The following is a 57,510-nucleotide window of genomic DNA, read 5'->3' as shown; positions in this document are numbered from 1 at the left end:
TTGTCACTCAATTCAGGGTCTCTCTCTCTCTCTCTCCAAATTGGAGTATCATCTCTCCATGTCAAAGAACTTGGGATAGATTCTCCTCAAGAGGAAAGCCTATTAACCCTTTCACATAGTTTTGTCAATTGAAAAAGTGAGTAGAAAGTCAGCTAGTGAAGTCAGTGGATATTGTTCCCATTAACCTTGGACAGAATCCTACCCAACCCAAGTTAATTTGCTGATGGCAAAAAAAAAAAAAAAAAAACGTATCCAAATATGAAATAACCTAAGGGGGTGTTCTTTTTTTGGATTTTGAGAGGGGGGAAAGTTGGTCAATGGGATTCAAAATCCTATTAACCAAGAATACCATGTTCTTTTTACAGATTAATGTGGGGATCAAGGAAAGTTTAAGTGATACCCATCTCCTAGGTGGGTAAATAACTTTCTCACCTGGGGGAAGATTTCAACACTTAAATGGGACAAAAATGCCCCATTTAATATTGGATTTTTATGGCTAAAATGATCATTTTCTTTTTTTACTTGGGAAATAAAAGAATATGGGTAAATATACTTACTTGGGTAATCATTTCCCAAGAGAAAAACTTACCCGGGTAACTAACTGTATTTACCTGGATAAGTAACTTACCGAAAAACGAACGGGGCCTAAGAGTGACTACTAGGTAAAAATGTTCTATCAAGTGCATAGAGTATTGTCTACAACACCTATTAGAACCGAAGGGGCTAAGAGTTATAAAAAGACACAAAATGAGTTGGGCAGAACTAATAACAAATGATTTAAGTGTCCATAGTTTAATAATGGATATGACATTGAAATGGAGAAATATTATTCATGTAGCCTATCCCAAATAATTGGTACAAGGAAGTAGTTCATCCCCCAAACTCAAAATCCCTGTCCCACAAAACAACTGAGACGGTGGGATTCAAACCTAAATTCTCAACTACAACCAGGTAAAGATCTTACCAACTGAGTCAGTTAGGACCTTCCAATGCCAACTAGAAGGTCCATATCCAGTGCACCCATAACAATGCCTCAGATAGGAGGGACCAACAATGGGTAATGGCCATTTTTATAAGAATTATGAAATAATATTTAAATGCAAATAATGGTGAGTTAGGAAGCATGCGATCACAATGAGAGCATATAGAAAGTTGGGACACAATTAGTTGGTGACATTGTTCTCTCTCTCTCTAATTCACTTAGTAAAAATTGAGTTTTCTTAAATTTCAAATATGTTTTTGAGGATAGTTATATAGCTCTGACTTCCTTGGCATAAATCATATCAAAAGACCTGAATCGAGATAAAGTAAAATCCAAAACAAAACAGGACCAGAATTTGCATTTTTTTTATTTGTATTAGTACAAATAAAATTCACTGCAATCAAATGCAGCCTTAATATCATTTCCTTGAACAAATACAAAAAAAAAGGAAAAGAAAAAAGCAAAAGAAATGAAACGAAAAAAAGGAAGAGGAAAAAGAAGAAATGTTAAAGAAAATAAAACTATTTCTTTCAGAAATACTGCAAACGGTTTTATTGTCACTCTCCCTATTTTCCTCTTCTCTACCTTTATACAAGAGGAAATATAAAACAGGACTGGGATCTGCTCACAACAAAAATTGTACCAACTCAGTACCAACATGATCTGTATCTGTACATCTCACCATGAATCTGAGACCCACCATGTATGTGATGTGTGGACACAGATCAGGTTGGAACTTGTTGGAACATTTTTTGTTGTGATCAGATCCATCCCCAATAAAACAGGTCAAAAAGAATATTTAACCTCGTTGTTTGTGTTATCTTTCTACCAAAAACCATATAAGTTTTTTAAGCTCAATTTGAAAGGAGTGTAAATACAAATATGTACAATACAAATACATATAAAATAATACAAAATGTAAGGTTTTACATTCTGAGTATTTGTATTTGTACTCCTTCCAAACTGAGCCTAATACAAACTGAGCCTAAGGTTCAGTTTGGAAGGAGTACAAATACAAATATGTATGTTGCAAATACATACAAAATAATATAAAATATAAAGTTTTGCACTCTACATATTTGCACTTGTACTCCTTCCAAACTGAGCCAAAGTAAAAAAAAAGGACAAAAACAGTTGAAAGCAAGGTTTTTAAAACCGATTGGATAGAGAACCGTTAAGGGGACTAGTTCCCAGATCAAATGGACAGCCTGTTCTGACTTAAAAAAAAAAACCAAAAACTGTTATCCGGATTGATAGTTCAACTGCTTGAATCAGTAAATCGCTAACCAAATTAACGTTTTTTTTGGCCAAAAAATCGGTTTTAGGGTGATAAATAATATTGTATGACCATATTGATAGAGCTCTCTCTCTTGTGTGTGTCTAGGGCTTGAAGTACTTGTATGGCTCTCCATAATATGGGGTTGAATAGCCTCTACTGTCTACAGGGATTCTTTTTCAAAGAAAGCTTTGACTGTCCACGTTCCACAGCCTCTGCCGCCTACAGGCCTCTGATCTCCATGTGACATGTTGGTCCATAGTCCATTCAATCATGCCTTCAGCATTGGAAACATGGCTACAAAAGAGGAGGGGGGGCTCATATAATTCAGAAACCAACTAAAACTATTCCTACATGACCAAATTAAAGTTGGCAAACGAATCCGTAGCAGCATTAGCCTCCCTAAATACATGAATACCTGAATGACACCTGCTATAAATTGTATAGCATTCATTATCATTCAGAGAATCAAGGGCCCGTTTGGTTTATGGGAATAGGGATTTTGTAATCAAAATCTCATTCCCTTTCCGAGAGAATAATCATTCATTCCTCTTCCTTTGAGAATAAAATTCAATTTCGACTGATTTCAAGTCCCATTCAAATTCCTGTTAAAAGCAAACAGACTATAAAAATAGCCCACTCCAACTCTAATTCCAATTCCAACTGTAAACCAAATGGATCCTAAAATTTCATAGCACCTGATTAAATTCCTTTTAAGCTATCTATAAGACTATACCAAGTTTTTGAGTCCCCCACAAGTTAAGTCATACAGCCCTGCCTCTAAGAGGACTAGCACTGTTACTGTTGCATGAAGTTCGTATAGACACTAATGTGTCAACCAGGGAGAGGCTGTCAAACAGAGAAAGCCAATTTCTTTCAGTAACAGTCAAATAATATCAATATGAAATGCATCTTTTTGACCAAAATTTGCCCATTAATTTAAAGGCTAGTGTCCCACTAGATAGGATATTCTGCCCATAATTTTTAAGGATTTTTGGACTGCAATCCCCTTTAGAAATCTGAATTGCAGCCCTCCCTAATCTATTAGTAGCCCCTTATAAATCGCATCCTGCCCGTGGATCTAGCATCAACCCATGGTCAGAATTCAGTCCACCCCTAGAGTGAAGCAGTAGGTTTCTAGGGGTGGACTGAACAGTAAAAACCCCTAATTTTTAACAGTCTCACCAGATCTTACCCATGGCAAACCGCCACCTTGTCCATGCGGTAAAAATCTGTTCCAAGCAGAAAATGGTCACCAAAAGGACTCTGGATCTACTGCAAACAAAGCTGCGTACATGGACCATGCAACTTATCAATAGTGGACACGCCAATGTTCCCTGCACATTAAATGTGAATCCCATGTGTACCAAACACTGGTTTGTTCATTCTTGGTTGGTTATATAACCCGTTGTACACGACCACCACACGGGGTTAGGGTGTTCAGTGGTATGGAAAATTTGACATCACATCTGTGCTGCATGTATTGGGATCAGGAGATGCTCCCAATACATGGTTGGGATATGCTGTGGGGCGTAGATGTAAATTCAAGAAATTTGTGGATTGTATGGTTTGGTCCTGTTTGGCGTGTCTTTTCACACAGTTTATCGGCTATTTAAAAGCTTTGCAGACCGCGTTGTAGCCTTTTTTCATTTGGTTCATAGGAGATCTAGCTGCCAAAAAGCATTGCGCCAAAAAGATGCATGAAGCCTGTTTTGGATTATTTTCAGGAAGCTCCAAATGGTACCTTTTGGTTTTTTTTCAACTCGTCTTTGCGCAGAAAAACATGCCTTAACCAAACAGTTCTGCTAAGATCTTGATGCAAAAGTCCATTACGTCTTTTGACTATCAGAACTTCCAGAAATCTTTCAAAAAAAAAAAGAGTGATTAATCTTAATCCTCTTAACATGAAACAGATGAAAGATTAGATGCCTTGAGACCATCAAAGAGTTTTCGATCTTGATTCTTTAAGCATGAGAGAGGAGGGGGGTCATGGAGGATCTAAATCCATCAACCGGAATTCAGGTGCTACCAACCAAAACGCTCCCAATATGTCCCAACTGGCCATTGCAGCGGCACATTGGGAATATCTTCTCATGAATGACAAGGAAGATGTTCTCAACGTGCAACTGCAGTGGCTTGTTGGTACAAATGTCGAGAGCATTTTGTTTGTAGCAGATCCCTACCCCATCAACCGAGAATTCAAATGAACATCCTTCAGAGCACACCCCACACTCCCACAGTACATTCTGGCTGTGCATTGGAAACATCTCCCCATATATGAGATCACATTTGCGCCTCACAGAAGACAGCCCCACAACATATTCCAACCGTGTATTGGGAATATCTCCGGAAGAGGGAGATGTTCCCAATACACGGGAGTGATGTTCTGTGGGGCGCCCATCCCAACTCATAAACCCGGCCTTTTGGCCCCAAGGACTTGTCAGTTTGATTAACCCTAGATTTTCTTTCCCCCACCAAACTGCTGGTCTCAATCCTCAGACAATAGGCTGTACCGCTTGGGTGGCCCCGAACCAGTCGACCAGTCTTGTCAATTCTGGCCCTGAACTAAGCCCTCAGAAGAAAACAAACAAGAGACAGGTAGGTGGTGAGCCATGGTGGCCCCGGACCCCTCAACTAATGGTTTTCTCAATTCTGGACCAGACCAAGTCACCAACACTACTGTTGCAGAGGCAGTAGAGACTAGAGACTAGAAACTAGATATAGAACATAGAAGCAGAGGCAGAGAGCTCTCTCACTCTTGTCCCCAGTCCAGTACCACTCAGCATGCAAACCAACACCAAGCCCCCCTAAGACCCAGTAGAGACAAAACATACAATTTGTCAGTGCTCATGTCACGCGTTGGTTCCTTCAATATTGACTTTGTTCTGCACCTCATCGCACTGTTCAGAAGTCGGAACTCAGAAACTGGCCTCCAAACGGAGCCAATCTATGTTCTGTGTTTGTGTTTGTGTATGTTATAGATCGACCCAAAAACAAGGAAAATCTCCAGGGAAGGAAGCAACAAATTGCCTCGGCCCATTTTTATAAGGTTGAGACAGATTTTCTGGTTTTCAGTCTCTAAACAATGAAATTAGATAAAAACTTGAGTTTGGGTGGTCAGAAATCAGAAATCAGAATCCAAAAGGATTTGTGCATGTGGAGTAGAGATGTACTGCTTCTGTTTCGTCAATTCAACTTGCACATGCCAAGTCGCCTTCCATCTCACGTCAACCCCACCTCAATCTCTGCAGCAGCCTGGACTGATGTTGGCGTCATTCTGGGTTGCAGAATTTGTTTCTTGACCTTATCATCATCGCCTTCTCCTTTTGAATTGCAAAACACAATCTCTTCCTTTGATGAACTCCAACCATGGTCCATGGCCTCCGATTCCCAGGATGCAAATCTCTGGACTAGTAGTAGTGTAAAAGAGAAAAGAGATTTTCTCTTGTTTTCTGAATGAAGACATTGGAATCATCATCATATTGCTAACAAATCTGAGGTACTGTACGGCATCATACTGATCCAGATTTAATCCAAATCCCACCACCGACCAAGAACTGGAATCAAAGTTCACGAAGAATTCGCCATGGATGGACATCTGGGTGAAGCAAGGGCAGAAAGTTTAAGCTAAGGATACATTCATGTCTGCTTACACTGTTCATCTGGAAAATGGAAAGCCCACTCACCAACTCTTACTTTTCAGCAGCTCACTATACACAGAACATGTAGAACTACTGAGAACTACATACATACATCCATACATTCTTTTAATACCTCAATTTTGCATTTAAATTTTGAACCCAAAACTTTTTTCTGAGACCATCCATACCTACTTTTAATGAAATTGCAAATTCTTGGGACAATTGATTAAAAATCCTGCTTGTATGACATTATCCATCTACAGAAGATCAGGACCCAGCATTGAATACTTCCAAAGCAAGAGATGTCTTTTCTGAATATGTTCCAACCAAGAGATGTCTTTTCCATGAAACAATATGGTCCATTAGTTTTGGTTTTCCTTTTTCTTTTTTTCTTTTTATCATTACCCAATGTTGGTCCATCCAGGGTTTTGGGAGGAGTGGAATGGAAATGGACATGACCTTCGGCATTTTCTGGCTCAAAGCCTGAGAGTTTACCATTACCCTCTCTATATTTCATTATCTCAAAAAATAAATAAATAAATAAATAACTCAACAACAAAGATCAAAATATCGCAATCTCGGGGAATATCGGCCAATATGTACCGTATCAGTGATTCTCCAATATATCCCTACACTGAGTGTTTCAGGGTCCCACCTATTTCAGGGGTAGACGGGCGTATCAACCTGTATTAATATTTTGGTCTTTGCTCAGTAATTGCTTGAAATCATGGTTTTTTGTTTTCAAAATCACATGAAATTGCCCCAAGAATTTTAATAGTGTACATTCCACTTTTGATAAAGAGGGCACACTCAGTGTAAAGACAGAGATACCTTATTTACAGAGAAAAAGAATCAATACAAACATCTGAAAGTACTTTTTTCGAGGTACTCTGAACAGTTTATCAAATAATATGGGATGTGCCCTAATCATCACCAATGTAAGTTAAAGTTAGAGGAAGCTTCCCTACACAACCAAACTGGCTTATGTGGACAAATAATTGCCATCCAGAGCATCCATTAGATAGAGGGTTTACATTGAACAAAGTTTTCTGGCTGAAATTTCTTCAATAGATATATGGTGGAGAGAGGGATGCAGAGACTTCAAAATAATTTGCCACGTGGATAATACGTTGGTCCTGAAGCTCAGAGGACGATCCTGATTTGTTGAAACACCTCAGGACTGGTACCCGTACAAGGAAAAAAGGATTGTACTCGCTTTGTTCAAATAGCAATCATCCACTGCGCCGGTTTAAACTATAGGCCTATTGAGTCACGGTAGTCTAAATTTTAAGGCCCCATCATCATAATAGGCCTTTAGTGGCCTTGAGGCCAGAACCCACATTCGATAGGCCCTTTGTAAATGTCCAAATAGGTGGATCTAGAGACCAACAAATCAGCCCAAAAAAATTTTTCTCACTCTAACGAAGGATGCAAGCGTCCTTCCAAACACTGTACTGTAGACACATAACCAGCCAATGTTTTAAAATCCGGTCCCAGAACCAGAACCGCTTTGGTCACTGATTTTCGGGTCAGAAGTACAACCATCCAGCCTGAACGGATGGCCCAAAACCATTGTCCATGTCAAACAGGTTGATGGTTCAACCACCCAGATCAGCAGATCAACAGTTTTTGGCAAAGGAAAGGTTCAGGGGTGAAACGGAACTGGTTGCCTGGACAATTTCCAGGCTGAACAGTCCAACCATTTGAATCAATGAGAGTTCGCAAACCATGTAACTAGCATTCTATTAGAGCTAGAAATTATTTGGGTATCGGGTTCAAGTGATGTCTAACTTGATGTGCTAAACCCTCACTATCTCAATTTGAATTTGAGCTAATAATCCATGTATTCGCTGCAAATCATTATTTGGGTCTTGGGCTTCAGGTGATGTCTCACTTGTTGCGTGCTAAATCCTAACCATCTCAATTTGAGTTGAGCTAATCAATCCATGTGCTCTGTCTTGTACCAGTAAAAAGGATTAAGTGGCATAGGATCTCGTTTACAGGATTACCGCCCTGTATGTTGGCCAAACGTCCATCATTGCCAAATAGTTTCCTGTAATTGATAAAAGTAATTGACAGACAAATATATATTCAACCAATGCATCTCTTTATTTTTTTCATGAGTTTTATCCACAAAATGTTAAGAGATAATGGATATCTGTTCAGAATATAGACCAGTTATTTTCTTGATTTCCTCTCCATGCTAAACATCATTAATGAACAGCAGTAACTAGAAATGTATCACAATTTTAACCTAACCTTGAAGCCCCCAAAATCCACATAAACTGTTAATAATCCAGTACTTTCGAAGTTTAGTTTTGGCATCGTGGTGAGAGTCTAGGTAAGCCCATCATTCCATTCCCTGGCATATTTCCCTTTAAGACGACCCCGGGTTGAGAGCTATAAGCCCATCCCCCAACACTCTTCCCCACCTACTCCACCCATCCCAAATCTGAAACCCACAACCTCTGCATCATAGAGCAGCAGCCTGGTAAATTTGCCCACCAGCAACTTAAGTTTGCAGGATAATGATTTACATCACCTATATATAGTAAATATCTGTGTAAGATAATGACTTCAAGTAAGTTTCAAGTGCTTTTCCACACGGATACAGCTATTTCTTTACCAACTAAGCACAAAAGACAAGTAAATTGTCACTGTAGCCTAAGCTTGCATAATTTTTTTGTTGGTTAACTAACAGAAAGTGTTCCATTAACCAGGAGTAAACACCAAGCTGCTCAAACAAATGGGCAGCAAGCTGCAAGCCAAGAAGTACAACAACTTCCAACAACAGAAACCTTAGAAATAATAAAGAGTATAAGTAAAAGATCTGTTACAAATTACAGCCCGGTCCTGAGCAACCCCATCTCTCTCTACCCTGGCTCTTCCCAGAGAGTCTTGCCAACATATTAGCACTCCTAGGAAACCAGTTAAATGAGTTGTTCAAATTGACACCTAGAGAGTGAGTCGATCTCACCAATGGCCTGAATTGCCATGGAATCTAATTATAAGATCTCACCCAGCATATAATTGTTCGGTAGTCACCCTCCATTTCCACATTCCTCAAACCCTGCATCACTGTTAGTTTAGGCCTTGAATTAGGGTCATCAATTCTGCCCTTAGGGAGTTCCCATACCCAGCTGGACGGCTGGACCCAAATAACTGAGGATTATATTGCCTTGAAGGTTTCTAACAACTCCCCCACCCCAGATTACCCAAACAGCAGCCATCAAAAGTCAGTTTACACCCCCTGTCAATGGTGGGTGGGGAACATTGCATTACCCTTTGGGGCTTACTAATCTGAAAACCAGCAACAGTATGCCATCTTCTGAATAAATCATTAAGATTTACTCCATTAAATTCTTTACAAATCACTGCTCAGTGCAAGGCTCTTATCATTGTGAGTTCAGTCAATTCCTCAACTTGCTTGGTTTTTCTTCAAATATCCTAGCATTACTTTCACTCCACCGCTCCATGCACGCATTTCCACAATTTTTTTTTCACTGAGTAAAGCCATTTATCACATGTGATTTAAGCAAATCTACAACTTCAAGAGGTGCCACCGAATCTCTTCCAACCAAGGAAAATAATTTGCTACCACACCCGAGAGGCATAGGAGCAATGCAAAAGGAGATGGTTGGTATTTCCCCGTTCTTTAGGCATAGGGCAGGCACACACACAAGGAGAAAGAGACCAAATTTTCCACTTCCTTTGGAGTTTTCTTAGGTATTTATGGTTTGATTGGCCATCTCCCAACAAAAAATCGTTATTTTAGGAAGAATTGGAAGAGATTGTTTTTAAAGATGTAGCAATGACAAGGCAACAACAAAGTGGACAGATAAATTTAAGCCATAGCAATGAGTATCATGCTTAAAAAACAACATTTTTCCATTATCTAGTCATTGAGAAAGAATTTTGAGGAGGAAAAAAGAATATTGTAAACAATGAGATTGAGATATATGCTTCCATCTAGAATTAAATAAAAAAACTGCTAACATACCCTCAAATTACATGTCATTTAAATATTCATTGATTGAACCAAAAAAAGGGAAAAAAATAGATATTCATTGACAAGTCAAAATTGTTTTACCAATCTGATGTGCCAACAATAAAAGCTTAAACAACTTCAACAGATCCATTTACATCATGAGTTTCAATGAAAATCCTAACTGTTGATTCTGATTTTAGCAGTAATCCCAACATGAGACATGCAACAAATGTCACAGCTCCCTCACCCTTCAATGCAGTACTAAGCGACTTGAACCATGGTTAAGGATGAAATATCCCAAAACCTCAATGGATCAGAACTTCTTGCCAACTTATCATTCAGATCTGAACGGTCAACCTCTTGCTTCATATATAAATGTCAACATAACATTGAAAAGTTCAGCCTCCAAGAATGTGATGATGCAACACAGAAAGAATACTGAAGCTACCATTGGCTTCTTTCCTCCAAATGAATCCCAATCCACTGAATCCATGAAGAATAATTTTAGAGAACCCTAAGCCTTCAACCGTCTGAACTCAAACCAAATCTCATAGTGGTTGAAGAGAAAACTATCATGGGTGTGTTTACCCATATATTCGAGTCCTAGACTTGTCAACCGCTTTGTACACTCCTCTCCCCCCAACCGTGAGCAGAACTTTATATTATGAGAGACAAAAATCCTTCCTTCAAAAGGTTTCAACCTGGTCACCAACCTCTCTAGTCCTACCCAAACAAGCTTATCCGGCATGTGAAGAAAAACAGCACTAGCATATATCAAATCATACCGAATTCCAGAACCAAACCTATTAAAATCCATATCTTCGCCTCTCACAATCAAAGGGCGCTTGTGCAATAGACCCTGAGATGGAAGCTCATACCTAAATGCGGCCATCAAAGAAAGCTCATCCCTTTCTAAACAATGGTAATGCTCCGGAATAAGGTAACGAATAAAATGTAACCCAACACGGAGAGTGCCGCATCCAATCTCAAGGACACGGGCATCAGGCCTAAGTTTAATGGACTCTGCAAGGAACTCAAACACATCGCGACCTCCAGCCCAGGGCTCTCCATAGTTGCTGTGATGCTCCTCTACAAGCAATTCCCCGAGGCAAGGCAGAGCAGTGTGGTTGTTTGCTTCCTCTCCCTCGTAGTGCGATATGCCCTTGAACCTGAACATTGAACAAAGTTAATCCCTGATCCCAAATTCTCAACAAGTAGTGGTGGAAAATCAAGCAGAAACACAAGTATTAAAAGCGCTTGAATTTTGAATAGTTGACAAATCAAACAACAAATCTCAAGCAACTGGTGAAAGCAAAGGAGCAGTTAATAAGAGTGTCTCCCGAGATATAAAAAGAAATCTGTAGTAAAGTGAGAAATACAAATACCTAAACGAACAACAATGATAAACTTCTTTGAATTTAGAATTGAACAAAAGTCTAGATCTCGATCAAACAATTGTAAAAGGAGGAAATTGAATTTAGAAACAATTTTTTGTGAAACTTAGAAGAAAAAGAAATCTAAGATGGTATTCCGAATAGAAATGGCCGCATTTAGTTTTTCTTTTTTTTTTCACTTTTGGATCAATACACACTCCTACATCCTTAAGATTACAGGTTCAGTTTCAATTAGTTGTTGAACAAAAATATAAAATAATTATGTTGGAATTTAAGCGCTCATGGAGAGAGAGAGAGAGTACTGATTTAAATCTTGCAGCTGTTGGGCGCGAGTCCGAGGGTTAATGCCCTTGCGTAGAACATTAGGCAGCATCTCGAGTTTGTTTTGTTGGATCTGATATTTCACCCAAGCTATGTCTTCTTCTGTCGCCGAGATTTGAATGTCAGATCTATCGAAACTTCCGCTGTCGTCTGTGGTGATGGTGGCGGGGCGGGAGCAGGAGGAGAGGAAAGGGAAGAGAAAGAAGAGAAAGATAGCTGTCGCTGCAACTGATAGTACTAGTACTGGCACCGTAATAATCACCCCCTTCGACGGAGCCATTGCTGGCTTGCTGCTTACCGCTGTTGCTGCTCTGCTCTGCTCTGCTCTGCTCCTTCCCTTTTCGTGAGTTTTTCTGAACGGCGGACGAGTTTGAGAGTAAGGGCATTTTGGTCATAAAGGTAAATTTATTTTTAATTTTTGAAAAAGTTCCCGATTAATATACTATAGTAATAAATATATAATCGTTATCACTTTCTACTAACGGGTGAAAGACAAGAGTCCGGATTTCCCAATTTGCTCACGAGAACCCTGCCTATGCCTACTCATAATATACTATTCCCGTAAATTGGGAATATCTCCCCTTGCATAATACTATATAGAAGATGAGATATTTTTCATGTGCGACTGTCGTAAACGTGAAAATGTAATGAACTTGTTGTCAATTATCCATCCCCCTGACTGCAGACCATATTTAGATGCAATGAACTTTCTCTACCAACCATTTTCTTCTCAAGCCTAAACCACCTGAAAATCTTGGGCTACAGATTTGATCCCAAGCAATCACATGTATCTTTTTTTTTCCACTTCCCACCCTCCCTCTATTCCTCCATGATCTCAGTCTTCCCCTCATTCTCAACTTTTTCTCCTTAGTGGCATCTCATCTCTTTTCTGTATCATACTTCTGTGTCTTCTTCTATTTTATGCGACTATATCTCAAATTGTGTCCAATCCAAACATGGTCCATTGATCACCCCAATCTTATCTTCTATCAATAGACTAGATATTGGTTCAACCCAACCTAATCCAATATAAACCATTACACATGGACTAGGTCGAATAGAGTCCAAATTTTATAAGAGAATATTGGTTCCACCCAACCCAATCCAATTCTAAAATCACTTATTTTGTGCAAATACATAGATAGGATCAGGCTAAAGTATGAAAGATGACTTGAAACCTTTTAGAGAACTGGTGCATATTGTTTAACATATAGACATTTTATCTTTTTTCACTAAGGCATCTCAAGCATTTTATCTAGTGTTTAAAGAACCACAAACCAAATTGAACCATTTTAGTAGATTGGACATTCAATTTATGGTTTACACAGTCTGCTCTTTGAATTACCGAACTGCTTTATGAGCATTTTGGTTGTTCGCTTTGCATAGTTACTATTTAGTCTAATAAGTTAATGACTCTTATTCCCTTTACGTTTCTTTAGCAGGTCAGCAGTATGATGGCCATAAAGCATAAGTTAACATGATCAAATGAGAGCTAGTTGGAGAATTTTTCCAACTAGATTGGAGCAAATAAGACCCCCCCCGGGTCTTTGTAGCAGTATAGATTTTCTTAACTTTTCAAAATGAGAAATAACTGCTACGTCAGCAAACTCATATTGTTTTTTTTGTTAAAATGGCAGTCATTTTGGTTCAATTTTGTTTTTCATAGCCAAAGCTTATCCAAATAGTACCTAAGTTATGGGAACAAAACAGAAATTTTGTGAAATTTGTGACATATGCGGAAACTTCACATGTTATATTAACTCGTTCATTTTTTTGTTGAATCACCTCATTTAATATGTTTGGTATATATATTGAAAGTAGGTTGGATTCACTGAAATTTATTAGTGTCAACAATTTTGACTTTTCTTGTATTTTAGAGTCTAGAATTCAACATGAGCCAAGAAAAGAGAAAAAGGGTACAACAACATGACCCAAGTCCACGCTCTATGTTGTTGACAGTATGTTTTAATGATTTACTAATTTATTTCAATTTACTAAATTGCTAAATGGTTTGGAACTTAACCATGAACTATGTTTTTATAAAGTCTAAAAGTCTACAAGCTTGCTAATGTCCTGAAATATGCTGCATCAAAAGTTTCAATTGTGTGAGTTTTGTAAGATAATAGACTAAATTGTTAATGTTAGAATACACAAATCAGGGGTATTTTGGTCATTTGGGTTTATCTATTTGAGAGTGAAAGGTCAATTTTATTTAAGTTTAAGTTATGTCCCATCACTTATGAGGGACAATATGGTCTTTCTTGTAACTATGTTATTGGAGATAAATACAAGTGGGTTGGCTAGAGGTGGACTGATTTTTCCTAATCTGGTCGAACCCTTCTTCTCCTCCTTCTTCTTCTTCTCTTCTTCTTCTCTACTTTAACCTAGAATCGAATAGGGATTTTGCATAGTATTAGAGCAATAAAACCTAGTTCTCTTTTCCTTTTTTTTCTTTTCTTCTTTCCTCACTATTTGTCTTCTTCCTGGGTTCGCCGTCAACCATTTCAGCTTTCTTTGATTTTCTTCTAGCCTGAGTGGAAGCTCGACAAGAGGCCAAAAAGGAGTAGTCGTTTTGTGGTTTTGGAGGTGAGTATGCCTCCAGTTACTATGGTGGTGGTCGTTGAGGTTGTGTACTAGATGCCCTCTATTATGTGATACAAAGAGGGCTGTTTGTGGACAGGTATGAACAGTTCTGTTTTTTTGCCCAAATAGTGGACTGTAAATGCTGTGTTTTGGTTCAAAATATTTTTTTGTGGAGGTTTGAAGTGACTAGTATGCATATCAGCCTTGTTCTCCTCTGTTTTTACCTCATATGTGTGCTGAAAGTAGGGTTTTTTGACTACTGAAGTTCACGACAGCAGTGGTGTGGTGGTGGTTGTACTGTGTTGAATGGTGTGTGGATGCTTCTGAATAGTTGAAAGTGAAACCTTGTGTCGTGTGGTGGTGTTTATACTAATTTCTGTGTTTGATTTAATGACTGAGCGATTTCAGCTTTTGTATTTGATGTGCAATGTGTATTTGAAGAAGTTGGTGGTGCTGAAAGTGAGATAAGTTTTGTGGAAGTGCGTGAAGTTGTGCTGAATATTTGAAGGTGAATTAGTTAAGATGGCATCGATTGGAGATGGGAATGACAATAAAACAAGCGTTATGATTTCTCCAGATTACCTAAATGTTCAAATGACATCTATTAAGTTGAATGGCGAGAATTATGTGTCGTGGGCAAAATCTGTGGAGGTGTTTTTAAAGGCTAAGAAAAAAGTAAAACATGTAAGAGAGGAGAAACCCTCCTCTGATTCTCCAGGGTTTAGTGACTGAGAACAGGAAGATGCACAAATAATGACATGACTGTGGAATAGCATGGAACCAAAAAATAGTGTGAACTTTATGTTCCTAGATACAGTTAAAGAAATCTGGGATCATGCTAAGAAACTGTACTCCGGACAAGACAATACAACTAGGGTGTATTAGTTGTACCAAGAGTACTTTAATCTGAAACAAGGCAGTCAAAGCTTGGAGGAATACTATGAAAGTTTGAAGAATATTCGAAATGAGCTCAATGTGTATCATCCTCTGACACAAGATGTTCAGATTCAGCAACAACAGCATGAGCAACTTGATGTGACAAGGTTTCTAGTGGGTTTGAAGGCTGAACATGAGCCTGTCCGAACACAAATACTGGGGGGGGGGGGGTCTGCTCTTCCCTCACTTGAAGAAGTTTTTGCCTGTCTTAGGAGGACATCTATTGAGTCTATAAAGCATTATTCTCTCTCAGATAGATCTGGTTTTGTGGTGACTAGAGGGGGAGGCCGTGGAAATAGAGGTGGTGGTGGTGGTCGTGGACTTCTAGGTAACCGTGGTGGTCCCATGTTTAACCGTGCTGGTGGCCGAAGTGGAGGTCGGGACTCAGGGGGAGGTCGTGGTAAAGGAAGAAGTAATGCCCCTAGGAAGTGTACACACTGTGGATTAGAGGGGCACACAGTTAATTTCTGCTATGATTTACATGGTCCACCCAACACTTGGGCTAACCATGCTGTGACTAAGGGTAGTGGTACAACTACTGATAGTCAGCATACTGACTCGATCCCCTCCACATCTACTGGTGCTTCTGGGAAGGAGATGGTGAGTGTACCCCGTGCAGTATATGAGCAATTCCTTCAGACATCTCAGCAGAACACAGCTACCCTTGCCCATTCAGGTATGGCTTGCTTGGCTTCCAAGCCCTCACACTAGATCATTGACTCAAGAGCCTTGGACCATATGTCTAGGACTCCGAATGTATTTTCTTCTCTTTCTCGATCCTCCACATCTCAAACAGTTACTCTTGCTAATGGTTTTACATCTCCCATCAGTGGTGTTGGTGATGTTGATCTCTCTCCTCCTTGTCTTTATCATCTGTTTTATATGTTCCCAAGTTCCCTTTTAACCTTATGTCTGTTAGTAGATTAACCAAGTCACTTAATTGTTCCATAACCTTTTATCCCTCTTCTTGTGTGTTTCAGGATCTCAAGACGGGGATGAAGATTGGTGGAGGGCATGAGGCTGGTGGATTGTATTACCTTGATGGTGGTGGCCCTCCAGTAGCTTTTTAGTCGTCTCTTACTCCTCTTCAATGGCACTGCAGACTTGGTCATCCTTCTCTCAAGGATCTAAAGTTGTTGGTTCCTTCCTTGAGCCATCTTTCATCTTTGGATTGTAAGTCATGTTAGCTTGGGAAACATCATAGAGTCTCTTTTAGTTCAAGAGTTGATAGTCGTGTTTCGAGTCCTTTTTCTTTAGTTCATTCTGATGTCTGGGGTCTGATCAAAGTGATATCATACAATGGCTATAAGTATTTTGTAATTTTTGTTGATGACTTTTCGAGGATGACATGGATTTATTTTATGAAAACTGCAGTGAATTGTTTTCTATTTTTCAAAAATTTTATGCTGAAATACGTACCCAATTTGGTGTTCATATTAAAATTCTTCGCTCCGATAATGCCAAAGAGTACACCTCAATACCATTTCAGCAATACTTAGAGCACCATGGGATAATTCATCAAACTTCTTGTGCCTACACCTCACAACAGAACGGTGTAGTTGAACGGAAAAATCGACATCTCCTTGAAACTGCTCAGTCTTTGATGCTTAATATGAATGTCCCAAAGCATTTTTGGAGTGATGCCATCCTCACATCCTGTTTTCTCATCAATTGGATGCCCATGTCCATCCTTGGAAGTCAATCCCCCTTCTCGGTGTTGTTTCCCACCTTGTCTCCGGTCTTTGGATGTGTTTGTTTTGCTCAAAACTTGGGGTCTGGTTTAGACAAGTTAGATGCACGAGCTACTAAGTGTATCTTCCTTGGCTACTCAAGGACTCAGAAAGAGTATAAGTGCTATAACCCTAACTTCCATAAGTCATTTGTGTGCTCCGATGTCACCTTCTTTGAATCTGTTCATTTTTTCTCAAATACTGTGGTTTTTCTCCTTCCTCCGTAATTCCTCTTCCCGTCACTGTTACGGATCCCCTTCCCGTGGTTCCCATTCCAGTTGCAGATTCACCTCCCATTCCAGTTACTACTAAGAGGCCACCAATCAAACAAGTGTATACTCACAAAAGAGCACCGACCCCTCCTCCAATTCAGCCCTTGTTGACAGATCCTGTCATTGCTTCTTCTCCCTTAGACCATGATCTTCCTATTTGTACTTCTCATCCTATTTCACACTATGTTTCAATTGTTCACCTTTCTACTTCTCATCGCAACTTTATATCATTGCTATCATTTGTTTCCATTCCCAAGATTGTCCATGAAGCCCTTACCTCCCCAAGGTGGCGGCAAGCCATGGAAGATGAACTCTTTGCTCTATAACACAATCACATGTGGGAACTCACTACTCTTCCTCCTGGTAAACATGTTGTTGGGTGTAAGTGGGTCTACACAGTGAAGTATCTTCCAGATGGCAGTGTGGAGCAATTGAAGGCCAAGTTAGTGGCCAAAGGCTATTCTCAGTTGTATGGTGTGGATTATATGGAGACATTTTCTCCTGTGGCTAAAATTGGTTCAGTTCAGGTGTTGATTTCATTAGTTGCTATGTATGATTGGCCTCTTGTGCAACTTGACATCAAAAATGCTTTCCTACATGGTGATCTCATTGAGGAAGTGTATATGGAGCAACCGCCAGGGTTTGTTGCTTAGGGGGAGGATGGTAAGGTTTGTAGACTCAAAAGGCAATTTATGGACTGAAATAATCTCCACGCGCATGGTTTGGCAGGTTTAGTGAAGTAGTGAAAGACTTTAGGATGAAACAGTGTTAGGTAGACCATTCTGTGTTCAGCCATGACTCAAAAGATGGGAAAATCTTGCTAGTGGTATATGTGGATGATATTGTCATAACTGGGAGTGACAGTAATGGGATTGACAGGTTGGAGAAATTCCTACAGGACCACTTCAATACGAAAGATTTGGATAAGCTGAAGTATTTCCTGGGAATAGAAGTTGCAAGGTCAAGGCATGGAATTAACTTATGTAAAAAAAAAATGTTCTTGACCTACTTGAAGAAACAAGACTGTTAGGTGCTAAACTAGTAGAGACTCCTATGGAACTTAATGTCAAGTTGAGTGTTGATGCAGGTGAAGAGCTTGATGATCCTGGAAGATACAGGAGGTTGGTGGGAAAGTTGAATTATCTTACTATTACCCGACCAAATATATCATTTGTTGTGAGTATGGTGAGTCAGTTTATGCAACATCCTCGGATTCCTCATTGGAAAGCAGTTCTAAGGATTGTTAGGTACCTGAAGGGTGTTGTACGTCATGGTTTGCTATACCAAAGTGGAGGGACTCTTGAAATAGTAGGGTATACAGATGTTGATTGGGCTAGTTCTATATCAGACAGGAGATCAACTACAGGGTATTGTACCTTCCTTGGTGGCAATCTTGTAACTTGGAAGAGCAAGAAACAAACAGTGGTGGTAAGGAGTAGTGCAGAAGCTAAGTACAGAGCTATGGCTCATACCACATGTGTATTAGTATGGTTGAAGAACTTGCTACAAGAGATGGGGTTCTCGGTTGACAAACCCATGAGACTATACTGTGATAACCAAGCTGTTGTTCACATCTCTTCCAACCCAGTCTTTCATGAGAGAACTAAGCATATTGAGGTTGATTGTCACTTTGTGAAAGAGAAAGTGATAAGTGGAGTGATAACCACATCTCATGTGAGCTCAGGAAATCAGTGGGCAGATCTCTTTACAAAGGGATTGTCTCGGGGCATAGTAGATTATATTTGTGACAAGCTGGGACTATATAACATATACTCTCCAGCTTGAGGGGGAGTGTTAGAATACACAAATCAGGGGTATTTTGGTCATTTGGGTTTATCTATTTGAGAGTGAAAGGTCTATTTTATTTAAGCTTAAGTTATGTGTCCCATCACTTATGAGGGACAATATGGTCTTTCTTGTAACTATGTTATTGGAGATAAATACAAGTGGGTCGGCTAGAGGTGGACTGATTTTTCCTAATCTGACTGAACCCTTCTTCTCTTCCTTCTTCTTCTTCTCTTCTTCTGCTCTACTTTAACCTAGAATCGAATAGGGATTTTACAGTTAGATCATACAAGCCTTTTAGATATTTGAAGAAGAGTTAGTACTGGAAATGAACAGTTTGTGAAAAGAAAAGTGTCCCTTTTATCATTGGTCATTTAGTTATTTCGTTGAAATTCTCATTGTCACAATTATGGCCTTAATTTTACCTAGAAATCGAATTCCTTTCTTACCCCAGAAATCCAATCAAGTGACAACCACATGGTCCACATCTAGTGCAATGTCAGTGGTAAGCTATTTGAGACATGCATTTTAACAATTCAAGCAGGTTGTCCTGGTTCTATTATTGTAGCATTAGTGGCTTGACAAGGCAATAATTAAAACCTAGTTTTCATAGATTGGGATACTGAAATTTTCTCAATTCTTCTCTCTATTCTTTGGTCTAGCTACTAGCCTCTAGATAGGAACTAATAGATGAATCCTTGTACTATGGTATTGAGTCCTGCACCTGCCTCAAATTGGTGATGAGGCCACCCCCACTTATACAAGTTGATGCTTCACTTGTTGGTACACTTTGATGTTATGCTAATGGTTTTTCATCATCCTTCACTGTTGGTTTGGTTATGGGTTAGTTCGGATTGCCAATGGTGGTCAAATCTCTTATTACGATTTATGACTGGAATTTGGCACATCTAGAACCACGTAGACACCTTGAAGTAATTAACATAGTGAAAAATACAAGATAAAGATGAGTGTAGGTGGCAGTGGAATGTGGATAAAGAAAAATGAACTTTGATGGGTGTGGCTTATGTAATCTGGATGATTTGGTATTGGTGATTATAACTAGTGGGAGAGATTGGAGGGAATGACTATAACTATGCATTCTTTCAAGGAAAAATCATAGGAGAGATTCAGAGTTATGTGCCTTATATCATTCAGAAGCAAAAGTATTTGCCTATGCAGAAGTATCTGCTCAAAAGAAGAGAAGTATCTGCTTAGAAGCAGATAAACCAAGGTGGAAGCTTGTTTGGCACTTGGGCCATTTATTTTCTACTTTGATTTGGGTTCTCCTATTTTGGTCTTGGTGTTTTTGTACTGGTTTGTTTTATTTCATTTCTGGTTTATTTTGTGACTAGTCTCTCTTATTAATTAGTTTTACCAATTAAGTACTTAATTAATTTATTAATCTTTTGTATCGTTTGTCCTTTTTGTTGTTTATCTTCTGCCCACTTACCTTGTTTTCTTATATGAATTTATGAATAAGCCTGTTTGATTTGTCTCCATCAAGCATATATAGATGGACTGGTAGGTATTAAGCCAATCTATGGGATAACAGTTGCTAGAAGGAAGGGCAGACCAGGAAAGGAAGACAAGGTTAGTCAGACAAAAGGGAAGACCCCAATTACAGCTTAGAATTGGAAGTATTTGAGATGCACTAAACTCAAATCGAACTTAATTGAATTTGAACTTGGACTGTTAGATTTTTTTTAAGTTTATTTATTTAAAGCTTGAATCGATTGCATCACCGCCAAGAGCCAACCCCCAAAGGGCCCCTGAACCTTTATAAAGATAAGATTTTATCCCTAGTCTATGCTATAAACAGCTACAGACCATACCAAGTTTGATGTCATTCTGACACAGGATTCAATAGCTGATGTTGCTTATTGTTATTGTCATAGAAAAAATGTGTCTAAGTTTCAGCAATGGGATCACTTCAATTACTGCATTAGATACAACCTAGGTTGAAGGTGAGGATCATATCTGTAAGTTGTATTATGTTTATAAGAATTAGTTTTCAGGTCATAGCCATTGATCAAAATTGAGAATAAGGTTAAAATATGTTAATGTGTACTCTTTTAGGTCATAGCTATCGTTCATGTTTACTCTTTCAGAAGATCTTCAGGACCATCATTGGGCAATGAATTTTTCTTTTTCATCTTTTCTTGATCTCCCCTTATCTTCTTATTCTTAAGAGGAGTTTTGGAGTTGATGATGGAAAATCATGCTTGAGTTCAGCATCATATAATGGATCTGTGGATATTTTTTCTAGCTTCTACATCCATGGGATATTCTTCAGTACAGCAAGTGATTTAGCTGATCATGAAGCCTGTGAATTAGTGAATTTTATCTGGTATACAAAAATTAAAATTCTTAAAGTAATAATTATGGTATCCTGCTACTGACTTTTTAAAGATTAACTAGTCTAGTTAGTAGTTAGTGTACTGACTCTTGCAGTGATAAAGTAAGGAGTTCTTGGTTTAGAATAAAGTTTTAAGCTCATACCTTCATTATATAATGCTTGAGAATATCATGTGAAGTAGTACTGGTTATATACATATGATATGGAACTACTTTCAATAAAAATAAGGCAGTCTTCTTTGTTGCATCTCACTTAATAAAATATATGTGTAACCAAAGTTGTTTACTTTTTGCAGCTATAATTGAGTTAATATGGTATGGAAAGCCACAAACCAAGGGTCAATTAATCAGGATTGTCCTGAAGAACTTCCATCCCTTTTTAAGTATATTCCATGCAATGCAGTTTCTGTATTTGATAGCATTGAAGAGTGTGGTTGCCTGGACTTTCTATGTCAACCAACTGCTCAGACTCCAACTTCCTATCCTGCTTGTACATTAGCTAAAGTCATTCATTCAACTAATGCCTGTTGATAAGGGATAGGCTTGACATTTGTATGCTTTGTAGTACATTGGATGGCCATGACATGGTCTGAGTACATAAACAATATAAACAGTTTTTTTACAAGTACTGGGGCTTAACTCTGAGTACAAGGTTTCTCTGATCCATTGCCTAGAAAACCCACAGAAGACTGACTTGGATATTTCAGATATAAGTCGTTAAATTATCCTTGTGAATCTACTTGTGGTTTGTCTTGCTATTATGTAAATCAACAGAAGTTTTGCATCCTCACCTGCATCTAAGCAGGTGTAGTATACTAATGCTTCTATTGGCATATCTGCATGTTTTTTATCAGTTGACTTCATAATTTATTAATGATCCAAATTTTGGATATATGTACAATAATATAACCCTTAGGCAGGCTAATCCTTGTACCTATCCCTTCCCCTTTCACTTTAATTTCATATTTACAAGCATGACCAATACAACTGCTTCCTATTCCCTACTTGGTTTGTTGACCTTTGGAACCATTTGAAAATCATATCCAGTTATGTTGCCTGTTCTCAACCCTTGTAGCACAAGTAGATATGTGTGTACTTAATATGTTGCTTTTGCTTCTGCTTTCTCATATGCGCATATCTTGGAGCAGTTAATTTGGGATGAAGTTGGGCAAGATGAGTTTGAAAAGGAGAAGGTTCTCCTAGAACTGGAACGGGAGTGTCTGGAAATTTACAGGAGAAAAGTTGATAGTGCAAACATACACAGAGCTCAGAAATGTGTAAGTAAAGATCAAACTTTTGTGGTTGTATACAATGTTTTACTTCAAACTCTAAATTATCGACTACTAAACATTTCTATTTGGTTTGGTTAGAAACTTTCAAATTGTTGAGTTGTAAAAGATTCAACTATGCAAAGCAATAGAACCATCATATTTTTACTATGTAATTTTTTAAATTCCTCTGGAAGATGGATGTAGTTGATATAGTAAGGGCCATAAAGGGTGCAAATTGGATGCCCAGTTTGAAGAATTTCAACTATATTGGGTTAAGGTCCATTGACCATTGAAATTTAATAGATTCCCAAACCCAACACAATCCAAGATTCACGTACGCATTACCCATCTAAGGTGTTTGGGAAGAGTGGACTAGTCGTTTTCATTTTTTTCTTTAATTATTTTTGCTTGGAGGATGCAGCTGAGATCTAAGGTTTAAATGCTTTCATTTTTCACTTTTTACTTCCGGTGGTAACCACATTTTGTGACTACACAAATATGTTTGGTCAGAGGGTTTAACATGTTTGAATATTGTGATTCATTTGTAGGCAGGAACTGGAAAATCCTCTGATTCTCATTCATGACAAGAAGATTTCAGACATTAGAACAGGCAGTGGCCCCTCATTTTTAGCTTATTTTATTCTTTACTTATCAAGGAAATTGCTTGTGTTGATGGAAATCATAGCCCAATGTTTATTGTTTGTTGTGAGACCTGTGTTATCAATTATCATGTACCTGAATTGCATGCCTAATTCTTAATAACTTAATATGTTCACTATTCCCTTTAGTATTGATATTCCCCCACTTTGATTCATGGAAAAAGGGTTGCTCATCAAGAGAGAACAGTAGAGAGATTCCTGATTTCCACATTTCCCTTGTTGAGATGTTAACCAAGCTGGTTAGCATCTCTACCCCCTCCCAAAGAAACAGAACACCTCATTACATTCAACGTCGGATAATTCCACTTCTGCTTCTCAGTTCCCTCAAGACCACCCATAAAGTGGATAACTGAGGATGTGCAGTTGCAGTTCCATCTATGGTGTCCAAATTCCATAAACTGAAATACAGTTGGTGGATGTTGTCTCCATCCACTGACCTGGTACAAATCCTGCCTTTACCCTCCCCAATCTCATCTCCAAGTTTGCCTAGCACAAGGGAAAAGAATAAGTAAATATGATGTTATTCAAGCAGAATGCTAAGAGGAATATGTTTATTTAATCATGCAAACACCCATAAATAACAAATCAATAGTGCTGAGAATGACAAATACTAATACGAGTATGGTTAACAGCTTAGGACATCCATAGAGAAAATCACTGCCATGTATGACAAGGACATCAAACTTGTTTTGATATTTTTCTCTTGGCTCACCATGGGTTTTTGGAAAGTTTTAACATCACATGCAAGAAAATCTAAACATATTACCAACGGAGGGGAGGTTTTTATCTGATGACATCACCCAACAGGGGAGGTTTTAGTCCATTTTGTAAAGAGATGAGAGGTTTAAGTACTTGTGTGAAAATTCAAAGAAGGTTTAAGTCTTTTACCCAAAAGGATAACGATAAAACAGCCCAATGGTGATTAGGATGGAGAATAACCACCACCAAGTCCCTTCTATGTGATTAGAATTTAAGGAAAAAAAACAACATAGAAGTTGTGAGTATGACAGTTGAAACTTGAAACAGATGGCAGAATCCTGAAGAATGTGTCAAATATTTTAACGGCAATTGGAGAATTATATATATTTAGGAAGCGTCAGAATCAATAAGTTTGGATGGCCATGTTCTTAACGGTACATCATGTCTTTATCCATTTGCATGAACTAAATTGGGATATTTATTTGCTCGCAAACTAAATTGGAGCTCTATGCACTGAATCTTGCAGCTCATGGGTATGTTGGTTTGCAGCTCTATGCACCGAGTCTGCTCTTCACTGAATCTGCTCTAGAGAAAGTTGTGATCGACTTGGAAGATGAAAAAGTAGATGTTAAGATATTCAACTTCATGGCTGAAACAGTACATGTTGTGATCGCCAAGTGGATTTGCATTGGAGGATGTGATACATTATCCGAGATATTGATTTTTTTAAGTCCTTGTAATTTTTATATATCAATTGGATAATGTATTTGAATAATTTGTTTTGGATAGTGTATTTGAACATTTTATTTTGGATATTATAATAATTAATTTTAAATTAATAGATTTAAGTTGTTTAAGTTTTCATGTATCAATTTTCAAGAATGTATTAAGCATGTATTAAAGTGATGGATCAATAAAGTGCAGGTATAAAAAAGGTACTGAAATCAACCTTCCATATAAAAAAACACAGCTCTAAGTTGGCGGTCAATTAATTGCCAGCTTAGCCATAAATAAGGTTACATGTGGCAATCGGATATGATGTAAGCCAGTGGTTCAGACCGCCACCTAAAAGAGAAGTCATTTTTTGGCAAAACTTTAGCCGGTGGTTCAAATCGACGCCTTAAGTAACTAACTGGCCATTTTTGGCAAAAACCTAAGCCGGCGTTCAGAAACGCCTACACAAATGTTAATTTCAAATCTAGGCGGTGGTCTACTATTATTTGTACCAGTGGTTTTCAATGCCGATTATTTATTTATTTATTTTTTACTTTTTCCCGTCGGTGTATAACTGCCGGTATATGGAAGGATAAGCCAACAATATTGACAAACCGCCGGTAATGCTTACTTCAATGGCCTAAGTTGGTGCCACCTATGCCGGCAGTTTTATGTGGATATTGCGGTGGTCTTTATTTTTGCTGATGGTGGCTATACTGGGAAAGAAAAACCGCCCGCTTAAGTCAATGCCAACGCTCATGAAATTTGTGTTGATGAATCAAGACTGCCAGCTAAAGCCTGGTTTTTTTGTAGTGTCCATTCACCTCATGGCGGGGCCTGAGCGAATCCATCAAATCTGACCAAGATTCTCCTAAAATAGTGGGACTAATCAAGGATTGGTGCTGAAGATGAACATCGTCCAATGGATACCATAATCCATCCTTGTAAAGCTGAAGCCACCATCTGGCTCATGGAAGAAATTCACAGGCTTACCTCTTCTCATCATCACAGCTAAACTCTGGCTTTTGTATCCCATGCACCATGCTTTTGTTGACCCATTTTCCCACAGCTATGAATCCCATTGTACAAAACCATTGTTTCTGATGTGGAGAACTTTGTTTATACGAGTCATTTAGGGGGGGGAGGGGGGGATCCATCATTCCATCACTGGACACCGAAGGTAAGTTGATGAGTCATGAATCATCCAGCCTCCATTCATAATCCGAGACCGGAATAAAATAGTTTGCCACATGGATAACTTCAAAACTTGCATAGATGTTAGATGATATAACTACCTTCTCTTGTCATGTTAGAAATAGACAATCCAATCCCCCCATCATCCCCAACGTAAGAAGGGGGAATGAGAATGGTTGCCCACACTACATAATAAATCTCTTGAATAAGTTATTTCCTGAGTCCTGACCACAAAAAGCTTCTTAAAAGAAGGTAAAAGGCTAAAGATAGAGATATATATATATAAACACAGGAAAAATAAGAGAAAATGCAGAGACCAGGAAATTATTTTGTAAAATTCCAACCTCACAGTTAATCAAGAGTCTGATAATGTATTACAAGCAACCAAAAAAAACAAGCGACAAGGAAAACTTCAAATTCCAGCCCTTTTCTACTTCTGCCTTGACGTATATTTACATCTCTCTCTCTCTCTCTCTCTCTCTCTAAAAATAGGACTCTTAGCCGATGAATTGTTACTACTGTAGTGATGGTAAGACAGAAGACTACTTGGATAGTACTCTAGATATGGCTCTAATGGCATTTGGTGTTGTTCTGCAGCAGCCTCCTATGAGGGAAGCCCCGGCCTCACACCATTTACTTACATATGAAATAAAATCTTCATCTCGCACTCCAGTAGATTCCTGCATGAAGAAACCTTGGAGAAGTGCAGTTAATTCCAACAACAACAACAACCTTCTTACATGAATCAGCATCAGATGCACATTCAAGAAAAGAATCTCCACTAACTACATTTGACACCATCCTTAGAATTGAATGAAAACCATGCTGGAATCTGTATGTCATCTCCCTCGAGAAGTTCAACATAGGCCTGCATGACCACCAACCAAACCAAGAGATAAAGTCAATACCAAACTGAAAAGTTCAAACCAAGTAATACAATGGGAATATCATTTTTGATAAACCCTACTCACTTAACATACACTGGTAAACCTGCTTGGATGTTCTACCAAATCATCAGTTTGGCTCAATAAATAGGACCCACAAAACTGCACGAGCAAAATGCTAAGCATCCACCTACCATCAACGGTCCAATTTATTCCGACATCTCTTTCATGGCTTGAACGCTACAGCTATCCAGATTTTGGATCTAGATCAGAGAGTCTGTAGTTCTTAGGAAAGGCTCATGCCACTTATTGAGTAATTTCAATAGTTAATTCTATTAACCCTTTGTAAGTAAAAAACAGGAGAGAAACCAATCACTATCATTTGCTACAAGCACCAAAGAATATAATCAATTTTCAATTTCAGCCTATAGTTACAGACCCAGTCCTAGGCTTGGTTTTTCCCCAGATCAGTGGAGGTAGCTCCCATGATTTTTTATGTGAGAATGATTCCTTTTTGGGTCTGCCCCTAGCCCTTCTAGGGTCAGAACCAAGCTCTCTTCATCCACCCCTCGTGTTTCCAACCACTTGTAATGATCATACGTCTAACTCGCTCATGGAGCTCTTGTGGCAGCAACCTATGATGCATCCACTCCTCTGAATCAAGGACCCAAATTCCACTTCCGAACAGCTATGTACAATGTTGAATTCTTTGCCCTCCAACTCTTCCCAAGTTTCAGTGGCAGGAATCTCTACAATACACAAACTACCACTTGATAAGCACATGGCTAAATGTTTTGGGGGAAAAAGGCCATATCTTGAACAGCAGCAGAGTATTTCAGGTTGAATAAATACAAGGGAGGTGGCATTAAAAGATAAAGCAAGAGGTGATATCAGTATGTTGAAATTTTCTATCACCAAATCTGTTGAATTCTCCATCACAGCTGTTACCCAAACAAAGTTGTAGGCTGTAATCTTTCCCCCAAGTGTCAAACAAATCAAACGCAATGCCTTTGTCGGGTCCCACATGAATTTCACTCCATCCTTCTTCAAGTATCTTATTTCATGTTTCAAGTACCAATGGTTGTTACTGAAGGACCAAATCTTAACAGAACCATGCCTTTCACATCTTGCAATGGCTGCAAGAAGATCTGAGGTGCAATTCCACTTCAGGACTTCAATTGTTGTATCTATTGGCTCACCGATGCTAAATGAGCTTCTTTCTAACCCATTCCTCTCAAAGAAAACAACCAGAGGGCACTTGTTTTCAGCTTTCCTGTCATATGCTGCAGCTATTTTGGCACCACTTGGCATCCAATCCAAGGCTACTCCCATGAAAGGCTTTAATTCTGAAGCTGCATGCAGTGACCCAGAATCCCGTTCCCAAATTTTTTCTTTGCAAGGAAGAGTTGTGCTCTTTACTTGAAGTAGCAAGATATTTCCCATCACCTCACCAAGAAAGGGTACTTTCAAATGTATAATCTCCAATTGCTTCACCTGAAAATCATACTACAGTAAAAAGATTGATCAGACCATAACATAAACAATGAAGAAATACTTGTTAAAAGGATCCAATAAAAAATACTTATTAAAATAGCCAAGACAGGAAGAAGCCATCCCAAAGTTGTTTACATGTGTAACCAGACAAACATAAGTAACCAACCTGTAGACCTTTCCTGGACTGTCTTATAAGTACATGTTCCATTGTAAATATTGAATTATTATTTTTATTTAAACAAAGAACTCCCTCTGTATAACAATCATATTCCAGGTATACTGTATGTTAAATCAGTTAACAGTTTTTCTAGATTTGTCCTATCATGGCCACGGCTAACCGTGCAATTTCATCATAACTTAAAGACATTGATACAAAATGAACATTCAAGTCAGAAGGAATTTTGTTTCATGTATTTGAGTTTTTAAACACTGCACTTTTAATATAAGGGGCTTTTTCTTGTGCCTTGAGTCCCTTGAATCTATGTTAGGAAAGAGCATCAAGTTGTTGGACCAAGCTTTTTCTTGTGCCTTTCACTTTTAAACACTGCAGTATAGTGACCTCCAATGCATTTCTTTGCATCTTAAACCTAACCATGCCCAAACATTTTCATTAATTAAACCCGGATTTTAATTTATGTGTAAGTTATATGGTATCTACTCTAGGTCAGTTTCAGTCCAAGTATTCAATGAAGGAGCTAAAATATTACTTGCAATGCAACTATTGAAACTTATTAACCCCTTCGGATTTCTTTTCTTTTACCATCAATAACCTCAAGCATTGCAGCAAAATAATAGTTCTTAATTAGTCTCGCAAACAATAATTAGTCTCTGCAAGAAAATCTTTTCCAATTTATTTGGGGCAAAGTTTCAGAATTTTGGCATATAATTTTGGAAATTTTAACAAGGAAAGTGAGCTTCTCTTTTATCTTATAGATATTTTAAACAAATACATATTAGAGATATCTTTTTTCAAATTTGGTACAAACCATTACTATTGTCTTCAAATTATTTTTGCTACAGATAACAAATTTAAGTTTTTTTTATCAGTGACAGAGAATTCATTGAATTAGATATGAAAAGTGTACCAATACTCTCCAGTGACCATGGGAAAGCTGGATGGAGCAAAGTAGCCATTGGCTGAACACATTCACACAGTAAACTAATATATAAAGTATGTTTAACTAGGTTAAAATTTCCATTCAAACATTCCAAATTTATCATATTTCAGTGGAAACTATATGGGTTCATAAAAATTTAAAAAATGTGTTTTATTCTTTTACCCACTAAGATACCAAAAAGCTGGTCTTTTCATCTTGTATTGGACTTTGGTGTAATGAAATAATAGAAATTTGGTTCATTAAAACCATGGAGGCAAGTCAGTAGATTATCCTTATCCAAAATAAAAACCATTAGGTTACCAATCTGGTTAAAGGATAGACTAATTGAAACTGAAAAATTGAATTGGATCTACTGTTTGCTTAAAACACACTGTAAGCAACAGGATTCTGGAACTACCTAGGGATCACCTTTAATATGACGAAAGTTCTCCAATCAGGTCCTGCATGATCTGCCATAGTTCTGCCATGTAGAGGGATGATTTGGGTAATTTGTGGTCTGTCCACCAAATAGGAGACCTAGATTGGTTGCCTGTTCAATCCCTGGTCCACATCAGCCCTATACCCCACCTTTTATGTTTCAATTTGATATTAGCAAGGTGGATGAGTGGTGTTCAAAGTGGAATGGTAATGGGTGTTTCTCAGTGCGATCTTTGGCTGCAAGTTTCTAGTTGCACATGGAGCATACTTGACACCTGTACTTTTTGTCAAGTTTAAATTTTTAATTTAACTAGAACTCATCATTGTTAAGCCTGTCTTACACTGCTGGTCCCAAACCCAGATAAAGTTGGAGGGTTGTGTCAGGTTGGAAGCAAACATTAGTTCTTATTGCCAAACTTTAATGAACATGGATCCTGAATTGTCATTTTGAGTAGAATCGAGTATTTAATTGAACAAACACTGGGTCTTCACATAAAGATAGATCAACTCCACTATGCTCAAAGTTTTGCAAGCATTATTAGCAGTTCATATAGATTATTTTAATGTAGTTTTGATGACTGTGTAACTCTTATGAAAACCTTAATGCATTGTATTTGTTCCCAAGGCTGTGTTTGGTTGCTATATAAATAAATTTGTACTGATGCAAAACCATGGCAGTGCAAACGATTTGAGTGTAAAGTCTGAGAAAGCAGAGCAGAGGTATAACATTGCATGACTGGTTGAAAGCAGAGTAGCCTAGCAGTTAGTCAAACATTGATCACCATTGTGAAGTAATAGGAACTGGAGATGGTGGAATCTCAGTCCTACCTGAAATATCCAGGAACCTACATAAGCAACAATGTGACAGGAATATATCCCAATGAATGATAATGTTAGACCAACCAAAAGCTAGAAAGTGGAAGCACCAATCATGCCAAAATTCTAGCTGCTACTTCTTTCAACAACCTCTCAAAGAAGATTTATGGTTTCTTTTGTACCTCATTTATTCAATCTCAGTACAAGAGTTTGTACTTCAGATCTTAAAAAATGACCAAAACTTGAAATTGAAAATATTAGCTTCTCTTTCTAATATTTTAAGGGAAGGAAGGCTGAGAGTGGAAGAGACGAGATGGTAGGGAACACTTTAAATAATAAATCTTGGGGTTTGTTCTGTATTTTCCAGACAAGGGAGTTAAGTGAAGGAAGCACTAGACCAAAAGTTTGTGGTTTGAAATGTCAAGTTGGAACCTTTGAGAACTAATTACATTAAGAAACCATTCATCATTCAAGTTTGTGGTTTGAAATCCCATGTCTTGCAGGTAAACCTGTCTGTTAAGTTGCAGCTTTGGCACTGAACTTGAGTGAAAAGTTCAAGAATAGAAACACTGTATTCACCACTCACTATCTCAAGCTATTATAGATCCCCGATATAAAAGGGTTGTACCAAGTAGGCAGATGGTTCAAAAGCCTTTTGAGCCACACCTATAAGGATATGAATCTTGCATATTGGTTGCATGGCTTAGGGAAGAGCATGGGTATACAGATTTATTAAGTTAAGCTGAGATTCATCTATTAAATAATGATCATGTATTCAGTTCATTTGGTATTTTAATCAGACCAAGTAAATCAATAGATACCAAATTACTAATAAAAATTTGAGATTTTGATAATAGAAGTAATGTTAAGAAAATGTGATACTTAATTAGGAGAAATCAAAGACAAAGAGTGGCCAAATATGAATAGGTAGTAGAGAAGGATCATAATTGAATTGTAAGTTTTGGACACTAGAAAAAGGTAAGAAATTTCAGGTGAAATAATTGTCTACCCTGATACCAGAAAACAAGCATTCCCAACATATGATCAAAAGGCATTCAAACCAAGAGATAAAGTCAATACCAAACTGAAAAGTTCAAACCAAGTAATACAATGGGAATATCATTTTTGATAAACCCTACTCACTTAACATACACTGGTAAACCTGCTTGGATGTTCTACCAAATCATCAGTTTGGCTCAATAAATAGGACCCTCAAAACTGCATGAACAAAATGCCAAACATCCACCTACCATCAATGGTCCAATTTATTATGACAACTCTTTCATGGCTTGAACCATTTACTACAGCTGTCCAGATTTTGGATCTAGATCAGAGAGTCTGTAGTTCATAGGAAAGGCTCATGCCACTTATTGAGCAATTTCAATAGTTAATTCTATTAACCAGTTGTAAGTAAAAAACAGGATAGAAATCAATAACTATCATTTGCTACAAGCACCAAAGAATGTACCTGTGCTTCCAGCTTATTCGGATTTGTTTCTAATGCAATTAGGTCAGCACCTGATTCTGCTAAGACCTGAACCCTTCTCCTGTGAAAATCTTTCAAAGTTGCTAGAGTAACAGCATCACCATAATCCCCACTGCAAAATGACACAAGGAAAAGAAGACATATATTAACATGAAAGTTTAAATAGAACCTAACATGAAATTAGTAAAGCCATAATGATACAGCACATCCTGGAAACAATATATTGTAGTACTTTCCAAGGTGTCTCTTGACTCAGCCAGATAATGACTCAACCTCCAAGGGGCCCCCTCCTTGTCCTTCAGTCATTTGATAGTATTAGCAGAATCTCTACAATGGATAAGTTCTGAATGCCCAATCTTTTTATTATTCTGATTCCAGTGAGAGCAGACATAACTTCAGCTGGCCTTTGTTGAATCAGCATCACTTACTGAGATATTGGAGAATGGTTAAATTTAGTGCTGCAATTCTAAGACTTGGGTAATCAATAATCTGTTTGACTGTAAGTAATAGACCTAGGTGTATAAATGAAGTCATTAGTAGCTCAATAAAGACCAGGATCACTACCTGAACTCTGTTCTTTTGACTTAAATCAGAAATTGACTAGAGTTCAGTTCTGTTATTTGCAATATGAATAAATCAGAAATTGACTAAATTAATTTTTGGATTACTGTTCATGCCACAGAAATCTTCCTTACTAGAGTCAAGTAATCCTAGACTCTTTATCTTTTTTACTCTTATATTGAATATAAAAGAGGATCCCTACTGTTTCTAATTTTGTGGGTGTTGAAGTCTTTTTTTTATTCAAATAATATGTAATAAGTGGGTTAGCTAGTCTGCTAGCCAAATCATTAAAACTATAAAAAGTATCCCATATGGGAGTTCCCCCTCTTTAAGTGGGGAGTTCTCTCTCTTTGAGTGGGGAATTCCCTCTCTTTAAGTGGGAGGACAGGTGTCCTTCACCTAGAAGGAGGAGGTAGTTACATAACTATCCCACTCCCTATTTAAGCTCCTTAAGAGAGACACGGAGAGACTCTTCGGAGAAAATTTTCACAAGGGATTCTTAAGAAAAGCAAAGACAAGGAGAAAAGAAAAGAGAAGTGCTGAAGGGAAGGCAAGGAAGGAAAAGTCTCACTAATACAGGTAGAAAAAAGGAAAGTCCTCTTTGTTAATACTTCCTATTTATGTCTTCTGCTACGTATCCTTCTCTCTCTCTCTGATAAGTTCACTTTGATATTCTGAAAACCTGAGCTGGTTCGAGGGAGCTCACCCTCCTGAAAACAGAGTAGAGTAGAGGAGAGGAAGAAGAGAAAGGAAGAAGAGAGGAGAGATGGAGGAGATCAGTAGGGTCTCATTTTTCATTGCCCAGAATCGGTGAGGTAATACAATGCTTATACCCTCTCTTCAGCCTCTCCTGCACATGGCTTGACTGAGACGGCTAACTAACTGGAGGGACGTGGCCTCCTCACGTAAACAAACCTCAGTGGCGGTTGCACATGGGAGATCGAGTGCTTCTCTCGTGCTTGGCCTGGCTGCTGCATGTTGTGGGCCTGGGTCTCCTGTGATGGGCCCAAATGGGTAGTCAAGGGCCTATCAGTCCCACCCTCTTCAAGAAAAACCTTGTCCTCAAGGTTGATGTGAGGATATTGGTCTTTCAGTTTGTCATAGTCTTCCCATGTGGCATCTTCTGGTGGCAAGTTCTTCCACATGACCAGGGCCTGCTTGTGTAACTTCTTGCCCATTTTGACCCACCTTATATTTCTGATTTGTTGTGGCTCAATCAATATGTCCCTGTCTTCAGTTAACTGTGTAACTTCAGCATGCTGACATGAAAAACTGGGTGTAATTTTGAGGAAATAGGAAGCTCCAGTTTGTAAGCTACCTGCCCTACTCGTTCAATCACCATGAATGGGCCAAAATACTTGGGAGCTAGCTTCTGCCATACCTGTCGGACTACCGAAGCTTGTCAGTAATGCTGGAGTCTTAAGTAAACCCAATCCCCCACTGCAAATTCAAGCTCCCGATGATTGCGATCATAGGTTAACTTCATGCGCTGTTGGACTTTCTGCAAATGCAGCTTGAGGGATCTCAAAATCTCATCTCTGTCCAATAACTGGGCTTCTACCTCAGCCACTGTAGAAGTCCCCTTTTCGTACGGAAGCACAGCTGGAGGATCTCTCCCATAAACTATTTTAAATGGAGTGGTCCCTGCTGAAGCTTGGTATGTGGTGTTATACCAATATTCGACCCATGGCAGCCAGTAAGCCCACTGCTTGGGCTTCTCTCTGATGAAACAACGCAAGTTTCAAGGCAACGATTGACCACCTCGGACTGTCCATCTGTCTGGGGATGGTAGCTGGTGGTGTGAAGCATATGTACTCCTTGAGAAGAAAAATAAGAATCCCAGAATTTGCTCATAAAGAGGGGGTCTCTGTTGGTCAAGATAGAGTTCAGAGTGCCGTGCAATTTGGCTACCTCCTGGACATAAGCTCGAGCCACTGTGGAAGCTGTGTACGGCTGTGGTAGCGCCAAGAAATGAGCATATTTGCTTAGGCGGTCCATAATCACCAGGATCACCGACTTCCCTGCTGATTTAGGCAACCCGGTAATAAAATCCATGGTAATGTCTTTCCATACTCGTTCTGGAATGGGTAAGGGCTGAAGTAGACCTGCAAGAGACTGGGTGCTATACTTGTGCTGCTGGCATATGTCACAACAGGCCACGTAACTCTGAACCATACGTCTCATTCCCCTCCAGTAGTAGTGGCTCGCTATCCTCTTGTAAGTTCTGAGAAACCCGGAATGCCCACCTATAGCCGAGTCATGAAATAGCTTGAGCAACTCCTTCTGATACTCTGATTTGCTGGCTACTACCACACGACCTTTATAGAAGAGTGTAATACCAGTTACAGAATACCCTGGCACTAAAGTGGGATCCTTGCTCCATTGGGATCAGATCCGGCTGAGTTCTGGATCTGATTGTGCCTCCTGCTGGATGAGGTCATACAAGGGGTAATTGGGTTTAGACCGGCCCATCAGCTAGAAAACTTCTACCCTGGATAGTGCATCTGCCACTGCATTTGAAGGCCCAGGTTTATATTCAATATGAAAATCGTAACCCAAAAGTTTGTAGGCCCATTTTTGCTGTTCTGGGCTGAGAATCCTCTGCTCCAATAAATGTTTAATGCTTCGGTGATCGGTTCGTACCGTAAATCTCCTTCCCAGAAGGTATGCACTCCATTTGTGTACTGCTAAGGTAATCGCCATCAACTCTTTCTCATATGTGGACTTGGCTTGGGCCTGGGCTGATAGAGCTCGGCTGAAGAAAGTCAATGGTTGCCCATTCTGCATTAAGACTGCACCAATCCCCTTCCCTGAAGCATCAGTTTCCACCACAAATTCTTTACTGAAATCTGGAAGAGCCAAGGTGGGAGGCGATGTGACTGCCTTCTTAAGATATTGGAAAAGACTTTTCTGCCTCCTGGTGGAACAAGAGGACGATCCCCCTTCAGTGGAACCCGATCCAGGAGGGCTAAATCATTCCACCTATCCTGGATTCCCTTGACTGAACTCCAAGACACATATCCAGATTTCGAGCTTGAGGACAAGCTCGTAGTCTAGGAGGGGAGTAATGATATAGACGCATTCGTGGGGAAGAAGTACCGCCGCCGGCAGCAGCAGTAACGAGGGACCCTCATCAGATTGTCTAGCTAGCCACAGTTCATCTTACCTTATCCTTATCTTATCTGCTTTCTTACTCTTATCTTATCTGTAAGCAGTTTAGTTAGTCTTATCTAGGAGTCTTATCTATCTTATCTGTAAGCAGTTTGGTTAGTCTTATCTAGGAGTCTTATCTATCTTATCTGTAAGCAGTTTAGTTATCAAGGAGTCTTCCTACAAGGAGGACTCTTACCTCTTGTAATCTCCTATTTAAGGAGCTGAAATTATTGAATAAAGATATCAAATTTCCAGTCAAGAAAGAGAGTAAAAGGAGAGTTTGGTGATCTCTTGGACAAATCACCCTCTAGGACGCCAAGATAGATTCAGCTAGGAAGGGGAGGAACAAGGAAAAACAGGAGCTTTTCCCCGTGGACCGACCCGTGACGCGATCCTATTCCCGGGCCCATAACAACTTGGTATCGGAGCCAACCGTCATGGGAGATCTGGAGCAGCTATCATCCAGGGTCCACAAACTGAAGCATAGGCTCATGAAAACCAGCGTGGAGGTTCGTGAGGTCAAAGACGATGTCCGGGAGTTGCGACGCTTGCTGGAATCGTATTTCTCTAACAAGGAGAGGAATCTAAAAGGGGCTGACACCACAAACAGCCGCCGACCAGACTTGACGGAGTCGCCTGGCGAACAGTAGGTCGTCGCCCCGGTAGCCGCGGTCGTTCCCAAGTACAGCAGGCTAGAGTTCCCTTCATACAACGGCACCGGAGATCCTTTGGGATGGCTGTACAGATGCGAGCAGTTCTTCCGCAACCAACGGACAGGGGACAGCGACAAGGTAAGCTTGGCCGCATTCCACATGACGGAGGAGGCGCAGCTCTGGTTTTATAAATTGGAGCAGGAGGAACCCGGGCTCAGTTGGACCCAATTCAAATCCTACTGCCTCCTCAGGTTTGGGCCCCCATTGACGAGCAACCCGTTAGGTGAACTGATCAACCTCAAACAGACGAGAACGGTGGCTGAATACCAGTGCCAATTCCAGACCCTCCTTGCCAAAGCAGCTTCGGTACGACCGGACCAGCAGGTAGACATGTTCACCGCAAGGTTAGCAGAACCCTTGAGAGTGGATGTGGAGATGCAACACCCCCCCAACCTGGTTACAGCCATGAATCTAGCTCGCGCCTTCGAACGAAAGATGCAGCTCAGCCGCGGAACCTTCACTATGGGGCGGCCTCCATCCGCATGGGCATCCCCGGAACCACTCGGAATGGCTCCATCTTCAGCAACCAGCCAAGAACAAAAGCCACATACGAGCCACAATTCCAGATCAGCATCCAGTGAGGGGAGCAGCGTTGTTGCACCCCCTATTAAGCACTTGCCCAGGGCTGAAATGGCGGAACGCAGGGCGAGGGGACAGTGTTTTAATTGTGATGAACTCTACTCAGCAGGGCACAAGTGTAAGAGACTTTTCTGCCTCCTGGTGGAACAAGAGGACGATGAGGATGAACCCCCTTCAGTGGAACCCGATCCAGGAGGGCTAAATCATTCCACCTATCCTGGATTCCCTTGACTGAACTCCAAGACACATATCCAGATTTCGAGCTTGAGGACAAGCTCGTAGTCCAGGAGGGGAGTAATGTTATGGACGCATTCGTGGGGAAGAAGTACCGCCACCGACAACAGCAGTAACGTAGGACCCTCATCAGATTATCTAGCAAGCCACAGTTCATCTTACCTTATCCTTATCTTATCTGTAAGCAGTTTAGTTAGTCTTATCTAGGAGTCTTATCTATCTTATCTGTAAGCAGTTTAGTTAGTCTTACCTAGGAGTCCTATCTATCTTATCTGTAAGCAGTTTAGTTAGTCTTATCTAGGAGTCTTATCTATCTTATCTGTGAGCAGTTTAGTTAGTCTTATCTAGGAGTCTTATCTATCTTATCTGTAAGCAGTTTAGTTAGTCTTATCTAGGAGTCTTATCTATCTTATCTGTGAGCAGTTTAGTTAGTCTTATCTATCTTATCTGTAAGCAGTTTAGTTATCAAGGAGTCTTCCTACAAGAAGGAATCTTACCTCTTGTAATCTCCTATTTAAGGAGCTGAAATTATTTAATAAAGATATCAAATTTCCAGTCAAGAAAGAGAGTAAAAGGAGAGTTCGGTGATCTCTTGGACAAATCACCCTCTAGGACGCCAAGATAGGTTCAGCTAGGAAGGGGAGGAACAAGGGAAAACAGGAGCTTTTCCCCGTGACGCGATCCTATTCCCGGGCCCATAACAATGCGTAAGACAGAATTCAAATAAGTTTACACACCTAACCTACTAGTGTACTTTGAAGTCGCCAATGGATTTACCTTCAATAAAAAATCTGCTTGATGACAATTCAAAATGTCTGAGTTGGAAAAGAAGCATCAGATTTTTGTCTTTTTCTGGTGAGTAGGAAGAAATACATATGGACCAGAATAAATGAATGTAAACTCATTTTAGAAACTTTCTATTACTAATAAGAGCCCATTTTTTTTGTAATACAGTATGAGCTAAATCTTGTTTGCCTTCCCTGTTTAGACCATAAAACACTGTCCGAAAATTAACAGCACTAGGGAAAATCCCATTATCGCACATTTCATGAATAAGATGCAAAGCTTCTTCAGATCTACCTATCTTACAAAGACAAGTTATGAACATTGAATAAGCTTTAAAATCAGGAAATGGTCCCTTCAATGATATACGGTGGAAGAGATCCCAGGCATCAACAACCATCCCCATGTTCATATATCCACGAATAAATGCAGAATAAGTAACAATAGTTGGTTCACAACCCTGTTCCATCATTTTTTTAAACATTTCCAAGGCCTTCCCAACCTGTTTATCCTTAAAAAAGTGGGTTATCAAGGACGTGTATACATGGACTGTCGGATAAACACCCATCTGTTTCATTGTTTCAACCTTAGCAAGGGCCTCATTTAACCTTCTCTCTCGTAGCATTCCATGAACAAGGCTTCCATAAATATATTGATCCAAATTAGGCCATTCTTCCCCTATCTCTTCTGCTAATGCAAGAGCCTTGTCTAACCTCCCTGCTCGGCAAAGAGCACGAATTAACAAGGAATAACCAAGTGGAATTGTGAAGCCTCCCTTACATAAGGATTCTACACATCTCCTAGCATCTGACAACTTACCTTCATCACACAAACAATGAAGGTAGATCTCAATCAATTCTTTGTCAGGCATAAACCCAGTGTAAATCATCTCATTGAACATTTTGATGGCCTCATCCACTTTACGGCCTTTCCTCCCACAAAGGGCTATTATCAAATACTTGTACATACTCCTAGTTGCTTTACATTCATCAAATTTCATCTCTTGAAATTTCTTCAAAGCAATCTTTGTCAGGCCTGCTCGACCATATTGCATGATCATAATAGTCCATGTATCTGATGTTATTAAGCAGCCTCTTCTTCTCATTTCATGATAAAGATTTCTCATATGTTTATAATCTTTTGCACATCCTGCAATTTTGATGCCCATGTTATAGGTTTCTGTATTGTGTCTATAACCAGGTTGTTGACCCACCCATGAGAAAAAATGTAATGCAGCATAACCATGTTTTTGACACTTATGAAGAACCTCTAAAACATGTTCAGGAGTGAATTTGATTTTGCATTTTTCCAATGCTTCTTGCATTAAGCACCATTTCATGGAAGATGACAAAATGTTACATACTTCCTGCAGATCATGGTTATTATAAACCTCAGGCAATGACTGTACCAAGTGAACATTGGTCCTGCATAGCTGTAATTGATTAGAGTTTACACTTTGACCAAGTTGCTGTGGTTCATATGCATTAAAAACCATGTCACTCCCTCCACATAGGGATTGATGAGTTGCAGGTAGACCAATTGATTCATCTTGTTGAGTGCAAAGTTTAGTGGCTCTGCTCATTCCCTTGACCTTTTCTGCTTTCTCCAATTCTCCTTTCTTATCTAAAGAAGATATAACCAATTGGAATATTCCATCTCCAATGTTAATTTTGGAATTCCACATTTCACTCAAAAGCTCAAAGGCCTCATTTGTTTTTGAAGCTCTACAAAGTTCCCTAATGAATACTGAATATGATTTCTGAGTAACCATGATTCCTTTTTCCTTCATATTTCTGAATATTTCCCATGCTTCAGAAACATGGTTGTGGCGAATAAGACCTGCAACCAAAGCCATGGTTGCCACAGTATCTGGTTCAACCCTATTAACAAGCATGTCTTCATATAGCTCACAGGCTCTTTGATACTCATTTGACCAGAAGAGGTGTTGCATCAGCTCGGTGTAAGTAGAAGCTGTGGGTAAGTGCCCAGATTCTTTAATACTAGAAAAGAGCTCCAATGCCTTTGAAATTTCATTTCTCTTCAAGTAACCATTGATGATAATCCCATAAACCTTACCATCAAGAATGTGATTGTTCCTCATGATATCAACAATTTCTAAAGCATCACCAATCCTATCAGCCCTACATAGCCCTTTCACCAGAATTTCAAGACTTCCAGAATCAAGGGTTATCATTTTATTTCTAAGTTCGCGAATCAATTCTAAGGCCTCTCCAATACTCCCTGAAATGCAGAAACTCTTCAGAAGACAAGAATAAACTATATTCTCGGGAATCTGAGAGACTTTGATCATGTCTTCTCCAACTATTCTAACAGCTGAGAAATCTCCTGACCTTGATAAGCAGTTCAATAACAACTTATACAAATTTATATCTACCACCATATCCTTAAGAACCATCTCCCTGTAAAACTCTAATGCAATCTCTGCTTTTCTTGCAGTACATAAAGACTGGATAATGATTTTAAAAGCTGTCCGATCTGGTGTGCAATCAGATTTCCTCATTTTTTCGAAGACCAGCAAGGCTTTGCCAATAAGTTTTGCCTTCCCATAGTGAGATATGAGAATGGTCCATGTCTTCATATCCTTCGGACATGAATTGTTCTCCATTTCCTCAACTAGTTTTTCCACGAGATCAAATTCCTTTGCTTCCCCAGCAATATATATCATTGTATTGTAAGTCCCAGTAGTGTGGTGAAACCCTGCCCTGAGCTGCACCCATTTAAAGAACCTAAAAGCTAAGTTTCGTACTTTAAAGCATCTCTTCAGTACATTCTCCACAACATTTGAATTGAACTGAATGCCCAAGTTTTCCAAACGTTCTTCCATGGGAATTACATTATTTTCAGCCCGCACGATCTCTGTTACCTTGTGAACAATAGGGCTAACATCATTTACATCAGGAGTTGCCAACCGGGTATCCTTCGGTATCAATGTTTTCTCATAATCAAGTCCGATACTCTCATCGGCAAATTGACGAACACATCCAATGCCAAGTGGTAATTCCTCTCTTACCCCTGCAGCTATTACGCGAGTTTCTTGAGATACAGGAACCCCAATTGGACTTTCTCGAGGTCTGAGATTATCAGTTCCTATAATCTCTACGATCTCGCGGAACAGAGGATCAATACCCCTGGCGTCTGTTTGCGGTTTCTCTGGGATTTTGGCAGATGGATGAAGACTTGAAAGGGAAAAACATCGGCATTCTGAGACCTGAAATTTAAATAATCTTTCAGCAGAATACAAATCTAAAGAGCGGATTTTGGATAAGCACCTCATATTCTCCTTTAGTTGGTCCCGAAGAGAAGACAACAAAGAAGGAATACGAAACAAAAATACCTCTAAACATCCCCTGCCAAAGTGCCAAGTGCCATCTGGTCGATTGGCAAGGAAATTCCTGAAAAAACCTTCACGAATCCTCAATTGAAAAAGAGTATCTTGCCACAAGTGCCCCCTATTCCTGAGCTCGTATCAGTAGAAAAACCTTCATCCTCATCTTCTCCGAAACTATCTTTCACCTCTTCTTCTCTCAGACTTGGTGGGTTCCTTCTCTCTTTCTCACTAGAGTTGCTTTTCTTCGGCAAAACAGGAGAAAACCATTTTTCAATTCGAGCTTCATCAGACACTCAGAGGTCTGTGAATCTGTCAATCTGCTAAAAGCTTTTCTCCATGGACGTATGCAACTGATTAAGAGAAAACCGATTCGGCTTGGTTCGAACTGGCCAGTTTAAGAGAAAACCAATTCGTCTTGGTTCGAACTGGCCAAGTTAAGAGAAAACCGATTCGGCTTGTTCGAGTCCTCACCGCACAGCCTACCAACGAAAATGACAAATCCATCTTAAACCAAGTGCATATGATGTTTTATGAAAAAAGCATGACAGATGAGAGAACAAATGGACGAGTATAAATTATGATTTGCCCTTGCTTTATGTTTGACTTTGGTTTGTGTGGTTGAGTAAAATGGCAAGTAAGTTGATGATGTCTCCACCTAGGATGAAAGCAAGAGAGAGGTTATTTGTTTGGGAGGAGTAAAATAAAATAAGAAGTAAACTGACGTTTGCCTACTTTATATCAAGAGAAATTAAGATAGGAAGAAGTGATCCAAACTTTACATCAGATCTTAGGGTGTAAAATTTGCATTGCCAATGGGTGAATGAGAAAAAAGTGCAAAATTTTTATTAGGTAAAGAGTACAAATAACATTGAAAACAAAATTTGCAACCGGATCAAATAGACTACAAACAAACAAAGCCCAAGTAAAAACTAGTGGACTACTGTTGAAGTAATTTTACACAAAAGAACTTTAATAAAATTTTACGAAAGCATTTATATAAAAGTACTTTTATGAAAGTACTTTTGTTAAAGCACTTTTACGAAAGTATTTTTATAAAAGCACTTTTATAGAAGTACTTTCATAAAAGCACCTTTACGAGCGCACTTTTATAAAATCACTTTTACGAAAGTATTTTTAAAGAAGCACTTTTACACATGGTTTTTGAACCGCTGTTGTGAACGTTGAAAAAATGGCTCACTTGAGCTGGATTTGGAGTCGTCATCCATCAATTATAGAAATGGAGGTGATGGCACCTCCGAGAATGATCTTCTAAAAGATAGTTTGATTTGATAGTGACTCCAAAACCAAAGACAATGGTCTAACTGGTCTAGGTAAGACACCCATCTCCTGGGTCCAATAGGTGGGGCTCAGAAAGTATTTTTAAACAAGCATAAACACAAAAGACACAAATAAACAACTATTCTACTGACTAAGGGGACAGATAAGCAAAACAAATAAAGAATAAAACATCACAATAAATACCTTTCTAATTGTTTTTATTTATTTATTTATTATTTATTATTTCTCATTTTTTTATCTTTTATTTAATTTCCCTAATTATTAACTTCAAAGTTTTTTCTCTATTTTTATATTATCTATTTATTATTATTTTTTATTTTTCTAACTATTTCATTGTAGAATCTATTTATGTATTTATTTATTAATTAACCAATTCTATTGCTTATTATTTATTTGATTTGTTTATTATTTATTTATTTATTTTTATTCTGAATGGGCAACTCATTCCTTCCCTCAGAAGCATCACTTCTGCTCCTCTCTCTCTCTCTCTCTCTCTCTCTCTTGCTAATACATTGTTTTGTTAAAAAAAAAAAAAACTAAGAAAGCTCACTACCTGGGATGCTGCAAATCTTTGCAGTCTCCCTTTGCTTCGGCATCAAAGAAATTACATAACAGGATATAGTCCAAATAAGCTAAAAACAATTACCAATTAAATCTAAATTCAAGAAGAGTAATTGGAAGCAATGTTCAATAAACTAAGCCAGAACCAGAGACTATGAGGGATAACCGATTTAAATTTTACATTAACAGATCCAAAGTATACATCTTTGGGGATTCCAAAAGAAAATAACAGTTGAGCTGGTTTGATCTTGAGGGTTTGCAGGAATGTAAGAAACATAGTCTAGCAAGAAAAAAAAATAATAATAACATAGAAAGAAATTACTGAGGTTGGAACTTACTTAATTCAAAATTTTGGCCTGAAACCAGACGATGTGCGGAATACCTAAACCTGATTTGGTACAGGACCAACTCCTTTGAATGAAAATGGTTATCGAAGCTGCAGTTAGGAGATCGATAAGGTGAAGCAAGCTTCCAGGTGCATGTTTCGCCTGGTTTGTACTTGATGTAGGCGCATTCAGCCGGTTTGTACAAAGCTGACGCATGTCAAATGGAGGATGCCCGCATAGGCTTATCATGAGGATGCTCAGGGTTACTTGACGCGGACCCGGTTGAAGGGCGCCGCGTGGCATTGGCAGAACATCTCGCCAGGGCCTCATACGGCTCGCATCTAGACCATTTGAGCCCAATTACCCCCTAGCAGCTCCAGCTATAAATGCAAGGCACCCCCCACAAGGTGAATGATTGGAAAACTTTTGTATATCTAGTGCTCTCTCCTCTAAGGACCTAGCGCTACCTGAGAGCTCGTCTAGACCCCTCGGTTCCAGACTCATCACTTACCTAGTGCGCATACTAACTTAATCGTCGGAGTCCTCGCCTCGGGTAGTCACCCGAGGCCTCTAACACTTTCTCCCTCGCAGATTCACTATAGTGGGAACAACATCTCATCTCCCTCGGACAACCTTCTCAGTACCATCCCTTAGCTTCTACAGCATCCGAAGGAACGACTCACCTCGGCCTCGGCTCATCTCCCCCCGACCCTCAAAGCCTTCGGCCCTCCTTTGAAGATTGGGAGTGAAATTACTTTGTTGCCCTCAGAAAAACCGAGAATCAACAATTGGCGCCGTCTATGGGAACCATTGCTAAGACAATCCCCCAAAACACCACAAACTCAGGATCTCCTAAAGCTTCAAACACCATGGTACGAAGAGCCAAGAACCCCCAGAACCTGGTCACAAATGAACAATTTCAGACAATCCTCGACCGCCTGGTATACCTCACACAGAGCGTGGAACAAGCCTACCCGCAGGCAGGAGGTCCCTTCCGAAGCGACCGCCCCGCCAAGGTGTCAGATCACCAGGGTCGGCGCAAGTACACCGAGCCCCCAGCACTCGGCCTAGCCAATCCCCAACGAGCCGAGCTTGTCGAGTCGGGCAGCAACCGACCCACCATCTCTCCACGTAGGAACGAGAGACCTCCCAGCCGAAGGGAGGAAGAGCTAGCGCAGTCTAAAGACAACCGCCAACCTTTTGAGCAACACCACCGCTGCCGGAGGGAGAACCCTCGGGACAAGGGCGGGCACCTCGGTCGACGCAACGCCCACTCAAGAGCCAAGGGCCAACACCGTACCTCTCCCACGTCGGTCTCAAACCTATGTGACGTCCTGAACAATCGCCATGCCAGACGGGAAGCGCACGGTCCCACCTCGGAGCATTCCGAAGTTCGTGTCGACCCTCACCGTGCCCGTGAAGATAAAGACGGGTGGCAAGTCCCAGCTAACCCTCGGATTGCGGAACTACGAGCCAAGCTCAGGGCCGTCAAAGACGAGCTCTAGCAATTTCGAGAGAGCCGAGATGACACCTCGGCCGACCAGAGCAGTCCAACGGGGAGGATGGATGCTTTCACCCCTAATATAATATCCGAGTCTCTCCCCCAGCACTTCAAGGCTCCCACACTAGAAATGTACGATGAGACCTCAGACCCCAACGACCACCTGGAGAGTATTAGAGCGTTCATGATACTTTATGGGTATTCCGACGCTTTGATGTGCCGAACTTTCTAGGCCACCTTCAAGGGAGCCGCCAGTCATTGGTTCTCCAGCCTCCGGCCTCGGTCGGTCAACTCATGGGAGCAGTTCGCCAACCTATTCCTTGCTCGCTTCATCAGCAGCAGACAATGCCCGAAAAGCATCGTCTCGTTAATGTCTATCAAGCAAAAGCAATGAGATTTTGCGGTCCTACACCGATTGCTTCAAGAAGGAAGATCTCAAGGTCTCTGACCTCGACCCCATGGTCTCCATGCATGCTGCCATCAATGGCTTCTACCCAGTTCGACCCTGAAGTGCTCGATCGCCAAGACCCCGCTGTAGACGAAGCTAAAATTCCTCAAGAAGACCCAAAAATTCATTGCGGCCGAAGAGGCTTCGGCCGGGGACCCCCAAGAAAGAGAGGCCGAGCGCCCCAATGGGCCCCCAAAGAAGAAGAGGAAAGGTGGAGACAACCACCACAACAACAACAACAGCAAGGACCACAAGAAGCCACTATTCTCGGCCCAGGCTTACAACCAATACACACCACTCAACTCCACCCGGACGCAAATACTGATGCAGATCAGAGAGGAGAAGTTCATGAAGTGGACTGAGAAGATGAAGAGGAACCCCAAGAGGGGAAATCCCAAAAAATATTACAAGTACCACCATGACACCGGCCACAACACAGAGGGTTGTTATGATCTGAAGAACAAGATAGAATCCCTCATCCAATGAGGGCACCTTCAGCAGTTCGTGGGTGGCGAGCCCGGTGCCTCATCCCCCCATCAACAATAGTAGCACCAGCAGATAGCCAACATCATTGACGTCATCACTGGGGGTACAGCCTCAAGTGGAGCCTCGGCATCGGCCTGCAAGGCCTACGCTAGGCAGTTGAGCATCCACGGGCCTGTCCCAAGAAATCCAAACAGTAGGAAACCCTCTCCTTCACGGACGAGGAATTGAAGGGGGCCACAATCCCCCATGATGACACTTTGGTGATCTTGGCCATCATTGCAAATTTCGTAGTTAAGAGGATCCTTGTCGACACTGGCTCCTCGGCTGACATTCTCTTCTACGAAGCTTTTCAGAAGATGAAGATAACGCCTGAGCGCCTCCAGCCAGCTAACGTCTCACTAGTCAACTTCTCTAGTAACATGGTCAGACCGGAGGGAAAAATTACCCTACCTGCCATAGTAGGGACCGAGCCTCGGCAGGTGATGAGGATGAATGAGTTTCTAGTCGTGAGGATCGGCTCACCCTACAATGCAATCATGGGGAGACTGACCCTTCACGCACTCAGGGTTGCCACCTCCTCATATCACCTCTCCCTCAAGTTCCCCACAGAGCACGATGTCGGAGTCGTTCGTGGGGACCAGCAAGCAGCCCGCCAGTGCTATGTGGCAACACTGAAGGGTAAGAACAAGGAAGCACTACCACTAGAGGGCTTCGATCTCAGAGAGGAACCATCGAGCCGATGCCAACCAGCTAAGGACCTCGTCTCGGTTCCCCTAGACAGGGCCAAGCCTGAGAAGACAGTCTGTGTCGGGTCCAATCTTCCCCTAGAGAGTCTACCCGAGCAGGTAAGTTTCCTCAAAACTAATGCCGACGTCTTTGTTTGGTCCACCGCTAACATGCCCGGAATTGACCCCTCGGTAGTCACTCACAGGTTGAGCGTGGACCTGATCTCTGGGCCAGTTCAGCAAAAGAAGAGGAACTTTGCACCAAAGCGTTGGAAGACTATAAGAGAGGAAGTTAGCAAGCTACTCGACGCTGGCTTCATCCTAGTGGTATACTACCCTAACTGGTTGTCGAATGTGGTTTTGGTAAAGAAAAGCTAATGGACATGTATTAACTTCACAGACCTTAACCGAGCCAGCCCAAAGGACAGTTTTCCTTTGCCGAGGATAGACCACCTCGTCGATGCCAATACAGGGTACGAGCTACTCAACTTAATGGATGCATTTTCCGAATACAACCAAATAAAGATGCACACAAAAGACGATGAGAAGACCTCGTTCATCACCGAGCATGACACTTACTATTACAAAGTGATTCCCTTCAGCCTCAAGAATGCAGGGGCCACCTACTAGCGCCTCGTCAATAAGGTGTTTAAAAATCAGATGGGGTGAAACGTCGAAGTCTACGTGGATGATATGGTGGTGAAGAGCCTAAAAACTGAGATGCACACCTCGGACCTGGCCGAGACCTTTGACACCTTGCGGAAGTTCAACATGAAGCATAATCCCAGCAAGTTTGCCTTCGGCATCACCTCAGGCAAATTCTTAGGCTTCGTCGTTACTCAAAGAGGCATTGACGCCAACCCTGACAAGATACAAGCCATACTAGACATGGCACCCCCTCGGTCGGGGAAGGAGACTCAGAGATTCACTGACTCTCAACCGCTTCCTGTGAAATCGGCTGACCGTTGCCTTCCCTTCTTCTGCGCCATCAAAAATTTGAAGGAATTTCGATGGATAGAAGAAAGCCAGCGCGCCTTTGACGAGCTAAGGTTCTACCTAGCCTCACCTCCCCTCCTCACTCTACCAACCCCAGGAGGGACCCTATATCTATACCTATCGATCGGGGATGAGACAGTCAACTCAGTCCTGATGAAAGAAGACGGAACGCAAAAGTCGATATACTACATTAGCAAGGTCCTCTGCGACGTCGAAACCAGATATCCCAAGGTGGAGAAATTGGCCTTCGCCCTCATGGTCTCGGCTAAAAAGCTCAGGCCGTACTTTCAATCTCATACTATAACAATCCTGACAAATAGCCCCTTTGGGCTGTCCTCACCAAAACTGAGACCTCAGGGCGCTTGACCAAATGAGCTATCGAGTTGTCTAAATTTGACATACAGTACCAAGTCAAGGCCCGCTATCAAAGCACAAGCCCTAGCAGACTTCGTAGTGGATTGATCTTTCAGCCGAGCCCCCGAAAATGTTGAAGGGGACCGCTCGGCCGACGAGACTCATCCCAAGTGGACACTCTTTGTTGACGATTCATCCAACTCCAAAGGAAGCGGGGCAGACCTCATCTTCCTCACCACAGACAACGTAGTCATAGAGTATGCACTAAGGTTCGACTTCACCACATCCAATAGTGAATCCGAGTATGAGGCCCTCCTCGCTGATTTGCAGCTTGCTAGGGACCCCGACTCCTTACATGCCAAAGCTTTCTACAATTTGCAACTGGTGGTGCATCAAGCCAACGGCGAGTATGAGGCCAGGGACCAAAGCATGTCCAAGTACCTCACCAAAGTTCAAGAACTATCCCGCCACTTCCAGCCTCCTTACAGCAAGTCCCGCAAGCCGAGAACGCAAGAGTCGATGCTCTTTCTAAGTTGGCAAGCACCTTTGACGCAACCCTCGGCCGCACTGTCTGCATGGAGAAGCTACCTCAGCCCTCTATAGAAGAAGTCCAAGTACTTCCAGTAGAGGTCGAACCATCATGGATGGACCCCATCATCGACTTCCTTACCTCTGAAGCCGCCGTTAGGAGGAGAGCAAGTATGTGCTCCGAGAAATTCATGAAGGCATCTGCGGTAACCACCTCAGCGGCCAAGCCCTAGCCCAAAAAACACTAAGGCAGGGATACTTTTGGCCGACCCTTCCCAAAGACGTAGCCGAGTTGGTACGAAAGTGTGACCAATGCTAGAGACATGCCAACTTATGCCATCAGCCAGCCACCACCCTCTCCGCCCTCAGCAGCCCTTGGCCCTTTGCCAAACGGGGGATGGACCTCTTCGGCCCCTTTCCTCAGGCAATGGGGGGCAAGAAATACCTTGTCGTCAGTGTAGACTACTTCACCAAATGGGTAGAAGTTGAACCCCTAGGTACCATCACAGCTCAAGCAGTTCAGAGCTTCTTTTGGAAAAACATTACCTATTGCTTCGACCTCCCCCACATGTTAATCACCAATAATAGGAAGCAATTTGACAACAAGTTCCGAGAGTGGTGTGCCTCCCTTGGCATTAAGCAACAGTACACCTCGGTGGGCTACCCTCAAACAAACGACCTACCCAAGGTCACTAATAGGACCATCTTAAATGGACTGAAGACCAGACTATACCGAACCAAAGGCCAATGGGTTGATGAGCTAAGTAGTGTCCTCTAGGCATACCGAACCACACCTTGGACGGCCACGGGAGAGACCCCGTTCGGCCTGACATGCGGTACAAAAGAAATTATCCCAACAAGAGATCGACCAGCCGGTGCTTTGAACCGAAGCGTACAGTGAAGCCGAGAATAGTGAAGCACTTAGAGCAAACTTAGACTTGTTGGAAGAAGCCCGAGAGTAAGCACAGATTAGAGTAGTTGCCTACTAGCAACGAATGGCCCGCTACTACAACTCAAAAGTGAAAAAAATACACTACTAAGAGGGAGACCTCGTCCTCAAGAAGGTCATGGTCCCTGAGCTCGGAGTAGGAAAGCTAGCCACAACTAGGAAGGCCCCTACATAATCAAGCAAGTTTTCGGCCCCGACACCTTTTCGTTTGGAACATTTAGATGGAAGACCCATCCCTCGGACATGGAACTCGAAGAATCTCCGGATGTATTACTAGTAAATGCAAATTTTGAAAAATGAAGTGCAAAGTTCCCCTTCGGCTCAATGATTCGCGCGTGTTCTCACTAAGTCCTAGAAACCCTCGGTTTTGCGACTAGCCAAAGCGTGCAGCCTCTTCTGAGGACCATGCACTCGAGTCGTACCGTCGTCGAGGTACATAGCCAGTGGCAAACACCCTAACTTAATGCCTCTCCAAACTAAAACACATTAGGATGGCCGAGGCATCGCACACCTCGCCACCCGTTTCGGTAGTGGATGGCCTCATGGTTGTATACATTTAGCGCAATTAAGTAAATGACAACCCCGACCAACTCGACAGATTGCCTCGGCCCGAGGCCCTGACCTCCTTGGAGCACCACCTTGGCCTCGCTAAAGTAACCATTTGGGAAAGAGACTAGCCAGGCAGCTGCATCTCGGCCTCGGCTTCCTTCCCCTACTTCGACGTACCACCTCGACCTAGCCTAAGTAAATACTTGGGTAAAAAATGAGCCAAGCAACCTTGGTTGCATACCTTTGCCTCGACCTCAGCCCCTTAACAATCTAAAGTGAGCATCTACCTAAAGCGAGCCATTACGAAGCATTTTTTTGAATTGTGGTCTCTTCGATAGGAGGGGTAGAGACCTCTTGAGAAAAAAAACAAGAGCAAAAGAGAGAAAAGGAGAGAACACATCGTACAAAAAATGCTTGTATTTTTCATTTCACTTCAATATAAAGCATTTACAAAAAATTTTTCCGACCTCGGAGGCCGAGTCCATTTACATCTCAAAAAAAAGAAAGAAAAAACACAGGAAAACCATGTCAAGCGTCGCCGTCAGGTGGGGGAAGGGTAGAGCCATCAATAACCTGAGTCTCGTCAAGGGAGTCAGGAATCACCTGTAGCCCCTCGGCATCAAAGTCAGGCATCCCTTGCAAGAGGGCCGTATTGGTGTCCTCAATTCCATCCAAGTAGGTTGTGGACACATACTCTGCAAGGGCCCACTGGTACTCGGTGGACATCTTGAAAGCCTCCACCACCTTGGTCGCTGCCTTAGCTGCCCACTCCTCCATCCTTGCAGTAGCCCTCTTCCCTGCCTCAGCTACCCTTTTCTCGGCCTAGGAAGCTCGTCCCTCAGCTTGGGTCACCCGCCGCTCCATCTCTGCGACAATGCTCTCGAGGCGAACCCTCTCCATTTGCTCTTTGACAAGGTGGGCCCGCATTTCCTTCAGATCGGCCACCATCTTCATTCGAAGCATTTGTTTGTCCTTGTAGGCCTTCCTAAAAGTATCCCACTTGTCCTCGACGGCAGCGACAACAACGTGGAGCTTTTCCTTCTCCTTATCGAGCTTGTCCAAGCGTGGCAAAGTCAGGCTCATTCAGTCTCCTAGACTGACAAAGTGAAGACGGTCCTGCAACAAAAGTTACCAATAAAGACTACAACAAAAAAAATAACCACAAGACGAAGCATGAGAACAAAAATTACCTCGATCAAGTGGTACAACCCCCTATCGTAAACGGCTCTCGGCTCGCTCTACATCATGCGGAAGCAATCCCTCGAGAGGATCGCCCCGCTCACCAGGGCCTGACTAACCCCTTCCTCAGCTATTGAATCCCCATCGCGAATCAACCATCGGGGAAGAAAGACCTTGGCAAACACTCTACTCCTTTGACGAGTTCCTGTCCTGATGGAGGGGTAGATGAAGGCCCCATTGGATGCCCCTTAGGGGGAGGCTTCATCGCGGCGTCCCCAGCTAGAAGCTCGACGTGGGCCACTTTCTTCGGAAGCTACTCTCTCAAGGCCCCTTCGACAGGCCTCTTCTTACCTGCCTTGGCCCCCTCTATTAGCTTCTTCGACATCTCGACCGACTTCTGGGACCCCTCAGCCGTTCTCTTCCCCTTGGCAAGGACTTGTTGAGTTATCCCCTTGGCGGGGAGTTGTTGCTGAGTAACCCCCTTGGGGGGGACTAATGACCGCTCGCCCCTCGTAGGCTCATTCTCGGCAGGCCTCCTCGGTGTCTGCCCTCCTGCCTTCTTCTCTGCCTAGGCCTTCAGCTTGGCGCAGGCACTTTCGAGTAGGAGCTTCTTGGCGTCCATTGGTACCTCTGCAAAAAAAAAAACAATATGAATTAGTATACCAAACGAGGACGAGGGGAACGTGTAAAGAAGCTAAGAAACCTCTCCTATCGAAGGGGGCAAGGCAGAGCCCCACAAATACCAAGAAGAGCTCCTCCTCCACCAAGGGCTTCGCCTTAACCATCCCCAACACGATCAGGTGTGCCACGGCAGCGGCCTCCTCATCCCGAAGCGGAGGGGGACTTCTCCACCATCTTACAGGCCTCTCCCCACTTCGACCTAAACAACCAACCTTCGGGGCAGGAGATGAAGAAAAATTTGTCCTTCCAGTTGTGGACAGACATGGGGTTATCAACCGGCCTCCCCCACCGTGGCTGTAAGTAGTACATGCTGGCCTCGGAAGAGTGCTTCCTCGGCACAAACATGGCACGGAACATCTTCGGGTTGGGTCAACTCTACATCTTGAAGCCGAGCCCACACCAGCATAGATACAAGGGTCCTAATGGAGTTAGGGACGAGCTGACTAATGGTTATGTCATACCACTCCAGCAACTCGGAAATCAAAGGGTGGAGAGGGAACCTAAGGCCGAACTCTAAAAAATGTTGGTATATATAAATTTCCCCCTCTTCAAGGGTCCACAACCAATTATCGAGCTCAGGAACCCTAAGCTAGTAAGACCGAGGTATGTGAAACCACCTAGCTAGGGCCTCTACTTAGTCCACCTCCAGAGTACCGTCAAACTCCAAACGCAGAAGATCAGCCATCGCTACCCTTCGGGCAATGCTTTCGACCATCCTCCCCGAGATGGGCTCCAGGATTTGCTCCCCCCCCCCCCGGCCTCCCTCAACGTCACGGATGTGACACTCTCACAGGGAGGGTCATCGCTTCAGTGGCTGCCCTTGGCACCCCCGGAGGCTACCCTATCCCTCAGCACCATCACCTCTCGGTAAAAGGCAATGACAACCAACTAACCTAAGGGAAAAAGGGGGGAAGGATTCCAAGGAGAGCTCCCTTCTGAATCATTCGGAAGTTCATAGCACTCAGGGCCAGAATTTGAGAAAGACATGACTGGAATGGAAACGAAAATAGTTACCAAAAAAGATGAAGGCAAGAAGAGAGAAGACGAGGTATGTGGAAGAGTTGAAGGTCTAGCAGCGGTGTTCACTCGATAGCAAGGGCGCTTAGAGATAGATGACGAAGAAAAATCGCCACTAAGGCCCCTATTTATAGGAAAATGAACGCCTCAGATCATGTTAGATCCAACGGTCGTGAAGCATTCACCTTCACTGACCATCCGCGGTATGACACTCGGCGTCCAGTCTTGGGGAAGTGAAATGACAACTAGTAAACCAGTGTGTGCCTAGCCTCGAGGAAGTGAAATAACGCCTAGTGAACCGGCGCTTAGCCTTGGGAAGACGAAATGACACCGAGCGAACCGATGGGCCCGTTAGCCGCAACCCATCGGTTCGGACGCATAGATCCGATTGACGCGTAGACCGGTTGGCCTAGAGCGCCTATCCCCTAGTGAAGGCTCTCCTCACACCAAACCCGTATCGAGCACGACCCCAGCATGTCAACTAGTGAATTCCGTACTATGCACAGCCCCCAGACTGTCACCGCATGAGTACAAGGCATAGGCTCGGCTCAAGCGGACCCCCCTCCACCTCGAGCTCCCTAACCGAAGCTGAGGAATCCACAGCTTCACTCCTCTTTCGGGAATTGAAATCAGGCCAAAGCAAAAGCAAGACGAAGGCGACTCCAGTATAGGGTACACTCTGTTGAACAAGCCCGATGGCACCTACCAATATCGACACTCCCTTCTGTCGAAGCCGAGGCCCCTTTTGAACCCCCACCTCGTCCTCGGGAGTGGGGGGCAAGTGATGTAGGCATATTCGGATGGCCTATACAAGGCTGGCATGTGTCAAATGGAGGATGCATGCATAAACTTACCATGAGGATGCTCAGGGTTACCTGACGCGGACCAGGGCGCTGCGTGGCACTGGCAGAACATCTCGCCAGGCCCTCGTACGGCTCACATCTGGACCATCCGAGCCCAACTACCCCTGGCAACTCCAGCTATAAATGCAACGCACCCCCCACAAGGTAAAGGATTGGAAAACTTTTGGATCTCTAGCACTACTTGAGACCTCGTCTACACCCCTCGGTTCCAAACTCATCACTTACCTTGTGCACATACTGACTTGATCGTCGGAGTCCTTGCCTCGGGTAGTCACCCGAGGCCTCTAACACTTTCTCCCTCGTAGATTCACTACAGTGGGAACAACATCTTGAACACCCTTCTTAGTACTAGCCCTCGGCTTCTACAACATTCGAAGGAACGACTCACCTCGGCCTCGGCTCCTCTCCCCCAGACTGTCAAAGCCTTCAGCCCTCCTTCGAAGCTTGGGAGTGAAATTAATTTGTTGCCCTCGGCCAAACCGAGCATCAACAGTAGTATAACATGAGAGTTGAGATCTGCAACAGGATCACCGTAGGAAGAATTAGTATGGGCTCCGAATGGGGGTTGAAATGCATATCTATTTTTCAGTTGGACCGCACTAAGGTTGATGCTTGACTTCGACTAAAATCAGTTTCTGGTGTGAACTTTACAAAGTGCTGAATCAAGATCGCCATGAACAAGATCGCATTTGTTCTTGGAAGAAGATGAGGATCGATCGAATTCTATACTACCAGTGGAGTTGCAAGGGAGTTGTGTGGTGCTTTGTCCTCTATAGTTGCAACAACAAGCAAAGGGGAGAGAAGAGATAGAAGGGAAAATCGATTGGGTTGATGGAGGAGTTGCAGCGGTAGGAAGAACATAGGACAAGAGAATGCCGCCACTAGTAAAGGTTGCAGCGGCAGTAACGTGAAACGGGAGACGCAAAAGGTTCTGGAGAAGAATAAAAGGGGGATGGGGAAAGAAGAAGAAGAAGAAGGAGAATGAGAGATAGACTTTGTCGGAGATGAGAGGGTTATCACTGTTGTCGCCTCTGGTTTGCTTCGAATAGGAAGATGAACAATGAATCCTTCTCCCCTTTTCAATCCCCCACATGAGAGAGTTAAATTATACAGGGAAAATCCCCTATAGGTACCCTGTACTTTAGGTCGAGTGCCAATTTAGTACCCGAACTTTAAAATGCGACAATATCTGAACTTTCATTTTTCGACGATTTAGTACCCGACGTTAATTCACTGTTAAATGTCATGGGAAAAGACATGATTGCCCTTTAAGTGTCGTCTGATTTTCTTTATCAACCTTTCGTTAATAGGTGATCCCAGGAGTTGCTAAGCTTGTTCCCTCAGCCATGTCCACCAGCTCGTTTGAAACCGGAATGAGGGCTCGACTGTCCCTCAGCCATGCCCACCAGCCCATTCCCTCAGCCATGTCCACCAAATCAAATTCTCTTTCCTGGAAAGGTGAGGCTAACGAGAAGTGAATAAAGAGCTGATTTGGATGGGCGCATCTTTGTTCATTTTCTTTCTTGTTGAAGCCAATTGGAGAAGGCGTCAAGGGTCATCATGTCCGCTCTGTAATTTTTCTGAGTAAATTCAAGCAACGTCGTCCATGTGAAGTCTGGGTACATGGTCGACATTGAGGAAATATTCTATCTTGAGTAAAACATGTCAAAAGAGGGAGATATATATAAAGGCAGAGATGGATGAAATGGGTGGTTCTGTGTTTATTATAGAACTACCGATATAGATAAGAATCTTGCAATGACCCAACATCCATGTCGACTTTGCAGAGATAGAGAGTAGGGGGATGGTTTTATTGACAACCAGTAGGAAAACTGGAATAGAAAACAAAGGTGGTTTTCCTATAGGGCTGAGAATTAGAGCGGGAAGCAACGAACGAGAGCGACAGAGGTGGGAGGGAGCAAGCTTTGGGTTTTCTATGGAGAGCATTTGATGGTGATGCGTTTTTTAAGCTTCATGGCTTTTAACAAGAGACGGAGACCTCTGGGTTTTTTAGCCTCAAGCCCTCATTGAACAGGAAAAAATAATGTTGTCTTACTCATCACCCCATTTGGATCGTCTTTCTTGAGTAATTTCAAGCAACGTTGAGGAAATATTCTTCCACTGTTTTGTGTGGTTGTTAGTGGGCTAAATAGCTGAAGGAGAGGGCCTCTTTCTAGGGGAGATTGAAGGAGAAGTGGCCAGTAAAGCTACTATCATATCCACAGCTTTCGCCAGCTTCCTCTGAGCCCTCTGCTTTTCGTGGAGAGAACTCATAGCCTCACAATATTCCTGGTACACCCTCCTATGCAAACCGAACCAACGCAATGGCAATTGATTGCATTGCAAACGTAACCTCCAATGGCCCTCCATCGTGGAAAGATGAGAAAAAAGGAGCAGCCCACCAACAACCACACAAAACCATTGAAGAATATTTCCTTAACGTCCTCGGTGAAGGTTTCAGGGAATTTGGGTAAGAACAAATTCTTCTATTTTTTCCTTGAATATCTCTTAAACATTGTTGCTTAGTTAATTTCCTTACGTGTTTTCTTACTCTCCTCTTCTGCAGTTCCTGTTCCGCCTCCATTGTAGTTCGCTTTCTCTATCTTGATCAGGAACATCAAGCGTAGGCCATGGTGGCGGTTACGGTAGCGAACTGAGAACACCACCCCTCGCTTGCCATGGTAATTTTGACAAGATGATGAATACTGTGTTTTATTTTTTTTTAAAAAGAAGATGATGAATAGTGTTTTATTTCCAAGGATAATTTTGATATTTTCAAAAGTCTTAGATCGCACATGAGGTCACGTGATATACATACTGACGGTCCATTAACGGTAGGTACTAGATTGTCCCATTTCAAAAGTTCGGGTACTACATTGTCACATTTTAAAGTCCGGGTACTAAATTGCACTCGGCCTAAAATACAGGGAACTTATTGGGAATTTTCCCAATTATATATTATGGGTAGTGGCACTTCCATAGTTTGGGGGGATTAGGGGCATTTTTGTAATTTCATGAACATGGGTCAAACCAGGTCCGAAGGGTAAAGCCGGGGGTTCTAGTTCAATGGTGGGGATTTTTTGGTCAAAATGGAGGGTTAAGATGAGTTTGGGTGCAAAGAAGGGTTTTGTGTGTACGGGCAAATAAGATTGGCCGAAACAAAATCTTTTGAGGTGGAAGGGTAAATGAGGGTATTCTTACATGAAATTTCACAAGGTGGGGTTTTCGGACATCCCGCGTTTATTGATGACGTCAAATTGGGCTATTGGGTCTGGATTCGGCAGATCTAAAAGTGATTTGATTCGGTCAATTCAGAGCTTCAAAACGGAATCTTTGTGTGATGAAAGAGAAAACAATGGTACTTTGGGCTGAAATTTTATAGGGGGTATTTTAGGACAGCTTGATATGATTGGTAAGGTCAGATTGGGCCACCTGGGCCCAGATTGGAAGATTTAGAATTCGGTTAATTTTGAGCCTTGAAATGAAATCTTTGTATGATTGAAGGCAAATGGAGGTGATTTGTTCTGAAATTTCATATGTAGGGGTTTTCTAGCATTCTGGGGTGATTGAAAAGGTTTGATTGGTTTAGATGTTTTCGGATCAAGTGGATATGGGTTGTGGGTACAATAGGGGTCAAAACGGAATCTTTGTTTAATGACAG

General features: G+C 41.5%; 2 protein-coding genes across 14 annotated transcripts; both read right to left on the bottom strand.

Annotated features, from left to right (window-relative positions):
* Positions 1-9,834: 9,834 nt before the first annotated feature.
* Positions 9,835-11,972, bottom strand: LOC104585912 (uncharacterized). Its single transcript, XM_010242957.3, has 2 exons — positions 11,584-11,972; positions 9,835-11,056 (listed from the first exon to the last, which is right to left on the bottom strand). The coding sequence occupies exons 1-2, from the start codon at positions 11,880-11,882 to the stop codon at positions 10,402-10,404; spliced, it is 954 nt and encodes a 317-aa protein (XP_010241259.1). The 5' UTR covers positions 11,883-11,972; the 3' UTR covers positions 9,835-10,401.
* Positions 11,973-26,098: 14,126 nt separating this feature from the next.
* On the bottom strand, positions 26,099-41,759 carry LOC104586959 (putative pentatricopeptide repeat-containing protein At5g06400, mitochondrial). Of its 13 annotated transcripts, XM_088886506.1 has the most exons (4): positions 32,222-41,737; positions 31,998-32,127; positions 26,781-28,190; positions 26,099-26,668 (listed from the first exon to the last, which is right to left on the bottom strand). In XM_088886506.1, the coding sequence occupies exon 1, from the start codon at positions 41,331-41,333 to the stop codon at positions 38,157-38,159; it is 3,177 nt and encodes a 1,058-aa protein (XP_088742632.1). In that variant the 5' UTR covers positions 41,334-41,737; the 3' UTR covers positions 26,099-26,668; positions 26,781-28,190; positions 31,998-32,127; positions 32,222-38,156. The 13 variants fall into 13 exon arrangements, 12 of the variants coding, with proteins under 12 accessions (XP_088742632.1, XP_088742625.1, XP_088742629.1 ...); XR_016068598.1 differs by having other exon boundaries at positions 26,099-28,190; positions 31,998-32,442; positions 41,394-41,759; XM_088886499.1 differs by having other exon boundaries at positions 26,772-28,190; positions 31,998-41,737.
* Positions 41,760-57,510: the final 15,751 nt, after the last annotated feature.

The sequence above is a fragment of the Nelumbo nucifera genome, chromosome 4 (genome assembly GCF_055504915.1).
Source record: "Nelumbo nucifera cultivar China Antique chromosome 4, China Antique-T2T, whole genome shotgun sequence".
Classification (NCBI taxonomy): Eukaryota; Viridiplantae; Streptophyta; class Magnoliopsida; order Proteales; family Nelumbonaceae; genus Nelumbo; species Nelumbo nucifera.
Note: the sequence above shows the minus strand (reverse complement) of the source record. Positions and strands in the feature narration are given on the sequence as shown.

Coding starts and splice junctions, on each gene's coding strand:
- LOC104585912 (XM_010242957.3), bottom strand. CDS start 11,882: ATGGCTCCGTCGAAGGGGGTGATTATTACGGTGCCAGTACTAGTACTA. Junction 11,057..11,583: donor CAGCTGCAAGATTTAAATCA/GTACTCTCTCTC, acceptor TTCAATGTTCAG/GTTCAAGGGCATATCGCACT.
- LOC104586959 (XM_019200547.2), bottom strand. CDS start 41,333: ATGAGGTGCTTATCCAAAATCCGCTCTTTAGATTTGTATTCTGCTGAA.